The sequence below is a fragment of the Cetorhinus maximus genome, chromosome 30, assembly GCF_964194155.1.
Source record: "Cetorhinus maximus chromosome 30, sCetMax3.hap1.1, whole genome shotgun sequence".
In the NCBI taxonomy this organism is placed as follows: Eukaryota; Metazoa; Chordata; class Chondrichthyes; order Lamniformes; family Cetorhinidae; genus Cetorhinus; species Cetorhinus maximus.
In genome coordinates, this window is record NC_135908.1 from 6772284 (window position 1) to 6844372 (window position 72089).

The following is a 72089-nucleotide window of genomic DNA, read 5'->3' on the forward strand; positions in this document are numbered from 1 at the left end:
TTCCCCCGTGACAACCCCTGAAAAAGTGCAATTGGAACATTTGAACATCACTGGTAATTTTAGTTTCCTGCTTTCTTTTCAACTCCTTCAATCATGGAGATATTATTTGGATCTGTAGCAGCAGCACTCATGCACCCCACCAAATATGGAACTATTATTATAAGCAAAATTAGTGCAGACATCAATAAGAATCAAAGCTACTCAATAATGGTCTAGTTTGTGATATGATTTAATCAGTAACGTGTCACAGGAAGGTCAGATGTATCACGAGCTTGGATTAAAAGCTTCTGTTATGTAGAATAAGGAACGGGTGGCGGATGTATCATATAATGTTAACCACATTTATGGTTGGAAAGAAAGAATGAACTTGCGTTAAATTAGCATTTTCCATGACTTCAGGATGTCCCAAAGCACTGAAGTGCTTTTGAAGTGTTGCCATTGTAGGAGGTGTGGCAGCCAATTTGTGCACAAACAGCAATGTGAAAATGACCAAACTGCTTTTTAAGTGATATTGGTTGAGGGATAAATATTGGCCAGGAGCCTGGTGAGGACTCCTTTGCCCCTCTTTCAAGTGGTGCCATGGGATCTTTTACGTTACCTGACAGCAGACTTTGCCTCAGTTTATGTCTCGTCCGAAAGGCAGCACCTCTGAGAACTGGGGGGGTGGGGGAGGAGCTGAGCAGACTGGCCAAGAAACCCCTACACAACATTGGTGTCATCGCTAATGACACCATTTATTCTTGTGCTGTGCTAACATCAGAATGGAATTTTTTTTTTTCTCTCTAGAATAAAACCAAACCAAACCAAAGTGTTGGTTTGCGCTGGATATATTATAATGAGACAAAAACAAAAATAAAAATACCTGGAAAAACTCAGCAGGTCTGGCAGCATCTGCGGAGAGGAACACAGTTAACGTTTCGAGTCCTCATGACCCTTCAACAGAATAGGTAAAAATAGAAGAGAGGTGAAATATAAATTGGTTTAAGGGTGGTAGAGCTGGATAGAGGGTCAGTGATAGGTGGAGATAACCAAAAGACGTCACAGACAAAAGGACAAAGAGGTGTTGAAGGTGGTGATATTATCTAAAGGAATGTGCTAATTAAGGGTAGAAAGCAGGACGAGCAAGGTACAGATAGCCCTAGTGGGGTGGGGTGGGGGGGGAAGGGATCGAAATAGGCTAAAAGGTACGAGATAAAACAATGGATGGAAATACACTTAAAAATAATGAAAATGAGTAGGAAAAGAAAAATCTATATAAAATATTGGAAATAACAAAAAGGAGAGGGGAAATCGGAAAGGGGGTGGGGATGGAGGAGAGAGTTCATGATCTAAAATTGTTGAACTCAATATTCAGTCCGGAGGATCTGTACCTTGCTTGTCCTCTTGTCCTGCTTTCTACCCTTAATTAGCACATTCCTTTAGATAATATCACCACCTTCGACACCTCTTTGTCCTTTTGTCTGTGACATCTTTTGGTTATCTCCACCTATCACTGGCCCTCCATCTAGCTCTTGTCCCAACCCCCCCCCGCCCCCCAAACCAGCTTATATTTCACCCCTTTTCTATTTTTACTTAGTTCTGTTGAAGGGTCACGAGGACTCGAAACATTAACTGCGTTCCTCTCCACTGATGCTGCCAGACCTGCTGAGTTTTTCCAGGTATTTTTGTTTTTGTTTTGGATTTCCAGCATCCGCAGTTCTTTGCTTTTATCTCTATATTATAACGAGACTTTTGTTCCTGATGTTAAGGTTCATAGACTGCAGGCTGATAAGTGTGTGTGGAGGTAAGAAACCTAGCCCTGCTGTTGGTTGAGAGCTGGTGCAGACTGCTAAGAGTATTGGGGATGAAATACTCAGTTCATTATGGAGGCGATGGTTAATGTAAGGTTACGGAGTGGCTAAATTGGAGATGATAATTTAGGGTTGATGTACACGTTATAGCCACAGTTATTCTGTGGCTAGCAACTTTGTAGTTGTTTTCTGTATTCGTTTGTAAAAATGTTTTAATTTAGCAGTAAAAACCTTTTTCAAATCCTAGGATCCAGTTATTTTAATTTAAATTGTTGTATTACACGCTCATGTACTGCAAACATTAAAGATATTAAATCTTTTCAGCGATTCAGTCTCCACATATACCAGACTGAGGCAACGGACTTTTCCTTCCACTGTGAATCTATGGAACAATTCTAGTGGTGTTTCCACTGACCAAAAACTGCTCTGAATATCTAAATTGGCAACCTAACTCAACGGGGTGTTGGGATGACTGGTGTGGGATGTGGAAAGCTATCAACTGATGCAGTAAAAGGGTGCTCTTTGGGTAGCTTACAGCAAAAGGGGCTTCACTCCACATTTAACCATGACTAAGGGAGTGATTGGTGCCCTGAACTTCCACGAGGATTCTCCCAGAGTCCGTACATAACTTTGGTGAGAGATTGGGAGAACCCCAGGTCTATGTGCCAGAAATGGGAACTACTTCACTCCCGAGTCTCACCTTGATGACAGCAATGTTTAGTGTGGAACTAATGACCCATTAAAGTTCATTTGTAAGTGAAGAAATTTCCTCTAATCTATACCACTACTTCACAGAAAGATCACTGCTGAATATTATGCTATCAGTAGATTGGAAACTATCCATATAGAAAGCTACAATCAGCCATGGGCTACGTTTCAGTATAACATAGCGTAAAATGGAGACAATGGCTTCAAAATATTTCAAATCTTCATATGTAATTTAAAGGGTACCAGCTGTTCCCTGTACTGATGTGAAATTCTGTACAGATGTGAAATTCTGTACAATAGCAACACCACAGAATTTGTGTGATGTTACAATCTAGAGCTTGGAAAAGTTGTATCAACAACTCAAGGCTCAAAAGTAGGTTCGCTTGCACAAGGCAAATAGGTGAGAATTGCAGAGTGTTCGATGAGTCGAAAGAAACCCCATTACATAATCAGCTGTACAGTCCCAGACTTTTATGTCCCGGAACAGCTCCTGAGCTCATTACATGGACAAAAGAGCTGAACTCAGGAGGTGGGGGTGAGAGTGATTGCCCTTGACATCAAGGCCACATTTGACTGAGTGTGGCATCAAGGAACTCCAGAAAAATTGAAGTCAGTGGGAATCAGGGGGAAAATTCTCCTCTGGTTGGAGTCATACCTAGCACAAAGGAAGATGGTTGTGGTTGTTGGAAATCAATCATCTCAGTTCCAGAACATCACTGCAGGAGTTCCTAAGGGTAGTGTCCTCGGCCCAACCATCTTCAGCTGCTTCATCAATGACCTTCCTTCCATCATAAGGTCAGAAGTGGGGATGTTCGCTGATGATTGCACAATGTTCAGCACCATTCGTGACTCCTCAGATACTGAAGCAGTCCATGGCCATATGCAGCTAGACCTGGACAATATTCAGGCTTGGGCTGATAAGTGGCGAGGAACACTCATGCCACACAAGTGCCAGGCAATGACCATCTCCAACAAGGGAGAATCTAACCACTACCATTGAAATTCATTGGCATTACCATCACTAAATGCCCCAATATCAACATCCTGGGGGTTACCGTTGACCAGAAACTGAGCTGGATCAGCAATGTAAATACTGTGGCTACAAGAGCAGGTCAGAGGCTGGGAATTCTGTGGAGAGTAACCCACCTCCTGACTCCCCAAAGCCTGTCCACCATCTACATGGCACAAGTCAGAAGTGTAATGGAATACTCCCCTCTTGCCTGGATGAGTGCAGCTCCAACAACGCTCAAGAAGCTCGGCACCATCCAGGACAAAGCAGCCTGGAACATTGGTGCATCCACCACCTTCAACATCACTCCCTCCACCACTGATGCACAGTGGCGGCAATGCTTGCCATGTACAAGATGCACTGCAGCAACTCACCAAGACTCCTTCAACAGCACCTTCCAAACCCATGACCTCTACCACTTAGGAGAACAAAGGCAGGAGATGCATGGGGATACCATCATCTTCAAGTTCCCCTCCAAGTCACACACCATCCTGATTTAGAACTATATCGCTGTTCCTTCACTGTCGCTGGGTCAAAATCCTGGAACTCCCTTCCTAACCACACTATGGGTGTTCCTACACTACATGGACTGTAGTGGTTCAAGAAGGCAGCTCACCAGCACCTTCTCAAGGGCAATTAGGGATGGGCAATAAATGCTGACCTATTCCCATGAATGAATAAATAAAAAAATGTGTAAGCTACAATAAACAAACCCTAATCACATGTATTACGTTGTGGGCGAGAATTTTACGTTCAGCATTGCGGGTGCGCACCTGACACGCCCAAGCGTAATATGACCCGCGATTACGCCGGGTGTGTGTCGGAGTTGGTTGCGTGCCCGCCAATAACTGAAAGGCCTATTAAGGCCATTAACAAGGTAATTAACTTGAAATTTACGCTGCCCGTCCAACCTAATGGTTGGCGGGTGGGCGAAAAGACCTTTTACACTTTTTAGGAAACCTCATCCACGAGCGGGATGAAGTTTCCTAAAGCCATTACAAATTAAATGAAAACTTTATTTTCAAATTAAAAACGTGTCCCATCTCATTGTCACATGAGGGGACATGTTTTGTTAAATTTTTTATTGTATTAATTTTTTAAAAAGCGCTTCAATCTCCCTGAGGCAGCTCTGACCCTCAGGGAGATTGAAGGGCTCTTTCGTGTGCGTGCGTGAACTGCGCTCCCAGGCCCGGCTCTCCCTCCTCCCCCCTCCCTCGCCCGCACAGGCAGCGCTAAGCGCTGCTGCTCGCGACCTTAATTGGCCAGCCCGCGTGAAATTGCAGAGCAGAGCCGACCGTGGGCAGCGGCCGGCTTCCCGACCACCCCACCGCCCGCTCCCGCTGAGCCCACCCAACGAGGAAAAGGTCTGGCCGTGAAATTGCTTTTCATTTATAAGTGCACAGAAATTGCAAAAGAACAACTGCCCAAAAAAATGATCTAAATTGGAGAACTTATTCAAGAGAGTCGGCGGGGGGCACAGGTGAGTATGGTGGCCATTATCAAGAAGGTGCTAGGAAAACTGAAAGGTCTGAAGGTGGATAAATCACCTGGACCAGAAGGATTACACCCCAGAGTTCTGAAGGAGATAGCTGAAGAGATAGTGGAGGCGTTAGTGGTGATCTTTCAGGAATCACTGGAGTCAGGGAGGGTCCCAGAGGACTGGAAAATCGCTAATGTAACCCCCCTGTTTAAGAAGGGAGTGAGGCAAAAGACAGGAAATTACAGGCCGATTAGCCTGACCTCAGTCGTTGGTAAGATTTTAGAGTCCATTATTAAGGATGAGATTTCAGAATACTTGGAAGTGCATGGTAAAATAGGGCAAAGTCAGCATGGTTTCATCAAGGGGAGGTCATGCCTGACAAATCTGTTAGAATTCTTTGAGGAAGTAACGAGTAGGTTAGACAAAGGAGAGCCAATGGATGTTATCTACTTGGACTTCCAGAAGGCCTTTGACAAGGTGCCGCACAGGAGGCTGCTCAGTAAGATAAGAGCCCATGTTGTTAGAGGCAAGGTACTAGCATGGATAGAAGATTGGCTGTCTGGCAGGAGGCAAAGAGTGGGGATAAGGGGGTCCTTCTCAGGATGGCGGCCGGTGACTAGTGGAGTTCCGCAGGGGTCAGTTTTGGGACCACAACTTTTCACTTTATACATTAATGATCTATATGAAGGAACTGAGGGCAGCCTGGCTAAGTTTGCAGATGATACAAAGATAGGTGGAGGGACAGGTAGTATTGAGGAGGCGGGGAGGCTGCAGAAGGATTTGGACAGGTTAGGAGAATGGGCAAAGAAGTGGCAGATGGAATACAACGTGGGGAAGTGTGAGGTCATGCACTTTGGTAGGAAGAATAGAGGCATAGACTATTTTCTAAATGGGGAGAGAATTCAGAAATCTGGAGTGCAAAGGGACTTGGGAGTCCTAGTCCAGGATTCTCTTAAGGTTAACTTGCAGGTTGAGTCGGTAGTTAGGAAGGCAAATGCAATGTTGGCATTTATTTCGAGAGGACTAGAATATAAAAGCAGGGATGTGCTGCTGAGGCTTTATAAAGGCTCTGGTCAGACCACATTTAGAATATTGTGAGCAATTTTGGGCCCCGTATCTCAGGAAGGATGTGCTGGCCCTGGAGAGGGTCCAGAGGAGGTTCACGAGAATGATCCCAGGAATGAAAGGCTTAACATATGAGGAACGTTTGAGGACTCTGGGTCTATACTCGATGGAGTTTAGAAGGATGAGGGGGGATCTGATTGAAACTTACAGAATACTGAAAGGCCTGGATAGAGTGGACGTGGGGAAGATGTTTCCATTAGTAGGAGAGACTAGAACCCGAGGGCACAGCCTGAGAGTAAAGGGAAGACCTTTTAGAAGAGAGATGAGGAGAAACTTCTTTAGCCAGAGAGTGGTGAATCTATGGAATTCATTGCCACAGAAGGCTGTGGAGGCCAGGTCATTGAGTGTATTTAAGACCTAGATAGGTTCTTGATTGGTAAGGGGATCAAAGGTTACAGGGAGAAGGCGGGAGAACGGGGTTGAGAAACTTATCAGCCATGATTGAATGGCGGAGCAGACTCGATGGGCTGAATGGCCTAATTTCTGCTCCTATATCTTATGGTCTATTGGAGGATAATTGGAGCTCGATCTCGGGAGGGGGCAGGTGGGGGAATAGGATCAGGTGGCCGAATCCTCAGGGTGGCTGGGGGGTGGGGTGCGGGGGGGGGAAGATCACATGGGGGTAGTTGTTGAGAAATCAGAGGCAGAGAGGAGGTAAGAGGCCTTGTGGGGGGGGTGGGGGCAGGGGGAATTGGAGGCCTCGTAGGGAATACGCTGGGGTCAATTGGAAGAGTCATGTGCTGGGGACAGGGTGTGTCCGATCACATGGGTTTTACCCAGGCAAGCACACTGGACCCCCAACGGCTAAAGCGAGGAGGACTCACCTCCTAGATCCTGCAGTCCGCACCTAGGTTTAGCTGCCCAAGGCTCAAGAACCCGGTCGTCCATAGTTTAATTTCAAAGTTTGAATAATAATGAGGCTCGCAACCTTGTTATTAAATTTGAAGCACCCAAGCTGCCTTTGTGCAACAGATTGTTCACCCACACACACCTTGCTACCTCCGTAAAAGCGAGAAGCGGGGGGGTTGGGATTTGGGGGTTGGAGGCGGGTTTGGGTTGTGATTCGTGTTTTTAGCACTTTAACCTCTCCCCTCCACACGGCTCAAACTTGCTTGTTTTTTTGGGTTAAAATTCCCTCCGGTGTTTCAGTTTGTGGGGCAGAGGGAACTAGAAACCATGGGCAGGATTTCATGGCCCCACCACCCACCCACCAGTGTGTTATTGGTGGGGAGGGGGCACCTAAAATATGAGGGGTGGCTAACCTGCTGCTTCCCATGCATGCTCAACCTGTTCCCGAAATCAGATACCCGTCTGCCATTTAGAAAAATATAATTAATGCGTAATTGGCCTTGTTCACAAGCCAATTGGTCCGAATATGACGCTGCCTGCTCCCTGATGCAGGGCGGGAGTAGGAAGGCTGTTTTTTTTTAACCCAATTGGTTAAAAGGCATGAAGGAGGGATACATCCTTCAGGGATGCCCCGTGCACATTGGGGCAACCCCCCCCTCCGCCAAGATGTTATCCCACTTCCTTTGTCACTTCCCATCTGGTCACCAAAACCCATGCCCCCAACTCCCAACACCCTCCCTAAGCACCCCGATCTCTCCCCCTCCCAGAACCCAGGGCTGACCTCGCTCCGGAGGCCGTGCCCTCTTCTTCTTCCCGGGGCATACTTGCAGTCCCAGCAGCGCCCGCTTCTGAGTTCTGGTTGGCAATCAACCAATCTGATTGGCGGGCAAGCTCTCGTGGGTGGGATTTCCTCCCACTGAGAGGCAGAAGTCCCACCCTTCCCTCCTTAAGGCCACCCAGAGTGCATTATCATTGGGTGGGGGGGTGGGGGCAGCCTTCTTTAACCTTGTCGGTCAGTTCGGAACCAACATTTCTTCTGGGGGCGGCGAGCAGTATGTGCCCCTGTAAAATTCAGCCCAATCAATATAAGATAGTCACTTAGAAACCCAGCAGGGAATTCGGGAAAAAAAACCTCTTTACTCAAGACAGTGGTGAGAATGTGCAACTTGTTATTGCAGGGGATGGTTGAGGTGAATAGCATGGATGTATTTGAGGGAAAGCTGTTTAACCTCATGGGGGAGAAAGAATGAGGGTTTTGCCGATAGCGTTAAGTGAGTTAGATTGGGAGGAAGCTTGAATGGAGGATAAACATTGGCGTAGGTCAGTTGTCCTGTAAATTATACGTCCACAAGCTGCAAATTGCATAACTTCATTCACTAAATTGTGTACATTATTTGGCATCAGAGTTAAATGAGGAGTAGAAGTCTGTAGTAAAACTATCAGCAACCTGTGCAGAGTTAATGCTTATCAACATTGGCTTACATTTCGTCAACTCTCATTCATCATTAACAGTCTGCTACAGGCACATCTGGTCTTGTCTTCAATAGCCATTTGAATTCCAACATGGGACTTCCTGCACAAAACAAGCACATCTAACCACCGTGAAAGCTGGTTCATATTCCTTTTAACGTGAATTTTCAAGTTTTATTCTGAGCCCGTGTACATAAAAGATTTCAGTAAATGTAAAAAATGTGGTTGAAAGTAACATTATATTTTAGCACCATATCATGAAATGCTCCACAGGGGAGTTAGCAGAGAAAATTTGATACCGAGCCAACATAAGGAGATAATGGAACAGGTGACTTAACAGCTTGGTCAAAGAAGCAGGTTTTAGGGAGGGTCTTAAAAGGAGAGACAGGTAGAGAGGTGGAGAGGTTTAGGGGGGGGAAATTCCAGAGCTAAGGTCCTAGGCAGCTGAAAGCACAGCCACCTCTGGTCAAAGCAATGGCATTAAAGTTGTTTTGAAGGGAGGTAAGAGAGGGCCAGAGGGCTGAGCTCCATCCTAGCGTCCCAAGGTCACATTCTGTATACATCAGTCAATCATAGGTGTTTGCTTTAGTCCCTCCTGATATACTATGTTGCGGTATCACAGCACAAAATGCAGGTCTCTGTTTTAAATGATCTGTTCCGGTTCTCCCATCTGCTACAGCCACCTCGGGAGATCTGTTGAAAAATATGAACAACAAAATGTTTTAATGACGAGTTCACAGCATAAGCCAGAAGGCGGAGTCAAAATGTCGTTCTTCCCAGTCCATCTTTCACACTTCCCTGCAAGTGCTGAATGATGTTGAGGTCTGGTGTCCCAGGTGCAAGCAGTTCTCTTGAACCCCTCACAAGTGGCTACTGTCAAGTGGTGACTCTCATGACGGGGAGCTGAGAGGCTATTCTTCATCTGGGAGGCTGTGGGGGGGAGGGGTGGGTGGCATGGGCATCACAGTCTGTTCTGACATTCATGCACCCACACATTGAGCAGGAATAATTGAGAACGGGAACCCTGGCAGATTCCCTAGCCTACAATCTTAGAGCCCTGAGTATGCGCCTGAGCTAGGACCAGGCACCAAACCTGGTATCCGGGTGACTCAGTGTCATGTCAGGCAGTGCCTTTTTAATCAGCTGAGCCACTGTGACGGTCAGTAACATCTGCAATGTGCAACAGCTGGAGCCTGTCACATTTTCCTCCTGAACATCTGATGTTCACTGCAGAGTTTTGAACAATGGTAGGAGGCTTGGGAGTCCAGAAGCGGGGAAGGCGATTTCTGACAGGAAACAAACTTTTTCCAAGGTTACCAGCGAATAGCTCAGGAAACTTTACTCAGTTATGAATCTCCTGGAAACACTCTGATTGAGAACCGTCAAATAAGAACACCTGCTGCTGCTGCTTGTAGCTACTCCCACCAGGAGATCTACTGTCACGGTATGTCACACTCGTCTGTCTTGCGCCATCCTCACATGTCCACAGCAGCTCATCTGCAACCGCTCAGTGACATCTGCCAGCCTAGGTCGCACCCCTCTTTCTGCTGCCCTCCACTTTGCCCTCTAGGAGAGATCTCTGGAACTTTTCAGCTCTGATCAAATGGCCGAAATACTGACATTTTCTTTTCTGGATGTCACTTTTTAAGAGTTCTTTTTGCACTTGCAATTTCAAGCACCTCTTCTTCTTTGTCTTATGGTCTGTATGTAGAAGTCTTAATGTGCGCTGTAGCACCCACATTTCAAAGGCCTCTATTTTCTTCCACAGATCCTTACTTATTGTCCAGTGGCACGCCCAGCGGCACAGTCATGATGCTTTATGAGGCAACGTGGCCAGTCACCTGTGAAGAGTCTGGGACTTCATTCAGAATAAATCCCATAGTTAGTCGTCAAAGGTCATAAGAACACCAGAGGTCTGTAAAAATAGGAGCTTGGGCTAGCTCATATTACAATGATGAGGTTTGCAGGCAATCAATCAATTGAATGGGAAAGTTTATGGTAATATCAGAATTTACCCTGTGAGATCCACCCCGGGTCTGTGCTGAATCAAGGGAGGGGTCTCAGCCCAGCTAATAGAGGGAACCACAGTGATAGGCTCCCACGTCTCAGGGCTCAGGGACAGAGCAATCAGCCAGAGCTCTTGCGCCTGAGATGAGAGCACAAAAGAAAATCCAGGCTGACACTCCCATTGCAGCACTGAGAAAGTGCTGCAGTGTGGGAGGTGCCATCTTTCAGTTCCGATGTTAAACCAAGGCCCTGCCTGCTCTCTCAGGCCGAAACAAAAGATCCCATGGCACAGTTTGGGACATCTTGAGGTTGTGAAAGGCGCTGTACAAATTCAAAACTTTCTTTAAATATCCTGGAAAACTTTCCAAAGTACTTCACAACTAATTAACTACTTTTTATAAAAGTATTCATTATTGATGTATGGGAGAATGCAGCTGCCAATATGCACACTGCAAGGTCTCACAAACAGCACATGAGATAAAGCAATCAGTAAATCTGGTTTTGTTTCCTGTCATGTTGGTTGAGGGAGGAATGGTGTCCAGGACACTTGGGAGGGCTCTCTTGCTCTTCTTCAAATGGTGCCCTGGGACCTGTGTATCCAGCTGAATAGGAAGACGGCGCCTCAGTTTAAAAACAGCACATTGTGAGAGTATAGCACTGGGTTATGTGTTGAAGTCCTGGAGTGGGACTTGAGAGTGCGGGCAATGAACCAAGCTACAGCAGTCACCAATAATCTACAATTGACTGTTTTCCCGATTTTCTCCGGGGAAAAAATATCATAGTTTTTAACATGTTTTGCCCCCTCCAGTTTCCTGCACTTCTCCCATGAAGACACTGACTAATGTTGAGATGTGGGTTGCACAGGCACCTTGCTTCCCTCTGAGCATCTTGCTCAAAGTTGCGCCACAGCTTTTATCATCCCTAAACGTATACAGTTCCCCATGGGAGGCACTGGTTAGATCAGGAGCAGGAACTCTGGCTGATTCCTCTATTCCTGAGCCCAAAAACATCACAGCCTGCTATTACAATGCCCAATGTTTACCGAGCTGAGACCAGTTGATTCAGGACAGACCCAGGATGGGATTTGAAATAAAAACAGAAAGTGCCGGAAAAACTCATCAGGTCTGGCAGCGTCTGTGGAGAGAGAGATAGAGTTAACGTTTAGAGTCCATTTGACTCTTCTTCACAGGTGAAGAGGGGTAGAAATGTGATGGGTTTTATATTTTTGAAGGCAAGAGGTGGAGCGAAATAGGAGATCAGAGACAGGTGGGAGCTCAGGAGAGATTTGACAAAGATGTCACGAACACAAGACAAAGGGAGTGGTAATGATAGTTTTAAAGTCTAGACAGGTGTTAATAGTGGCATAAAGGTCAGTTAGCAGAATGTGTCAGCAGCAGAACAGGAGTCAGCACACACTGAAAGCAAAACATGAGAACGAGTTACAGACTGGCCTTCGTGGAAGGAGAGGATTGGAAAAAAAATCAAAATGGAAGACAGAGCTCATGGTCTGAAGCTGTTGAACTCAATGTTAAGTCCAGGAAACTGTAAAGTGCCTAATTGGAAGATGAGATGCTGTTCCTCCAGTTTGCACTGGACTTCACTGGAACATTGAAGCAGGCCAAGGACAGAAACATGAGCATGGGAGCAAGGTGGTGAACTGAAATGGCAACCCAGAAGGAAAAAACTGGGAAATAAGAATATTGGTCCAAACTGGTCTTGTATACCTTAAAGTGAAACGCCAGTAAAAATTGCGAACTAAGGCCTGGATTTTTCCTACGACGGGCGGGCTGGGCGGGAGCGAGCGCGGAGCCAATCGCTGCCCACAATCGGCTGCACGCCGCCATTTTACGCGGGCAGGCCAATTAAGGCCCGCCTAGCGTAATACGCGGCCGGTAGCGCTCAGCACTACCTGTGCAGGTGGAGGGCCAGTGCTCTTTCGCGCATGTGCACAGAACAGCGCAGCAATCTCCCTGAGGCGTGGCGCTGCCTCAGGGAGATTGAATTGATATGAAAATAATTAATGAATCGATTTAAAAATTTATTCAAACATGTCCCCTCAGGTGACTGTGTCACATGAGTTGGGACATGCTTGTAAAGGTGGGGACATTTATTTATTTGTTTTATTAAAGCTTCGGGAAACAGGAGGTTTCATGAAAAACGCAAAGGCTTTTCGCCTCCCGCCAACCTTAAGGTTGGACACACAGCGTTCTTAAGTACTTTAATTAATTTCTTAATGGCCTTAATAGGCCCTTAACATTTTGCGGGCAGGACGAAACATTGCGATGATGTCGGGACGCACGCCCGACGTCATCGCGCGTCATTTTACACACCGGCGTGTCGGGCCCTCCCCCTGGCACACCGACCGGAAGATTCTGCCCTAAGAGTACTGGTCCGAACTGTTTTTTTCCTTCTGGGAAGCTACAGGAAGGTCAGGGTCAGGCTTGCGGACGGAGGGAAGATGTTCCACAGAGCAGTCACCACCCAGGATGGGATCTTCCGTTCTCCAGGGTTCAGTTATGGACTAACACCCGCCAAACGATCAAAAAAAATCATTGAAATTACTATTTTAACCATTACTGGCCCTGTGGCGATGCAATAGTTAAAGAAGCAGTTCAGCAGTTCACTAGAAAGTTCCCAATAGCTTCAGCCAGCTCGGGTCATTGATCTGATGGTCACTGATGCGTCACTTACTTGGATAAGAGTTTGACTGTTTGCTGAGTGGCTCTTGTCTTTTTGTGCTGTGACCCATACAGAAAGGTCTGAATTTCCAGGCACTGCCAAACAGAGAGATTAAAGTATTTAATTAGAACTCTACATTCAGCAACTACCAGTCGGACTGGATCAGCACATTTACCACTTGCAACCCGATGGCAAAATGCAAATTTGAACAAAATTGGGTGCAGACCTTTTTGTTTTCCAGTTTTTTTTCCACATCTCCTGACTCCTGCTGGGGGCTGTTTCTAACAGCAGTGTCATTGATCTGCATCCCAAATAAACAGCTAAGTAACCCTCCATGGCCTCACATGCTCCCCATCTGTGCAACCTCCTCGAGTCTTGCAACCCTCAGAGATCTCTGCTCTCCTCGAATTCTGGCCTCTTGTGCATCCCAACTTCCTTTGATCCACAGAATTACCTGGAAAAACTCAGCAGGTCTGGCAGCATCGGCGGAGAAGAAAAGAGTTGACGTTTCGAGTCCTCATGACCCTTCAGCAGACCCTTCTCCGCTGAAGGGTCATGAGGACTCGAAACGTCAAACTCTTTTCTTCTCCGCCGATGCTGCCAGACCTGCTGAGTTTTTCCAGGTAATTCTGTTTTTATTTTGGATTTCCAGCATCCGCAGTAGTTTTTTGTTTTTATTCCTTTAATCCACCACTGGCGGCTGTTACTTCAGCTTCTTTGGCCTCAAGCTCTGGAATTACCTTGTTAAACCTTTTTTTGCCTTTTTTAAGAAGCTCCTTAAAACCTACCACTTTTTGACCAAGTCCATCCTAAATCCTCCCTTTGTGAGTAAGTTCAAAACTTGTATAATGCTCCTTTGAAGCACCTTGGGACCAAACTTGCATTGAAGATGGTACAGCGAAGGTTCACTAAATCGGTCCCTGGGATGAGGGGGTTGTCCTACAATGAGAGGCTGAGCAAATTGGGTCTATTTTCTCTGGAGTTTAGAAGAACGAGAGGCGATTTCATTGAAACCTACAAAATTCTGAAAGGGCTTAACCGGGTAGACACACAGATTGTTCCCGCTGGTCGGGGAATCTGAAACACGGGGGCACAGTCTCAGGATAAGGATCCAATGATTTAGGGCGAAGATGAGGGGAAATTGCTTCAAAGGGTTGTGAATGTTTGGAGTTCTCTACCCCGGAGGGATGCTCCATCACTGAATACATTTAACGCTGGGATAGACAGATTTTTGGTCTCTCAGGGAATCAAGGGACATGGCGAATGGGCAGGGAAGCGGAGTTGAAGCCCAAGATCGGCCACGATCGTATTGAATGGCTGAGCAGGCTCGATGGGTCATACGGTTGACTCCTACTTCTTGTGTTCTTGAAGCACTTTGGGATGTTTTGCCACTTTAAAGGCGCTATATAAATGCAAGTCATTGTTGTATCGATTCAGACAGTGAGGGTCAAAAGCATATTCAAGTATGGAGGATATCACAGCTGAGGCCAAATCTAACATCTACACGCGCACAGATTTTCCAGCGGGATTGCAATTAGGAACGGAAGCCCAGGGCCTCCTTCCTAGTCCAGGGAGGCCGAGGCCATTAGTAGTTTCAATTCTGCCCTAGCTGAGGTCTGCTAGCTCAGCACAGGTGGAGAGCTAAGTTAGCACTGCCTCTGAACTGATTTGGTGTGGTTGCAGTAAAACAGAGGGGCTCTGAATTCAACAAGATCTCCACAGTTGAACGTTGAACAGAGCTTTAGACGACTGGCTTACATAAATCGCATTTCTTGCTCTTATTTATTACCCCCAGCCCTGCATTTCCTGCCTTTTTCTTACCTCAAGAATCTTGTGTTAATGTAGCGCCTGGAAGGTAGTAAAACATCCCGAGGCTCATCTTAGGAATGTAATCAAATAGAAGTTGACATTGAAGCACATCAGGAGGTCGAGGACAGACAACCAAACCTTTGATCAAAGAAGTGGGTTTTAAGGGATGACTTAAACGCAGGTTAAAGGAGGTAGCGAGGCGGAAAAGTTTGGTGGGGTGGTGGAATTTCAGAGCTTGGGGTCCAGGCAATTGAAGACACGGCCGCTGATGGTGAAGCGATTAAAATCAACGATATGCAAGGGGCCAAAATTGGAGGAAGTGCAGAGGGTTGTAGGGCTAGAGGGAGTTACAGGAATAGGGTGGGGGGGGTGGCACTCAGCGATTTGAATACAGGAATTGGAAGTTTAAATTTAGGTCGTTCCTGAAGGTGTAGAATTGTGCAGGGTTTTGATTACTGAGGAACCAAGTTGACTGTTAGTAACTCACCCAAGTGGACAGTCTTCATAAGAGAGTCTGAACAGTGAGTTGTGACGTGCTGATTGACTGTGAGGGGAGCACAGCAGAACCTGATCCTACTCTTACTCAATGGTTAAGCCTGCACACTTTCCAGCAGTGGGGAGATGCGGTGTTTGGGGGTGGTGGTGGTCTATGCCCGAAAAAATACTGGTTAATTTTAACCTTTCCTACCTGCTCAGGCCAATGGTAGCAATATGAGTATGGCAGCTCTTGCATTTCCTGAACGTAGCACAGATTGGTACTTTCTGGTCCCTATCACTTGGTGTTTGAGTATTAACCCACTATATAATTTCTAATGCAAACCATTGGGTTGCTCCAATCAGTCACTGTCAACAGAAACCAATTTAGTGACTGATAACACAAAGATGTGCGCTGTACAGGTTGAAGCAAGAATGTAAATTAATCTCTGCATTTTACACAACTTCCTTACAATATTATTTATAACCCAGTGTTTTAGTTGATTCTGCCACAGTCTGGAATCTTACAAAATAAATGCCAACTTCATCGATCACTAGGACAAGGACAATGGTTTAAAATAGAAGAGATTGCTTTACCATCCACACATTTCCATCAACTTAAGCAGGCAGTCTGTTCACTCAATTTTTTTTCATCTTAAGGAAGGGTTAAATGGAAGTGAGAGCTTAAAATATGGGGTGGTGTAGTGGGTTAAATGCTGGTCGTTCACCGTGGGGACCCACATCCAGACTGATGGAGAACAGTCTCCGCTACCTGTGGCTCCCTTAGGATTTAATTTTAATTGCAAGGCAAAAACTCTTAACAAAGTACATGATTATTGGTTTATAAAGTGGTAGATTTGTGAAATTCTAGTTCCTTCATGTAAAGCATCAATATTGAGTAGTGTTCTTCAAAAATTCATCCATTATACTATCTGATTGCAATTAGGAAACTTGAGCACAAAATCCAGACTGACACTCACAATGCAGTACCGAGGGATTGCAGCACTGCTGGAGATGCTGTCTTTTGATAAGACATTAAACTGAGATCCTGTCTTACCTCTCAAATGTTTGCAAATGACACCATGTTCCTATTTTAAGAGCGGGGAGTTATTCTCAGTGTCCTGGTCAATATTTATCCCTTAACTAACATCACTGTAACAAATTATCTACCCACTATCACATTGCTGTTCTTGGGAGCTTATGTGTGAAACTGTCTGCTGCATTTCCTACATTAAGAGACTTACACTTCAAAAGTATTTCATTGGTTGTAAAGCACTTCAGGACACCTGAGGTCATGAAGGGTGCTATATAAATGCCAAATGGACCATTTTAGAAATACGGTATTATTACTCTGGAACACAATTGTGATGAAACATGGCATCTTTCATCTTTAGACCTTACTCAGGTTACTAAGAGGTAAATATTGCCCTGCTTGCAGCTGCTGTCTTGGTGAGTCACAGAATCTGAGATAGTTGAATAGCGCATCAAATGCCACAGTGTGTCTGCACCCAGCTCATCTTCCATGGTACATACTTAGCAACCAGGGAGTGGGCCTGCGATTTATTTCCTGACAGTTGTAGAATCCTCTACACAATACACACAGCATCAGCACAACAAGCAGCCTTTGCCACTTGTGAACCGATCACTATCGCAACATTTCTTCACCAAAGTATAGCAGAAACATGGGGCATGGATTTTTCAGATGGCAGGGTTTCCCACGTTAATTGGCTGGGGACAGGATGTCCGCCTCTCATTCGGGCGGAAGTCCCGCCTCAGAGAGCTGCTGGCCAATCTGATCCTAGCCGTGCTAACAGCAGCAGTGGCCAGGACTGGGACTACAAGCAGTCCCCAGGTTCCAAGTCCTGGAGTCCAGGATCAGGTAAGTCCGGAGGATCTCACAGCAGGGAGGGGAGGGGAAAGCCCGGGGTGGGGGGGGGGGGTCTAGATGGAGCCGCCAGAGGATTAGGGAACACCCAAGGGTGGCAGATCTTGGGGTGAGGGGGCTGCCCGATTAAGAAAGGGGGGTCATCGAGGGAGGTGCCTCCTCCTTCATGCCCAAGGCCTGAGCATGGTGACCTGCTGGGAATCCCCACCCTGCCCTCCTCTCACCAGCATCAAAATTGATGATGGGTGGGAAGCAGTCCTTGAGTGACCAATAATTGGCCTCAATTGGGGCAAGGGTAGACGGGATGTACTAGGCCTCGCCTGCCCCATGTAAAATTGCAGAGAAGTCAGGGGTGGGTGGGAGGGCGAAGGGAAAACCATCTGGGGAATTTTACTGCACCCCCCCCCACCAATCTGCAAAGCTGACAGTGGGGGATGGTAAAATGTTGTCCTTGCAATGAAAGCCACCTGTAAAAAGGTGATGTTATAGAAGATTAAAGAGATGAAGGACTGGGTTTGGCTATCAAAGCTCACATGGCTGAAAAGTCTGCTGTTTATGTGCAGGAATAATCACTTGTATGAGGTGCTGGCTGGTCATGACTGTGAAACTGCATCATAATGCATGTCAGGACAGATGGTGACAAAGGGAGAAACATGGGGAGAAACTACAACCCCACCCTACTCTAAAAAGCACTTTTACTTACTTACTATGGCTTCAGAAAGTCCCAAAGAGGTTTGCATCCAATGAGTGACCACAAACTTGACAAGTGATTAAGGCAGACTGAGAACAAAGGGAAGTTGAGCTTTCTTTCAGTGGCACAAACTCTTAAAAGAATTTAAGATGCAAGAATGAGGAAAGGACCATCTCTCTAATCAGAGCTCAAAGCAAAATATAGCTTCTATCCAATTACTTCTTTAACAATTACAGACATTTCTTGCTGGAAACTGACTTTGCAAATCTGTCTCTTAGTGATTTACAAACTGACCACTTGAGTAGGAAGATCACAGAAGGAAGAATATTGCATTTGTTTGATGTCTTATCCTCAGGATATCCCAAAGACATTGAAGGAATCACTTTATAAGTGTAATCACTGTTTTTGGGCAGGCATGCGCCTACACAAATTGCACACAGCAAAGGTTCCACAGGCAGCAACTGAGATGAATAACCACTTAATCTGAAGAAGGAATGTTAGACAGAGCACACACACACGTTCAGATCTAGGTAACGACATGGGACTTTTCACATCTTGGAACTGGCCTTAAGTCGAAAACTGAAGGCGATCATCTTCAATGATAAAACACTCCCTCAGTACTGGGAGCATCCACCTAAATTATGTGCTCTAGGCTCTAAAGCGGGATTTAAACCCATAAATGTCTGACTCAGAGGCGAGAGGGTTAGCCACGCTAATGCTATACGGGTAGGACCTCCTGCATTTTTGTCATGGGGGTGAGTCATGCAGATGCTTGAAAGACAAATGCCAGATTGTTGGGTATTCAGCATCATTTGCATCTATTTCAAACTTTCCCGTTAAAACGTGTTTTGTCTTTCCAGAGAAAGAGTGAATTACGGACACCTTATTACAAGCTTCTCTTTCAGTGAAGGAGCCAAAATGTGCATCATACTCAAGCTGACATGACAATAAACTAAACCTACCAATTGTGAAAGTACAAAGCCTCTTTGTGTGCAGAAATATCGAGTTAAATGTTGGGTAGCTCATAACAAACAAATAGTTATAATCAATTGTACAGGGACATTTATTGATTCTAATTTGTGTATTTATTGGTCAGATGCATTCACATGTGCTGGAAGTACAACAGAGCAAGATTAATTGGCACATTGGTTGTTTATTGACCTGTTATGAAGGCAATGTTCCAACTGGTTGGCTTGAATAATTAGAACTACTGTATGACCACAGGGAGCTGTATTTCAGCAGAGCCCACCACAAAATATATGAGCTGTCTCAGTCTCTCAGTCTTTATCTTCCGTTTAGGTTGAAATGCTGTTGGTTCTTTTTATTCCTTCCTGGGATGTGAGCGTTGGCGTCAAGTCCAGCATTTATTACCCATCCCTAATTGCCCCTGAGAAGCTGGTGGTGAACTGTCTTCTGGAACCGCTGCTGTCCATGTGGTGTGGGTATGACTACAGGGATTTTTTCTGTAGCAGATTGATATAACGCGAGGCTTGTTTTGCCATTTCAGAGGGCTGTTAAGAGTCAACCACATTGCTGTGGGACTGAAGTCAAATGTAGGCCAGACCAGGCATGGACGGCAAAATTTCCTCCCCTATAGGACATTAATGAACCACATGGGTTTTTTCCACCACAATCCAGTAGTTTCATGATCATTATTGAGACTAGCATTTTATTCCACATTTTATTAATTAATTGAATTTAAATTCACTCAGCTGCTGTGGTGGGATTTAAACTCCTGGGCTGGATTTTACAGGGCGCTGTGCTCCCTGCCCCCCTGACTAAAAAGTCAGTCAAGAGCCCGCCCACGAGAAAGCCGGCTGCCCTTGAGCCATTTTATGCTCGGCTGGGTGTTACTTGGCTCAGGGAGAGACTTCCGCCCTCATCTAGGAAGGAAGCACTGCCTTAGAGAGCCGCCGGCTAATTCGATTGTCCGGCAGCTCTGTAGTCCTGGCAGCCAGGTTCCAGCGGTGGCTGCAGCTGGGACTACAGCCAGTCCCTAAAGAAGAGGAGGATAAGGAGGCCGGACTGAAGACAGGTCTGGGGTAGCGGCAGGACCTGGCCGACAGGCCTCAGCAAGAGGGGTGGGGGCTGGATTTGAGAGGCCAGGAGTGAAGGTTAAAGCAGGGCATGACCTAGGGGGAGGGGAATGCTGTTGGTACAATAATGGCAGGGTTGGGATGCAGCCATCAGTTGGTCACTCAAGGACCTTAATAGGCTCCATACCTCCACCACACCCGGGTAAAATGGGAGACAGCTCGGGGCAGGCAGGAAGGCAACAGGCAGGCCATGTGCTGCATTTTATGTGCCCCCTCGCCTTCAAACCTGCCGGTGGGTGGGGGCTGTGAAATCAAGCCCCACATCTCTGGAGCATTAGTTCAACCTCTGGATTATTAGTCCAGTAACATTACCGCTATGCTACCATCCCCTCGAATGGCTTTGATCATTAAGATTTAGGCCCAGGTTTTAGTCCCCCGGGTCGGGTTTTCTAAGTCGGGTGATTTCCCGGCCTGGCTGACCCAGCCTCTATAAACATCCACCCACAGGTCGGATCTTTGGTCGCGGGGTGGGAAGCAGGCTGAAACAGGAGGCAGGGCAGGTGACCCCGGAACGAATGTGCAGGCGGCTGGATGTGGAGGCGGGCTAGCCGCAAGGGCCTGCCTCCGTGCCCCGGCACTCTGTTTAAATAAATAAAATAAAAAAACAAAAATCATCCCTCCAGCCCTTACCCCCAACATCCTCTGTTCTCCACACACTCTTTACGGCCTATCCACACCAACCTACATTCTCCCCATCTACCATGAATGGCTCCTCACACCCTTATGCCAACTTAGTGTCCCTCTCCCCACACCCGCCATGATCCCCATTCCCTCTATGTCAACTTGGCACCATCTCCTGCAACCCATGCCACCCTTTTCCTTTACCCTATCCATGCCAACTTACCTAGTATCCTTGGACATTTCCTGAACAGCTTTGACAGCTGGGCCATTCCTTGACAGCTGGACAGCTGGTTGGCACTTGCTCAACAGTTGGACAGTTCCTTGACAGCCAACTATCCAAACACATCTACCAGGTTCAGACCTCCTCTTACCTGGACTATTCTGCACACTCCAGATTTCACACTCCCGCTCTTCCAAAATCCCACTTCAGTGGGAGCAGCTGGTGACTTAAATGGCCAGCTGCCTCTGTGAATCACGCACGCATGAACCCCGTCCCGACTGCAGTCCCATCTCCGTGAAGATGGGAAATGCCGGGTTCGGGGTTGGAACTTAGAATTTTCGGTCGTTTCTGGGATCTTCGCAATGATGGAGAGCCTCTCTATTATAGCGAAAATCCAGGCCTTAGGTTGTAAAGTCGGCTCGCCGCAGTCAGTGCAGGTGCATTGACAGTGTTGGCCTTAAGCTGTGATCTTCTCCAGCTCTACTTGAACATCACGATTACATCACTATCTAAGGCTGACACATTGAGACTGGCCAATAGGGTGATGCATCCATGCAGCCCAACAAAAGCATGAGTCTAAAAACAAAAAGCTAAAAGCTACTACGGATGCTGGAAATCCAAAACCAAAACAGAATTACCTGGAAAAACTCAGCAGGTCTGGCAGCATCGGCATGAGTCATTGTCTTCAGGGCAGAAGGGAACACTGAAGAGGGGAGGGAGGAAAAGTCTACAAGGTAAGTTCTGGCAATCACCCATTGAATCAAAAAAATACCGGTATTCCATTACCCGCACTTCAATTATTGGTATCAGTTTAAAAACAGCCTGCATTTATATAGCACCTTACACACCCTCAGCATATCCCAAAGCATTTCACAGCCAACAAATTATTGCTTTTTAGAAGTGTGGTCACTGGTTTATTGTAGGAAACGTGAGAGCCAAATTGTGTTCAGCACGATCCCACACTTACCAACTGGTTAATCCATTCTTAAGTGTCAGTTGAGAGATTATTCTGGTCTAATCCGCGATTTTCCACCACACACCCAGCACTCACCTTTTTGAACATTTTGTAGGCTGCTTTCTGGTGTCCCTGTGCTAATTCGATTCCTCCGAACAGGTGATATGTCTTTTCCACCTCTGTGCTGAAATCTCCAAAGGTAGAAAGCTTGGCTGGCAAGGATTCTTGAAGTACTTTCGAAGCAGCCTGTAGTAGTAAAGATGCAATGATCAATGTTAGCTGGAGTTTACACAAAAATACCCCAGCCCCACCTCCATTATAAGCTTCTCATGTTGGTTTTCAAGTCCCTCCACGGTCTCGCCCTCACTATCCGTGTAACCTCCTCCAGCCCCACAATCCTCTGAGATCTCTGCACTCCTCCAATTCTGGCTTCTTATGCACGCCCAATTTTCTTTGACCTGCCATTGGTGGCCTTGCCTTCAGCTGCCTGGGCCCTAAGCTCTGCAATTCCCTCCCTGAACCTCTCCACCTCTCTCTCTCTCCTCCTTTCAGATGCTCCTTAAAACCTGTCTCTGTCACCAAGTTGGTCACCTGTCCTAATTTTGTTTGACAACCCACCTATGAAGCACCTTGGCGCGTTTTGGAAAGCTAAAGGAACTGTATAAACGCAAGCTGTTGTTGTTCTGGGGAGCACTGGAACACATGGCAATGGGAAAGGCCACGTAGTTGCCTATTGTGTCAGCCCAGCTCGGGCTTGATTGTGCAACCTGTACAGCAGAGCTTTTGTCAGAGATGTCATGCCTCATTAAGCCAAACTCCTACCCACCACTCCATTGACTAAAGAACACAGGAGCATAAGAAATAGGAGCAGGAATGGGACACTCGGCCCCTCGAGCTGCTGCACCATTCAATAAGATCACGGCTGATTCTTTGACCTCATTCCGCTTTCCTGCCCTATCCCCATATTCCCTGGTTCCCTTAGCATACAAAAATCTATTGACCTCTGCCTCGAACACACTCACACACTCAACAGCTGAGCACCCACAGCTCTCTGGGATGGGGATTCCAGAGATTCACCACCCTCTCTGAAGAAATTTGACATCTCAGTCCTAAATGGCTGACTCCTTATCCTGAGACTCTGACCCCGAGTTCTAGCCTCTTCAGTCTACGGGAAACAGCCTCTCAGCATCTGTCCTGTCAAGCCCTCTCAGGTGGACAGTACACATTTCACTCAGTTATTCGAAGAGCCTTGGAAAGGAGTTACAGGAACAGTGTGAGCTGAAGTGCACGTACACAAATCTGTGACGGTTGCAGGACAAGCCAATAAGGTTGTTAAAAAAAGCATCTGGGATCCCGGGCCTTACAAATAGAGACATGGGACTGGATTTAATGTTCCCGACAAAGGTCCCGCCCACTGGTCGATAAACTGGTGGAAAAACCCCCGTCGCTTCCGTGGGTGTAGGCCCGATCGATCTAAGTGCCTGTCAGGCACTTCACTGGCCAGCGGAGGGTCTTCCCCTGGACCTAGGATCCTGAGGGTGGAAATCCCACCACCCCTACCAGCTGCCGGCCAATCAGAGGCCAGCACATCTCCATTGCCAGCAGCGGGAATGCGCTGCCCGAAACATGTTGGAAGCAGATTCAGTAGTAACTTGCAAGATGAAGTTGGACTGAGATGACAAATTTCTTCACTGAAAGGGTGGTGAATCTTTGGAATTCTCCACCCCAGAGAGCTGTGAATGGTCAGTCGTTGGGTATTTTCAAGGCCAAGGTCAACAGATTTTCAGGGGCCTAAAAAGAAAAAAAAGTGTGTAGGGCTGTGGTGAAAGAGCAGGAAGAGAGGGACTACTGGATTGCTCTTTCAAAGTGCCAGCAGAGGCATAATGGGCCGAATGGCCTCTTTCTGTGCTCTACGATGCTATGAAGAGCACCCAGCCATCGTATTGAGACGTTCAGGCCTGTGCATCAAGAACTTGCAAACCTCATGTTTGACATCAATAGGACATGGATGGGGTTACTATGCTACATGAAAATATAACAATGCCCTTACTCTTACTGGCTTGCTTTGTTCATGTTTAGAGAGAACAGTCTCTGTCTGCTGCCTTTCTTTTAACTTTGGAAGCCAGTCTGTATAGGCTTTCTCAGCTCCATTGTCTAAAACAGAGGCCCAGCTCTTTTGTAAAAAACCAAAACTGAAATGGCACAAAGACCACAATTTGGACATCAGTTCCCCAAATGCTGGCGTTGTATACGGTACCACATGCAGCTGATAGAAGGGACAGTGTGGCTCAGAAAAGTTATGTCTTTGTGGCATGGAAGTGCCTCAAACATCCTTGTCGAGTGATTATGCAGAAGAAATAGATGGATCAATCCCAGAGAGTTAATGGTCATTGCTGAAAGAAGAGACATGTCGAAGCTTTTAGTCCTGCACTCATCAGGACACTCACAAGAATACCAATATAAGGGGAAAACAACAATTTATACTGTATGTGAAGAGAGTGCTGATTGGTTGACAAGTGGCATTGCCATGGAGAATGCACCACTGACAATGGCACTGCTTTCTTACAGTCAAGAAAGTCAAATATAATTTAACAGTTTAAATTTTAAAGCAGTTCCAACAAAGATCTGAATATTTAGCCTTACTGGATAATTTCTGGTCATAATTAGGAATCGACAGTAATCATCCAGGACCGAGAGAGATGAAGCGTGTTCTCTTCCCAATGCTGCCTCGTAACATTGCAGACTCCGTTTGTAGTATTTCTCTGCCATCTCTAAAGAAAGATGTGGAGAACTTTTACAATTAGAGATACCAAAGCTAATTAATAAGTGTTAAAATATTGTCAAACATAAAGGCTCTAAAAATATTATTTTACTGTTGCGAACACTATGCACTCAAGTAAAAAGTCAGAAATATACAGAAACTTTAACAGGATCATAGGTGCAGGAATAGGCCATTCAGCCTTTTAAGTCTGCCCCACTATTCAAACAGATCTTGGCTGATCATCTACCTCTATGCCATTTTTCCCCACTATTCCCATATCCCTTGATGTTATTAGTATCTATAAACCTATCGATTTTTGTCTTGAACATGTTCAGTGGTTGAGTTTCCACAGCCCTCTGGGGTAGGGAATTCAAACAATGGCACCCAACGTGGAGCATCTGTATAATATAGTGACGTGTCACAGAAGGGGAAATGAGGGGGGGATGGGAGATAACACCAAGGACAAGTTGGGAGAACAGTTTGGGAAGGTAATTGAACGTGGATGCAGAGGCACGTTTTAAAAAGAGTTTTGAATGTGACAGGGAGGGTGGGAGCAAAGTAGATAGGGAACGGGATGGAAACTCTGAGATGAAGGACTGTGACAGCAAAGGTTCTAGCACCAAGTGAGCAGTGGAAGGGGTGGTGCATTGAAGATCTGAACCCCAAGACTGGATTTCCTGCAGCAACTCTTTTAAATTTCCCCTTCACTACTCAAGAGAAACTACAGTGAATGGTATTTATTGTATTGTAAACCAATGCACGTTACTCTGAAGAGAAACGCAGAAGAGTCCTCCCAGAAGCAGCCGGGCACTGCCAGACAGTTCACAGGATAGGGCGAACACCGTGTCTGTCGGGGCTTGGGACCCAAGGGTAAAGATTGGACACATCAACTTACATTTATATAGCACCTTTAAATAGCAATAGTGTCCCAAAGAACTTCACAGGGGTGTAATAAGGCACATAAAGAAAACTGACACCAAGCCAAGGGCCATTAGAACAAGTGATTAAAGCTTGGACAATGAGGTAGGTTTTAAAGAGTGTCTTAAAGGATGAAAGGTAAAGAAGTAGAAAGGTTTAGGGAGGGAATTCCAGAACTTACTGCCCAGGCAGCTAAAGAACACAGGCACCAATAGCGGGGTGAAGGGATTGGGGGATTCATAAGAGGCCAGAATTGTAGGAATGTTCTAAGCAGGGAAGTGGCTGTACACACATTGGTGATTAGTAAGTAAAGTGTGGTGCATTGTGCTACTCCCCTCCCTCGCCACCCCAGCCAAATGTCTCTGCCACCTGCTTGCTAAGGATTGACTTCATGGGTACAGCAAGCTCTGCAGCTTCTTCATCCAGTGAGAGTCACTATATACCGATATGCAGCAGGAAGTGTAGTGCAGTGTTTGAGGTCGGCAATCTCTGCAGGTCTGGTGTAAAAGTGCTTTTAAAAGACTTACGGTAATGCTCAGCTCTGCCAGTGGAAGTGTGGGCCTCTGCTAGAGCGAGAGTTATTTGCCCCTCCTCCTCTCTGGAGGCAGTGTTAGTCAGCACTATGGAATGAGCCTGTAAATCACCAAGAGGTCCAGGTTTATATCACAAAGCTGGAGCTGGCAGTTTCTAAATGCAGCACCGCAGAGCGGGAAATCAAAACTGATCTCATTAGAATATGGGAAAAACCCTTCACCATATGTTCACACAACCTCCTAAAAATTACATGCAGTAACAGCAGTGATACTCTGGATAGCACTGAGTGTGTTTTGTAAATGAAAGTAAATGGTACTAAATCTCAAAATATTAAATACCATCACCGAGAATGTTAGCCTTTTTTCTTACAATAGAAAGGGAAGACGACTGTGCAATAAACTAAGCTGGGTTGCCCAGGTAAATCCATTGGTTTGTTTCCACAAGAGTTTTGAACAGGTGAGCAGATTCAGCATTAAGATATAGTATTCCTGCTCCGCTGACCCAATTTTCAACCCTCTCTCCCTCTCGCAAAGGTGCTAACTCACGCAGGAGCACAGGTTTGCTGCAAGTACTGGCTGTCCGTGCTCTGGAACCCTGTCATTGTGTGAGTCCGGAATGAGTTTCAGCAGGCTATTGCACCACATGGGCCATCACAGCCATGTCCAATCTAGCCCTCGCACCTCCCAACAAGTGATAAAAGCAAAATACTGCGGATGCTGGAAATCGGAAACAAAAACAAAAATTGCTGGAAAAACTCAGCAGGTCTGACAGCATCTGTGGAGAGGAAGACAGAGTTAACGTTTCGAGTCCGTACGACTCTTCATCAGGACTAAAGAGAAATAGAAATGTGGTGAAATGTAAGCTGTTTAAAGGGGGTGTGGGGGGGGGGGGGGGTGTGTGTGTGTGTGTGTGTGTGTGGGACAGGTGGAGCTGGATAGGGGGCCGGTGATAGGTGGAGGCAAAGGAGAGATTGCCAAAGATGTCATAGACAAGAGGTGTTGACAGTGGTGATATTAGCTAAAGGATATGCTAATGGTGACATTAAGGGTAGAAAGCAGGACGAGCAAGGTACAGATAGCCCTAGTGGGGGTGGGGTGGGGGGGAAGGGATCGAAATAGGCTAAAAGGTGGAGATAAAACAATGGATGGAAATAAATTTTAAAAATAATAATAGAAATAGGTGGGAAAAGAAAATATATATATTAAAAAATATATAATTATTGGAAAAAAGGGGATCAAAAAGGGGGCGAGGATGGAGGAGAGAGTTCATGATCCGAAGTTGTTGAACTCAATATTCAGTCCGGAAGGCTGTGAAGTGCCTAGTCGGAAGATGAGGTGCTGTTCCTCCAGTTTGCGTTGAGCAAGTATAAAAGTGAATTTTGCTCTGTATGATGTGGATATGCCTATGGGGATAGACAACTGAAACTTCATCTAGTGGTAGAAGTATGCAGCTGCTGAAGGCTTCATAATAAATCCTAAGGGATGTCACTTGGAAACATGAAAGAATGCTGATACCCAAATAAGGAAGTCACAACCTACATTGCACATTTATTGTACTACTGATGCAACATCTGGATGTTTGATGCAATTTTCCTTTCCCCTCTCTTTTCTGAAGGCACTGTGCCTTGCTGGGTACAATTTCATGGATCCTCTAAAAGGCTTTTCTTCCCTTGTGAGGGCATCACAGCCAAGTCAACGTGCACACATTCCAACTGCGTGCCAATGGATATTGACTGGGATAAGGAACCCTGACTTACTTTTCTCTCCTAGTCCGCAGGCAACAAGCCTTCCTGCTGCCCCTCTAGATCAACTGACTCTGCACAGGCCAACGAGTGAGTCCGAGACTTTCATAGCTCCAATGGTTCAATTCCATTTAGCTGAGTCATCAGCAGATGTAGATAATTAATTGCCACCCCACCCAAACTCTGAACTAGTGACATTTTGAAACCGATAATGATTGATTAATGACTGAAAATGATAGGCTTTGCTATGGAGGCGGGAGAAAATATATCCTACTCTTAACGCTGGTAAACGAAATTACTTGGGGCATCAAAAATTCTAATCTAGTTTTAGTGTAGAACTCCATATAATTATATTCAAACAGCTCTGGGAACGCTTTCAGACAAATGGAGTTCCAAATATTCAGCTTTCAAATGAAAGTGGGTGGGTGGGGTTAATTGAATAGATGAATAGAATGGAAATATTTATTGTAATCGACTGTAAACCGAGCATTCAGAAACAAAATGGAAATAGGTGACCAGTCAAGGTGTGTGGGCAGAACTCTCTTCATCAGTTTGCAAGGCAGATGGAAAATTAACGGTTCTAACACATTCGCTTGGTCAATTTGCTAATTCTACAGAGGATGTGCCAAATGTTAATTTCCTTGAGTTGATTTTTATTCTGACCATATAAATCCAATTCTAAGAGCCTGCAGTGATTTGTGAGAGTTTATTAAAGTGGGTGGCCAGTGTTTTAGTCTTGTCCATTTAAGGAAGAATACTGGGAATTCGTGGCGATAATGCTTATAAGATAAAAATCAGAAACTGCAAGCAACTCTTTTTTTCACAAAAATCAGAACGATCACAAATACCTTTGGGTCTCCCGAAGCATTGATCGTGGAAAGTCAACACAAAGTGATGCTGTGGTATAGACTTACAGCTCAGAAGGTTGTGGGTTCAAGTCCCACTCCAGGGACACAAGCACAAAAATCCAGGCTGACACTTCAGTGCAGTGCTGCAGTGTCAGAGGTGCCATCATTCGGGTGAGTCATTAAACTGAGGCTCTAGCTGCCCTCTCAGGTGGATGTTAAAGATCCCATTGCATTATTCTGAAGAAGAGCAGGGGAGTTATCCTTTGTGTCCTGACCAATATTTACCCCCATACTCTACATCACCAAAACAGATTAGCTAGTTATAATTACATTGCTGTTTGTGGGAGCTTGCTGTGTGTAAATTGGCTGTCGTGCTTGCTACATTGCAATAGTGACCACGTTTCAAAAAGTACTTGTTGGCTGCAAATACCACCCCCCACCGAGTCTTGCACTGGAGATTTTTGCATTCATGTCTGTGGAGTGGGACTTGAATCCATAAGTTTCTGACTGAGAGGCGAGAGTACCATCCTACCCACTGAGCCACATCTCATCTCACTGCATCTAAACTTGATCGATTTTCACCCATAGGCTCCATGTGCAGAGAGAAGCTAGTAGGAGCCAAAGGAAAGCAATGATCTGTGGGGATTTTCATTGATCTTTTTTCCCGCTCTTGCCCAGGGATGCTGAGTCCAATTTTCTTTTTTTTTATAAAATTCATTCATGGGATGTAGGTGTCACTGGCTAGGCCAGCATTTATTGCCCATCCCTAATTGTCCTTGAGAGGGTGGTGGTGAGCTGCCATCTTAAACCGCTGCAGTCCATGTGGTGTAGGTACACCCACAGTGCTGTTAGGGAGGAAGTGCCAAGATTTTGACCCATGTCGTCATCTCAACTCTTACCTGCATTAGGTGCTGTATGCTCATGTCATGGGCACCTCTGGCATGCTCTGCTGCTGCCAAGTCCCGGTAAATAGCGACACACTCCATACTGTTTTCACCCTTATCGAGCTTGACCATATGGAGCACTTTTTCATAACATGCCACAGCCTTTTCTGATCTGTTCTCCTTCATGTGCAACCTGGAGAATTACAGTAAAATCCATTGAGTTGCAATATCATTTCAGACCAGTTCCAACTTGGTGTGATTTTGAGTAATTTTGACTGTACGATGGAAATACAAACCGGGACAGATGGCTGCCAATTCGCCATTATCCATCATGCACTGTTGCACAAAATTATCCTGAGTGACCTTTTGTTTTAAATTTAAGCCTGATGACCCTCTCCAATGATTTCACAGGAGATTGATCGGGTACAGGGGACATTAGTTCATCAGTCACATCGTAAAATGCACAGCGAGTGTCCAAATATATTGAAGTCAACTTAGAGTGAAAGACATTCTGGCTAAGTATGTACAATCTTACATTATACAACCTCACCCTTCCCAATTTTTGTAACTTCCTCCAGACCCAAAGCCCTCTGAGATCTCTGTAACATAAATAAAATATACCAAATTCAATTTAACCAAGCACACTAATCTCAACCAGAGAGACGATAGAGTTATTAAAATTGCCACGCTTTCCTGGGCAATGGAGGCAATGGAGTATTCCAGTTCCTGATTGCAGCTCAGGCACAGAAAGTGCAGGTGTGTCAACATCTGACATGGACCAGCTTGGGGTAGAGTAGTACTTGATGCCCTCCACATTTGAATTGCTTGGTTAGGCTCACGTGTGAAGAATGCCCACTTGGAAGGGCTGGCAACACCTATGGAACGAGAAACTTGGCAAGAATCAGGGCCTTCACATAGACAAGGGGTGAAAAGGGAGGAGGTACATTGTACAAACAATGTTCATTGTCCGTCTGCCTGTGTCCACCCCAAACACTTGTGCTACTCATGCAAATAACCAAACTAAGCAACTGGGGGATGGCGAAACTCAACACTGACTTTATCAATCAACTGCTCTTACACACCATATTTCTTTCTGCTGGCACTGCTGCTTTTAACATCCCCCCACCACCCCCCGCCCTATCCTGTGGACAATCCAACAGTAATCACCACCTGGTTTAACTCTTGCTCTGGGCATGGAAAAGTTCAACTGTTTGAACTTAGGATGGAAATGGAAAAGATTGAGAAATAATGATCAGTTATACCTAGGGCAGAGGGCTCGACCTTGGGTTGGCAATGGTTTGAATGCTGCATTAGCACTAGGGGATAGATGATCCCCATCCACAGTCTAAGGAATAGAGTATTAACAACAGGGTGAATGTCTGTTATAATTTTTACCTGTGCAGCTCTAATCCTGTGAGAATAGGAGGACAAAAGAGTCTTGGCTTGACTTGCTAACAATAATTATCTCCCTTAAATCAAAAGCATTTGGCTAGATGCTTTCCCATTCAATGGGAATTTTTATTCACTGACCATTTCTGCCTTTGCGGTACTCATAAGGATTAAAATGAAGCAGGGCTCATCCCATCAAAACGTGGTTAACTGCGTCTCAGACTCCTGCAATTATATTGCAGCAGCAAGGTAGTGATCCAATTCCAACAGCTGCGATTGTTTAATCCGATTGATGGAGAATATTTGTACTATTCTAGAATAAAGTCTCCAGTAAAGTATTGCTTTGGACTTCTCTTCCCTACATTTACAGGTGACTATATATAAAAATTGCTGGGGAGAAATTGTATACAAAATTATGATTTACTCATTATTGATCTCTGTGGTGTTGCACATTGCGGGAGTGGGGGGATAGAGTTAAGATTATGAGTAGTCTCCAGGTGAAGGGTGTGCAGCTTGATAATCATCGGTGTTGACCAGCTGGGCTGAATGGTCTGTTTCTGTGCTGTAAATTCGATGTAAAGCAGGATTAGAAGATGAGGGGATATGAAATCAGGACATGCAGGAACAAACCATGTTGTGATGGAATTAAGGGGAGAAGACACCATACCACAAAGAAGATACAGGACAAACAGACTACGAAACATCCCAATCCCCTCCGTTGTAAAACTCATAAATAGTATGCAAATGATTGAGAATTTAATGAATTCAACCTGACAACATATAATCTAAGGACTTTAATACAAAATGAAGTAAACCTTTCATTTCTATTCTATATTGTATATTGTATATATTGTGTATATTGAAATGTTCATAATTGTGAATCCTTTTATATTTTATAATTTGTTTTTATTTTAAAGATTGTCTATAACTATTTAATTGTCATCACAATTTGGTACATGCTACCATAATTATTTTTCAATAAACCAATTATCTATCTGTCTCTCTCTCTCCATCTCACCATCTATCCCTCTATCTCTATCAAAAGCATTTGGTTAGATGCCTCCCCATTCAGTTGGAATTTTTATTCACTGACCATTTCTGCTATTGTGGTACCCATAAGGGTTAAAATGAAGCAGGGCTCATCACCATCTCTCCCTCTATCCATCTCTCCCTCTATCTCTGTGTCTCTCTATCTATCTGTTCTTCATTTTAAATCATACATGTCGTCTTTATTTTTATATTTGCATGTTAAATTCCTCTACCTTCCTGTCAAACATTTTCTATTGTGAAGCAGACAAAGGAATGTATGTTTCCCCTGCACTATCATCTTCCCTTGGTCCTGTTCCTTTATAAATGCCAATGTAATTTTTCTTTCAGTCTCGTGTGAACCGCACTGCTAGCTCCACAAATGCTGACCAAAGGGCTGAACATTTTCTGGCCCGTTTGGTTTCAGATTTCCAACACCTGCACCTTGCAATTACAAATATAGCACTATTAAAATACACAGAAAACATATTGCAGGCAGTGCAAGGAGGAAACAGGAAGAGGAAAACCAAGCTGCTTATCCTGTTAAGGTAGCAAGGTCATGTTAGAAATAGAAATTGTTGTTTCTATTTGAAATAGAAATAGGAAGGGTATTAAGTCTTAACTTGCATTTCCCTTGTACAAATATATTAAAATGGGATCTGGGATCAAATGCAGCCCAGACTATTGTGATGAAAGTCTTATCTGTCAGCTGACAATACAAGAGTCCAGTGCAAAATGAATTCAAGTCTGCCTCAAACCCAGGTCCAACATACGTCGTTTGAGTCTGTCTGTCCCTAATTTGGTATTAAATTGGTGACCCCACTCAGAGAGGCTGTATATTGCTTGATGTGCATAGTGGGAAAATATTGCACAGTGAGTACACTTCACAAGTACTTCACTGATTGTAAAATGCTCTGGCATATCCAGAGGTTGTGACAGATGCCATATTAACGGAAGCTCGTTCTTTCCTTTTCTCCTCTATGTTCTGCCCCTTGGCAGCTCATCCGAAAACATGTCAGTTTCCACACATCTGCTAAAGACACCCAGCTCTAACTCTCGACCCTTCCACTGTCTTGAACGTGTCAGACTGCTTATCCAACATCCAATGCTCCAATTTTCTCCAATTAAATCTGGGGAAGCCTGAATCCTGTCGCAAACTCCACTGCCTCACCTCTGAATCCATCCCTCTCTCTGGCAACTGTCTGAGGCTGAACCAGGCTGTTCGTAACCTTGGTGTCATATTTGACCCCGAGATGAGCTTCCAACATCAGTGCCATCACTGAAACCTCACATTTCCACCTCTGTAACATTGCCTGAGCTCATCTGCGACTGAAACCCTCACTCACGCCTTTTTTACCTCTAGACTTGACTATTCCAACACAATCCTGTCAGGCCCCCACATTCTGCCTTCTGTGACCCTGATGTCACCCAAAATTCTGCTGCCCAGGTCTTAATTCGTGCCATGTCCTGTTCACCCATCACCCCTGCGCTCACTGACATGCACTGACTCCCAGTTAAGCAACACCTCGATTTTAAAATTCTTATTGTTGTGTACAAATCCCTCCATGGCCTCGCCCTCCCTTGGCTCTGTAATTTGCCCTACAACCCTCTGGGATCTTCTCTCGCATCTAATCAGGTGAAACCTGACCCCAGCCGACTTCCAGATGAACAGGGGTGGGTGGAGGGTCAGGCGAGTAACCCACTCTCAAGAGGTGGTTTGGTAATTTTAGTATTTCAGTCAGATGGCACGCCTCGGATTTTAGCAGCCATTTGGATTTAATGGCGCTGGGCTGGGTTTCCAACACCTCAGGAAATCAGCAGGAACCAGTAAGGTAAAAGCAAAACACTGCGGATGCTGGAAATCTGAAACAAAAACAAAAATTGCTGGAAAAACTCAGCAGGTCTGACAGCCTCTTTGGAGAGGAAGACAGAGTTAACGTTTCGAGCCCATATGACTCTTCATCAGAACTAAAGAGAAAAAGAATGTAGTGAAATATAAGCTGTTTTAGGGGGGCGGGGGTGGGACAGGTGGAGCTGGATAGGGGGCCAGTGATAGGTGGAGGCAAAGGAGAGATTGCCAATGATGTCATAGACAAAAGGACAAAGGGGCGTTAACAGTGGTGATATTAACTAAAGGATGTGCTAATGGGGTCATTAAGGGTAGAAAGCAGGATGAGCAAGTGACAGATGGCCCTAGTGGGGGTGGGGTGGGGGGAAGGGATCGAAATAGGCTAAAAGGTGGAGATAAAACAGTGGAATGAAATAAATTTTTTAAATAATAATAGAAATAGGTGGGAAAAGAAAAATATACATCTAAAAAATATATATAATTATTGGAAAAAAGGGGATCAAAAAGGGGGTGAGGATGGAGGAGAGAGTTCATGATCTGAAATTGTTGAACTCAGTATTAAGTCCGGAAGGCTGTAAAGTGCCTAGTCGGAAGATGAGGTGCTGTTCCTCCAGTTTGCATTGAGCTTCACTGGAACATTGCAGCAGGCCAAGGACAGCCATGTGGGCATGAGAGCAGGGTGGAGTGCTGAAACGGCAAGCGACTGGGAGGTCTGGGTAATGCTTACGGACAGACCAAAGGTGTTCCGCAAAGCGGTCACCCAGTCTGCGTTTGGTCTCTCCAATGTAGAGGAGACCGCATTGGGAGCAGCGAATGCAGTAGACTAAATTGAGGGAAGTGCAAGTGAAATGCTGCTTCACTTGAAAGGAGTGTTTGAGCCCTTGGACGGTGAGGGGGGTGGGGGGAAGTAAAGGGGCAGGTGTTGCACCTTCTGCGGTTGCATGGGAAGGTGCCGTGGGAGGGGGTTGAGGTGTAGGGGGTGATGGAGGAATGGACCAGGGTGTCCCGGAGGGAACAGTCCCTACGGAATGCCAACAGGGGTGGGGGGTGAAGGGAAGATGTGTTTGGTGGTGGCATCATGCTGGAGTTGGCGGAAATGGCAGAGGATGATCCTTTGAATGTGGAGGCTGGTAGGGTGATAAGTGAGGACAAGGGGGACCCTATCATGGTTCTGAGAGGGAGAGGAAAGTGTGAGGGAGGATGCGCGGGAGATGGGCCGGACACGGTTGAGGGCCCTGTAAACCACCGTGGGTAGAAAACCTCGGCTAAGGAAGAAGGAAGACATGTCAGAAGATAAAAGCAAAGAACTGCGGATGCTGGAATTCCAAAACAAAAACAAAAATACCTGGAAAAACTCAGCAGGTCTGGCAGCATTGGTGGATAGGAGCACAGTTGACGTTTCGAGTCCTCATGACTCTTCAACAGAACTAATTAAAAATAGAGAAGGGGTGAAATATAAGTTGGTTTGGTGGGGGGGGGGGGCTTGGGGGAGAACTGTTTTGGAAAGTGGCATCATCGGAACAGATGCGACGGAGGCGAAGGAACTGAGAGAATGGGATGGAGTCCTTACAGGAAGCGGGGTGAGGAGCTGTAGTCGAGGTAGCTGTGGGAGTCGGTAGGCTTGTAGTGAATATTGGTGGACAGTCTATCACCAGAAATTGCGACTGAGAGGTCAAGGAAGGGAAGGGAAGTGTCAGTGATGGACCATGTGAAAATGATATAGGGGTGGAAATTGGAAGCAAAATTAATAAAATTTTTCCAGGTCCAGACGAGAGCATGAAGCGGCACCGAAGTAATCATCGATGTACCGGAGAAAGAGTTGTGGAAGGGGGCCTGAGTAGGACTGGAAGAAGGAATGTTCCACATACCCCATAAAGAGACAGGCATAACTGGGGCCCATGCGGGTACCACTGTCAACACCCCTTTGACCTTTTGTTTGTGACATCTTTGGCAATCTCTCCTTTGCCTCCACCTATCACTGGCCCTCTATCCAGCTCCACCTGTCTCACCCACCTTGAACAGCTTATATTTCACTACATTCTATTTCTCTTTAATTCTGATGAAGAGTCATACGGACTCGAGACGTTAACTGTCTTCCTCTCCACAGATGCTGTCAGACCTGCTGAGTTTTTCCAGCAATTTTTATTTTTCCAGGTCTGCTTGCGGCTAAGGAGTCGTTCCACCACGGCCCCCCTGCCACCCCCAGCAGCCCCTGAACAAACCTGCTGTGACCTCCAGAAGCCTCGCCCCCCTCCGTCATGTAATGCTAACAAACGCTGCTTCATAATGCAACGGCAACCCTCCCCCACCACCTCTCCCCCCCACCCCACCACTAACCTCCCACACACCATGATCTCTCTCCCTCTCTCCCTCCTCTCCAGTCCCCAGCTGTGGACCTCTGCCACTGACCTTCCTGCCCAGCAGCCGGCCAGCCTCTTAGTCAGGCTGGGTAAGGCAGGTTTCCTTCCCTAAAAAGGGCATTAAACGAGCCAGTTGGGTTTTTCCCAACAATCTGACAGTTCCGCGCTCATTCCGAGGATGCAATAAAAAGATTAAGCCACAGTACTGGGAACATAAGAAACCACTTGTTTAGCGAGAGAGATAGTTACACTTTCTTTCCCTCCTCCACTCCTTGCCAACTTTCCTTTTCACAAAACAATTCATCCTCTGCAAGTAGAACTGGCGAAACAAAATGCGGGTTCAGGAATGGCAGTTTTCTCCTGTGGGAAATGCAATGAATTCAGTGGAAAAATGCAGTGAATAAATCTTCTGTTTTTTTACCCTCAGTAAAAGTTACAGGTTAATAAGCAGTTTGACACTGAATGACCTCATCCTTTCCTGGAATGTGAAACTTGGAAATATAAATTTCTAATTTACAATCCACTTTGAGAGTGCACTACAAATCTGTTAGTGCAGGGCCAAGTCAAATTAACCCTCTGGAGACCAGGTGGCTTGACATCACATTATTTATTAAATTTACACACAAGACTTCAGTCAGGGCAATAGTTGGGGCGACATGGTTTGTACTCAGTGCCCCTGAGACCGGTGGTGGGGGTACAGAAATAAATTTTCCTGTTATCCTATTCCCAACCCCACATTGCTGTTCGCAGGAGCTGACTGTGTGCAAATTGGCTGCCACATTACAACAGTGACTACCCCAAAAGGGTTTAACTGGCTCTGATGAGCTGTAGGATGTCCTAAGGTCACGAGTGACATTATACAATGACGTTATATTTTCTAATTAAAGTGCAGAAAGTGGTATAAAGAAGTTTATGGTCAATTTCCAAGCTGTACCAGAAACATAGCAGGGCTTTTCCTGCAGATGATTGATTCAAGTGGCTTTCTTTTCACTAACCTGGGGAGCCATGTTTTACTTTAAGTGTTTATACTGTAATTGACAACATGTGGTGTGCAATGAAAGATCCATGCATTTTAAATAACTAGACAGGCTTCCTAACTCATGTAAGATTTCCATGGGGTTGGGGGATGTAAAGGGAATTTTTGAAGGCTGAGTGTTCATTCCACTTTAGCCCCCACATTATCACCAAGGCCCCTTCCCTCCACCACCAACATTATCACATCTTAGGCACTTCTTGCCCCTATCCTCCCAAAGCCCAATAACACTCTCCTCAATCATCCTGTGAATTCTTACTACTGCTGCACTACATGACCAACCCTGCTCTCCCTCACCAAAGATCTCATACCTCAGCACCCCCTCCGAGTAGACCTGAATCCACGTATCGCTTTCCTCAGGACTCCCCATGTTCATACAATCCTTTTCTCATTGCTCCTACACCTCTGCTCTCCCCCACAGTACTCCCATTCCCTAATTTTCACACATCCAACCACTGCCACCCCAGTGTTCTTGGACCTCGATATTACCCTCCCATCATATCCCAGAATTTCTCTTCCATCATTTCCATACTCCCAATACACTACTCCCAGAGTTTGCAACTCCCTCCTCTTGCCCGATCCAAGAAGCCCCTCAGCAATACCCCAAGATCTCTCCACTCCTCTCCTACACTGCCGCTCTCTCCCATTGGCTCTCCCTCCAACCACAATGCTTCTACCCTCCCCTGTAGGTCCATTTTGGTGAGGAGAGAAGGGCAAAGACATTGGCTTCTGTCACCCTAATGTTTTAACTGGAGGGGAGCAGGGTTCCACCCGAGAAAACATGGGCAATAGCAGAGGAGAGCAGCTAAAACATCCTAGCTGCACAGCGTCACTAATGCGAACTCTCCTTCAAAAAGTCATGCAGCTTGGAATAGGTTAAGAAAAAAAGAATTCAGCTGTCACAGCGTGAGAATCTTATTAAACAGACCACCAAACAATTTCACTATCACTTACTTTCCACTTTATCTACTTTTCCCCATTTCTTTGGCAGACTCCATTTCCACTAACACATTATAAAGGAATTTGCCATATGCCAGTTCTTCAAAAAGAGGGCGGAACTTGCTGAACAAATGCTAACATTCTCACATCACTGCGCACAACTTGTGCTTGACCTAAGAAACAGCAGGCAAACTTCTTAAAGATAAACAGCTGCAGAATTTTTGGGGGGAAAAAATGGAACGCACCAGTTTTTGCTGGCCCATTAGACTGGATTAATGCAATCTCTGCTCTGTGGTGAACTGGCAGACCTTACGAGAGAAGCTGTAGAGTGGGCAGTCAGAGTAGGACGAAAAACGTTTGTCAGTCAGTGGAAATGTGAAGAAGTGGACGTTAGACAAACTGTCGATTCTCTAGCGCCCAAAGTTAAAGGGCTCCCCAATGTAAAAGAAAGACTTGCATTTATATAGCACCTTCCACGGCCTCAGAACATCCCAAAACGTTTTACAGCCCAGCTGAAGTACTTTTGAAGTGTGGTCACTGTTGTAATTTACGAAACAATTTGTGAAGGACATTGAGATGGTTCAATGAAGAGGAATTAAACAAATGGCAATATTCATTATGTGAGCATTCTCACTGGTACTGTATTTGTTCAGAACTGGTTCAACTAACTCGAGAAACTCCTCATTCATTAACTTCTGAACAGAAACACTATACAGTGACATTACATCTCTGGGTATAAATATCTACTTAAGTTATGTGACACTATATGTATTCCAAAATAAAGTCAATTAACGCACAGAATATGTGTCACTCGATCCCATACAGCAATTAGTTCCTGAGCTCTCTCTCTGCCTCACACTCAGTGTACGGGGTTGGAGCATAAGGGAAACTTCAGCCGCCATTTGAGATCGGAAGCATTAGAGCTATTGTTGGTGAAACCTTGGAGGCAAATACTCACTGCTACCACCAGTATTCTAACATTACACTTTATAGTAAATGTAATTTCCACATGTGTAAATGTTTGCAGCCCTGGTTGCTAGGAAACCAAACATGACATTCATTTATTTGTCTTACAGGGATAGATGGCCAGTAAGCAGGAGTTAGACACAGCTCCCTCTGGCTGTTTGCTAAGAGAAAATAAACTTTTTTTGCATCGTTTGAAATCTGTAAATGAGTAATTATGGTTTAAACAATATAAAAAACTGGAGCACTATTTCAAGGCAAACCTCGAGAGTAGGACAAAGGGGTACAGATACATTCAAACTGACAAACGCCACGTTTACTGATGTCAGGACAATTTTCTTCGCATAAAGAATGGTCAACAATTGAAATGACTTCTGATGGATCAGTGAAGAGTTTGAGTCAGGGGATATGCTGTTTTATGAGAATAGGAATGCTATGGCATTTAATGGACAATGCACTATTATCAAGCCTACTCCATTGCAATGATTGAATGAGGGAACGAGATTTTTATTGTGGCTTTCTGGAATTTTGACAGCATTTTTGAGGTTAAGTTCCACTATTTTTCTATGAGAGCTATAAATCAATGGATTTGAATATGTTACTCATCTTTTTACCTCCCTATGCATGCCTATTGCAGGAAAGATAGACCAGGCTGGAGATGGGTACCTCCTGCTTCAGTCAGGGGGACAGAACTTCAGGGGGTCTGGCAGCAAGTTTGGAGAAGAGCTCCAAACTGGGATGGGAAGAACAGAATGGGCTAAGGAGCAATGGGATTCTCAAACTAGACCCACTGCGTGGAAATATTGAGGTGTTGCAGCATAGGGTGGTCTTAGAGGCCTCCAAAACTAAAAGGGCTGGTCCTCAAACCTGGCTGCAGTTCAATAGAGATCCTGCAGTTCAGGAGGCATAGCATTTACAACACAGAGTCAGCCCAGCTGGTCCACGCCTCTGTTTGTGCACACAACCCTCCTCCAACTTCTCTCCATCTCACCCCGTCAACGTGACCTTCTAATTCTTTCTCCCTCATGTGCTTATCTAACTCCCCTCTTAAAGTCCAGTTTGTTGCCACCCATGCTATTCACCTTGAATTCTATATTGGAATTGCTAGAGTTAATAGGTTCCAAACCAGTTGGTGAAGTCACAACTAGACACAGGGCTTTTCTTTATTGAGAGAGTTTATTGGCTTTGTTCAGTTTCACAGCTCTTCTCTCACCCCCAGTGTCCTGACTGTCCCTTATTTAGATGTGCTCAAAGTACTTAATTAAACAATGCCCATCACCTGCATATCCTAGCAATATAATTAACAAGCCATCAACAACTAGTACTGTAGCAAGGGAGGTGGGCTGTAAGCAGAAGGCAGGGGGGTGGTGAGAGGGAGGGTGATCTTAGGGCTTGGTAAAAATGGAACTCCTAAGGAAGGAGTCCTTGGGATAGAACTGGAGGCTGCAATGTGATGTTCATTGCATTGGGGGGGGGGGGGAGGTGGTGCACCTAGAAGTACTGGGGTATTATTTGGGAGTGTGATAGCACAGGGTGGCAACAAACTGGACAGAAGTTTTGGAGAAAAACAGATGAAGGCACATCTGGGTTGCGGGATAGTTTTTTTTTCGTTTATAGGATGTAGGTGTTGCTGGCAAGGCCAGCATTTGTTGCCCATCTCCAATTCCCTTGAGAGCAATTGAGAGTCAACCACGTTGCTGTTAGTCTGGAGTCCTGTGTAGGCCAGATCAGGTAAGGATGGCAGATTTCCTCCCCGAAAGGACATTAGTGAACCAAGTTCACTAGTTTAGTTGACAATAGGTGTTGGCTTTGATAGAGCAGGAACTCCCAGCTCATACAGCCAAAGCTGAGTGTCCCAGGCAATCAATCAAGTGTAATTAGTAAATCAGCGCACAGGGTCAGCTAACTTTGAGACCCAGGCAGAAGGACTCAATCACAGCTCAGCATAACAAGGAGGAAAATTCAAGCGCAACAGAAACAGAAGAAAATAAGTGACGGAGAAAGTGTTACAGAAGCAAGTGTGACACTAAGGAAGTCTATTAACTCCAAAATGTTATAAAGTATGAAGTGTTGATACTTTCACCTCATGTCCTGACAAGTTAATTCATGACTAAGCGGTTAGCTGGCACCCTCTGGACCACGCCTAAATGGCCAATCTTCCTGGGCTGACAGAGACAGTGAGTTTTGGCGGAGGCATTCAACTACAGGAGGCATCAGGGTGCACTGAATCCTGTACCAGCCGTGCACTCTCCAACAATCGAATAATTGCTTGGAGTGGGAAGCCTAGTGGAGAGGTTCTTTCCTTCACTCTGAGTTCATATTGTAGCACCCACTACTTCCAGCTCCCCGCTCATGTGTGATCAGGTAACCCAGCATAGATCAGGAATCTTCTGAATTCCTTGGCTCAATTACACACTGAGTTTGCTGACAGTGACCGAGGCAGCAGTTGTAAGAAGCTTGCATGCTGAACTTAATTTCCTGTATTGGCACCAGAAGGGGAAACTTCATGGTATACAATCATCATACAGCACAGAAGGAGGCTATTCAGCCCATCCTGCCTGTGCTGGCTCTTTGAAAAAGCAGTCCAATGAACCCCGCTCCCCTCACTCAATCTCCATTGCTCTGAAAACGTTTCCTTTTCAAGCATATATTCAATTCTCTTTTGAAAGTTACCACTGGATCTGCTTCTACCGCTTCGTCAAGCAACACGTTACAGATCACAGCAGCTCACAGTGTAAAAACAATTCAACTCGTCTGCCCTCTGGTTCTTTAACCAGTTATTCCCCTGGTTACTGATCCTCCAGGCAGTGGAAACAGTATTTCCTTACCAACTCCGTCTAAACCCTTCATAATTTTGAACATTTTTATTAAACTCCCTTTAATCTTCTCCTGAAAACACTTTAAAATGAAGTTATATCATCAAAATATATAACTTGAATCACTTTAGCATTTAACCGCAACCCTTCTCCCCCCTCCTTTGGCTGCTTTAAAAATAACTTTTATTTTCGTAACATTTACTGAGAGTATCCCATGTGCAGAAGGCAGGGCTAAAATTAAAGCAAAGTTGTTGTCATGAAGATCACCCTTAAGAGTAACCAGCGGGCCTGGGTATCTACCAATCTATCACTACATCTTATGTTTATGGTGATATCTGTTACTATATCTAATATCCTAACACCTACTCTGAAGGTCACTTACTGTTTGGTTGTTCTTGAATCCAACAAAACAAAGTTGTTGGATCAGGAACTATAGTTTGTTAAGTTTGTAGAGGCTACAGGGCAAGTTTTTTTTTTAAAAACAATACAGTATTCAAAAATATATATTTTTTTAAAACTCCTCTCCTGAAGGGGCTGACTTTAGTTGGTTCACTGTCCTAAGGGTGGCAAGAGCCCAAACACCTGTGCGGGAACAATGGCCAGCAACAGGCTATTTGACTTCAGAGGGAATCACAGCCAAGACTTGGTTCACACATAATCAGACAATCTCGGCTGGGCTGCAGCTGAGAGTCTCTAACGTTAACCCTAATACGCACAGACTTGAGGTTCCTACTCCAATCTACACAGCAGTACACTTTTCATTAGGTTTGGTAGTGGTTATATTACTCGACTGGTAATCCAGGAGTTCACAAGTTCAAAGCCCACCATAGGCATGTTTGAGAATTTGAATTCAATTTAAAGAATACAAAAATCTAGAAATTAAAAAGCTGTCGGACTGTCGTAGAAAACCCAACTAGTTCACCAATACCCTTCAGGGAAGGAAACCTGCCATCTTTATTTGGTCCAGTCTCCACGCGACTTCAGTCCAGCAGCCACGTTACATATTAACCAAGGAAGTCACGCAGTTGTATTAGTAATGTCCACATCCTGACAATGTTTTTCATTCTTTCGTGGAATGTGGGTGTCACCGGCAAGGACAGTATTTGCTGCTCATCCCTAATTGCCCTTGAACTGAGGGGCTTGTGAGGCCATTTCAAAGTCAACCACATTGCTGTGGGGCTGGAGTCACATGTAGGCCAGACCAGGTAAGGACAGCAGATTTCCTTCCCTGAAGGGCATTAGTGAGCCAGATGGGTGTTTACAACAATCAATGATAGTTGTCATGGTCACCATTACCGAGATTAGCTTTCAATTCCAGATTTATTTTTCTCGGAATCACAGAACTGTTATGGCACAGGGGGTAGCTATTCAGCCCATTGTAGCAGCACCGGCTCTTCGGATAAGCAGTTCAACTAGTGTCATTCTCCTGCCTTCTCCCCATTCAAGAAGATTGGTAGGGATAAACCAGGGAACTATAGGCCAATGAGTCTAACATCAGTGGTAGGGAAACTTTTGGAAAAAATTCTGAGGGACAGAATTAATCTCCACTTGGAGATGCAAGGATTAATCAGGGATAGTCAGCATGGCTTTGTCAGGGGGAGATCATGTCTAACAAATTTCATTGAATTTTTCAAGGAGGTGACTAGATGTGTAGATGAGGGGAGTGCAATTGATGTAGTCTACATGGACTTCAGTAAGACTTTTGACAAGGTCTCACATGGGAGACTGGTCAAGAAGGTAAGAGCCTATGGGATCCAGGGCAATTTGGCAAATTGGATCCAAAATTGGCTTAGTGGCAGGAGGCAGAGGTTGTCTTTGTGACTGGAAGCCTGTGTCCACTGGCATACCGCAGGGTTCACTGCCAGGTCCCTTGCTGTTTGCAGCGTACATTAATGATCGAGACATGAATATAGGAGGTGTGATCAGTAAGTTAGTAGATGACACGAACATTCGTGGTGTGGTAAATACCGAGAAGGAAAGCCTTAGACTACAGGACGATATAGATGGGCTGGGCAGAATAGTGGCAAATGGAATTTAATCCTGAAAAGTGTGAGGTGATGCATTTTGGAGGGACTAACAAAGCAAGGGAGTACACGATGAATGGTAGGACCCTAGGAAGTACAGAGGATCAATGGGACCTTGGTGTGCATGTCCATAGATCCTTGAAGGCAGCAGGACAGGTAGATAAGGTGGTTAAGAAGGCATATGAGATACTTGCCTTTATTTGTCGAGGCATTGAATACAAAAGCAGGGAGGTTATGATGGAGCTGCATAAAACATTAGTTAGGCCACATCTGGAGTACTGTGTGCAGTTCTGGTCGCCACACTATAGGAAGGATGTGATTGCACTAGAGAGGGTGCAGAGGAGATTCACCAGGATGTTGCCTGGGCTCTGCTCTCTTCAGCTATGAAGAGAGACTAGGTAGGCTGAAGTTGTTTTTCTTAGAGCAGAGAAGACTGAGGGGGGACCTGGTAGAGGCATACAAAATTATGAGGGGCATAGTGGAACCCCTTAGTGGAGGGATCAATAACCAGGGGGCATAGGTTTAAGGTAAGGGGCAGGAGGTTTAGAGGGGATTTGAGGAAAAATGTTTTCACCCAGAGGGTGGGGGGTATCTGGAATGCACTGCCTGAAAGGGTGGTAGAGGCGGGAACCCTCACAACATTTAAGAAGTATGCTTTATTAACTGTGCTCTCAACATGTCCTGCTACCTTCAATGACCCAAGCCCCACTGCAGCTGCACCCACTTCAGTGTTGTACCCTTTATATTGTCTCTCCATGTTCCTCCTACCAAAATGAATCACTTCACATCTCTCCCCATTGAACTTCATCTGCCAACTGTCCACCCATTCCACCAATTTGTCCATGTCCTTTTGAAGATTTACATTATCCTCCTCACAGTTCACAATGCTTGCGAGTTTTGTATCATTCGCAAATTTTGAAATTGAGTGCTGTACACCTACTCTAGGTCATTTATATATGTATCATGAAAAGCAAGGGTCCCAAAACTGACCCCTGGGGAACTCCACTACAAAACTTCCTCCAGCCTAAAAAAAAGTCCATTAACCACCAATTCACTGTCACTCTGCCAATTTGGTATCCATGTTGCTGCTTTCCCTTTTATTTCATTAGCTATAACTTTACTCACAAGTGTGTTGTGCGGCACTGTATCAATTGTCTTTTGGAAGGCTATGTACACCACATCAACAGCATTGCCCTCATCAACCCTCTGTGTTACTTCTTCAAAAAACTCCAGCAAGTTAGTTCAGCATGATTTTCCCTTAGGAAATTCATGATGGCTTTCATTAATTAATCCGCATCTGTCCATGTGACTATTAATTTTGTCCCAAATTATTATTTCTAAAAGCTTCCCCACCACTGAAGTTAAACTGACTGGCCTGTAGTTGCTAGGCTCATCTTTACAGCCTTTTTTGAACAAGGGTGTGACGTTTGCACATTCTTCCTCTTCGATTAACAGCCTGATTCCCTTTTGAATGCTTTGATTGAATCTGCCTCCACCACACTCTCCAGACCTTAACCACTCGCTGTGTGAAAAAGTTTTTAAAGTATTTTTTTAAAAATTCCACCAGCTGCCAAGGTGGGATCTGAACCCAAGACCGCAGAGCATTAGTCTAGATTACTAGTCCAGTGACATTACTACTATGTCACCATCTCCTCCCTAAATGAATAAATAAAAATAAAGGTGCAGCAACGCTGCACTCTCATTGCTATCCCAACTGATTCAGCTCACTCAGCATTGAGTGGTGAGCACTCTTGAAAGCTTATGATCTGTACGCTTTAGTACTACACTTGAATATTATCTTTACTAAACTTCAAATTCACTTTAAAAAAAAATCAGATGATCTGGTCATAATCTCATTATTGCTGGTGGGAGCTTGCTGCGCGCAAATTGGCTGTTGCGTCCCCTACATTACAACAGTGACTACACTTCGGTAATACTTCGTTGGCTGTTGAGTGCTTTGGGACGTCCTGTGGTCACAAAATGCCCCGTGTAAATTCAAGCCTTTCTTTTATATCCTAAAACGTAGTGGCAGAGCTCCTTAGCGCTCACATATGTCTTTACTGCGACTCGTGCATGACAATTCTTTTGGAATGTGGCGCGCTTACGAGATGGATATTTGAATGCATTTGATTTCACAAAAATACCTACACCGAGGCACATTAGAAAAGGAGTTTCCAAATCTCGACATTTACCTTCCCAAGGACAAAGTAATTTCAGTGTCTACTCGTCTAATATCTTCCTGTGGCACTCCATCGGCCTGTCGAAGCTCATTTGCAACCTTCTCCGCCTTGAGCAAATTCTGCCCTGCCTCCTTCAGAGTGAGCAAAGTTAAGGGAAAGCAGTCTGTGTGTAGAGGCACATCTTTGTTTAAGAACATAAGAAATCGGAGCAGGAACCTGCACTGCCACTGAGTAAGACCATGGCTGGTCATCTAAATCAACACCATTTTCCTGCCCTATCCCTCAAGAACCTAAGTGTCCAAAACGTTAGACAAGTCCATACCTCCACAATAATAGTCCAAAAGTGGTTGGCTCGAGCCTCACACCAGGGCTTGATAAGTGCTTTGGGATGTCCTGCGGTCACAAAACGCCCTGTATAAATTCAAGCCTTTCTTCTATATCCTAAAACACAGTCAATAGCATTGCCGGGAGTGAGGTAACTAGGATGAGGCTTTGAAGGCTGTGTTCCCATCTGCCACCGGTTAACGTTACTGTTGTGACAGGGGTTAGGATTTGAAGATGGACCCCTTCAGTTGAGAGTCTAAGCATCTGGCTGAAGAAGGGCTCGCCATTACTTAAAGGGGCAATTTGTCTTTTAACAAAAAAAAATTAAGAGAACGTCCAATTTCCTCTGCAGTAAACAATCGGCTAACAAAATTGCAGGCGTGTGCGTGATTCTTGGGGATTCGATATCATTAGGGGACTAAATAAAGAGAAAGTTGGGTATTCAGTGCTTTTCACAAGGGCTTTGCCGGTTTAAATTCATTATAGTGTCTGCTGCGGTTCAGTTACCAGAACACTGGCTTCTCAGAAGGTTTTGGGTTCGTGTCCCACTACAGAGACTTGAGCACAAAATCTGGACTCATATCACTGGTGCAGCACTGAGGGAGTGCTGCACTGTCAGAGCAGCCATCTTTCGTATGAGATCTTAAACTGAGGCTCCATCTGCTCCCCCCTCACGTAGGTGTAAAAGATCCCATGGGCCTCCTTGGCCAAATCATTGAAATGGATAATCTTTTACCTCATTGCTGTTTGTGGGAGCTTGCTGTGTGCATTTCCCTGCAACAATGACTACACTTTAAAAGTACTCAATTAGCTGTAAAGTGCTGTGGGATGCCGGGAAGTTGTGAAAGGCAATATAAAAATGTAAGTTTATATGCTCTCTTTTTGCCCACTGAAGGGCAATTGAGAAAAGAGGTATAGGAGCAGAGGCAACATCTGTCTTTGTTTTAAGTTTACAAAATTATGAGGGGTATAGACAAAATAAATGCGAGTAGGCTCTTTCCACTTTGATTAGGAGAGATAAACACGAGAGGACATGGCTTTAGGGTGAAAGGGGAAAGGTTTAGGGGGAACATTAGGGGGAACTTCTTCACTCAGAGAGTGGTGAGAGTGTGGAACGAGCTGCCATCTGACGTGGTAAATGCGGGCTCACTCTTAAGCTTTAAGAATAAATTGGATAGATACATGGATGGGAGAGGTCTGGAGGGTTATGGACTGGGTGCAGGTCAATGGGATTAGCGGAATATTTCGGCACAGACTAGAAGGGCCGAATGGCCTATTTTCTGTGCTGTAGTGTTCTATGGTTCTAATGGAACTGTCTAACAGTCAACACTGGGCAAAACGCAAGGCACCAGTTTCAAATGTAGACCCCCTCAGGCCATAACGTAGCATCGGCTAAGTTTTCGCAGGCCAAAGCTTCTTTCTCTCAAACGCTAGTCGTGTATCCCTGTAAAGCACAATCGACACTGAGAAAGGATATTTCTGAAGTCCCATCAGCGCTTTGCCCAGTATGAGGAACATGGTAATCAAACATCCAAGGATACCTTCCCTCTCCTCCTCGGAAACTGGATGCTGAGTATTGGCGTACATGATCTCTTTGGCCTTCTCACAGTGTTGCTTCGCTTGCAGGGCCTGTCCTGTGGGAGCAGTATTACATGTGAGAGAATGATTGCTCACTGCTGCAGTTTATCACCGGGGCACGTTACTTTTACTGCTTTCTGAGTTGATCCATAACAATTAAAAATAGTTAACACTCACTATTTTCCATTCCCCCCCCACCCCTCCCAATTGTCTCCCTTCATCTTCTCTTGCTGGGAGATGTCAGCAGCCACCCAGTGGTTTTCCCACATTTTCATTCTTCCTGCATGTATGTGTTTTTTTTATTCATGGGATGTGGGCGTCGCTGGCTAGGCCAGTATTTATTGCCCATCCCTAATTTCCCTTGTTCAGCAGGTATTCAAGAGTCAACCCCATTGCTGTGGGTCTGGAGTCACAGGTAAGAACAGCAGATTTTCTTCCCTAAAGGACATTAATGAACCAGGTGGGTTTTTCCCCAACAATCGGTCTCATGGTCATCATCAGACTTTCAATTCCAGATTTTTATTGAATTCAAATTTCACCATCTGCTGTGATTCGAACCTGGGTCTCTGGAACACTAGTCAGTGACAATACCACTATGCCACCGCCTCCCCCAGTGGGTGCCTAGCAGGCTATTCAACTGTTCTGAGCATTGCAACAGACTGCACGCACATTTTTCGGGAAAGATGTGAGGTCACCATGTAAACAGGAAACTTTAGTTGATTTCTTCTGCTGACTTATCCCAAGCCAATACTTGTCACCCTGCTGAGATCAGCTAATTCAGCACAGGCCTGGAACTGAACTGGGGACCTTGTGCACTGTTCAGATACACGCTCAGTTTACAAACCAAGCTAAAATTTATTCTTTAAAATTACCAGTGTGATTGACATAGATGGCTTATAGGAGAATGAGCAACGAACAGCGTTGACCTGTGCACACAGAAGGGCTGAAATACCCCAGCAAGCATTTGTTTCTCAATCCTACATAAAGGCTTGTGTGGGTAAAGCGGGTTAATCCTTCGCAACCACTATTTCCCCCAAGGACTGTTCTCCATACAGCAAGCTCCCAACGTGGAATGCTGCAATAGATAACAGCTGCTGGTTTGGACTGGATAAAGTTGAGTGAGATGCCAGCAGCAGTTCGGCTTGCTATGCCTCTCCCACTGCTGTCTGGCAGAAAACTAGCAAGGGTCCGCATCAGACTTCTCCGAAATATTATCACCATCACATTTTATAATTAGACAATGGATTGCGCGTCGTCAGGACGAGGAGGCAATGATTTACTTCAGGCAAGTAATGAAGTGATGAGGGAAGATAAGGAAACATCATGTTTATTAAAAGTGGTTTAATTTTCCACACAGAACTTTGGGCATTGAGTCATGTTGGGGTTATCATTACACAGGTGCTCACCCACATCTGTTATTCCTATGTTAGCTTTGAAAGTCTTAGTGGACTATTCAACCTTGGGAGAGTAACGCTACTCAGCCTTCTCTTGCTGTCATAGACAGATGGAGAGAGAGAGAGAGAGAGAGAGACACACACACACACACACACACACACACACACACACACATACACACACACACAGGGGAATGAGCTGGTAGGGCGCAGTCACTGCTGTACTCTCTTAAGTTTTGTCTGTGCACACAGGTGGTAAATTGTCAATGAATACTAACATGGCTTTCACATAGGAAGAACTGAAGGGTGCTTTACAGGCTTGGGGACACTGAAAGAAAGGTTTGCATTTATACAGTGCCCTTCATGACCCTTCCAAAGTACTACTTTTGGGCGTGCTGGGACTGTGAGAGTACAATATAATACAAGATCTTCCTTTGTTTTTAGGCATACAGCTATGGAGTCAGAGGATGGTAGTTTTCTAGTCCCTAGTCCTTCGCCTACCTTTGATTTCCAGATAACCTTCTGCTAGGTTGACGTGTGCCTGTGCCATCTTCCAGTGCAGGTCCCCAAAACTGATCCTTGCCAGTGCCACACAGCGCATCAGTTCCTGCATTGCAGGAGCGCCCTACAGCAAAAGAAGTACCGCAAACTCAAGGTAAGAACAAATGGAAAATGCTAAAAGTACACAGAGTTGGAGAGTTTCCTGGTCAGCCATACTGCAGACTTTACTGAGCCGTCTTCTTCCTTCAGGCTGCTGATCACAGAGCGCTCTCTGTGTACCTTTTGGAAGAAGAAACGTGAGCACGTCTCATCCTGCTCCACGGAGCGGACTCTGGAACGGAAGATGATCTTGGAGGCCTCCGAGGCAAAGTGCGAGGCTTGCTGGCCCTTCACCTCTTGGAGCTCCTACACTAGATACTACACTTGATCTTAGCCAAAAGGCCGAGAAGCGATCTGCAGCCATACTGCAGAAGGCAATGGCAAACCACTGCAGTGCTTTGCCAAGCGTAATCATAGACCAATCCAATGGAAGTCCATGGTTGCCAACACCCTCTTAGGGCATGGTACCTGGAGGAGGAGTCACTGTTGCAATGTAGGAAATGTGGCGAATAATTTGCATTCAGTAACCTCTCACAGTGATGATTACCAGGTTATCTGTTTTCTTAAGTGAGGTTTGAAGGATAAATATTGGCCAGGACACCGGGGGAGAACACCCCACTGCTCTTCTTTAGAACAGTGCAATCTGCATCAGAGAGCAGACGAGGCCTCAGTTTAACAACTCATCAGAAAGAGAGCACTGCCGACAATGCAGCACTAAGAGTGTAGTGTCAGCCTGGATTTTGTGCTCAAGTGTCTGGAATGGGGACTTGAACCCACAACCTTCTGACTCACAAGTGAGAGAGCTACCCATTGAGTACACAGCTGACACCCATGATCGTAATAATAATCTTCCAATGTTTGTTTGTTTTTTATTTACACACACTTTTTACACTTTGGGGAATAGTGGGAAAGTGTTCGAAAGATTAGCCAACTGAATGTCAACCTGTTGAACTGTGTCATAAATACTCCTTCCGTGGCCAACAAGTCCTGGTGTGGGTCTTGAACCCAGAGCTTCTGGCATCTTCATAGGTGTACACTACATTTACCCAAAGCCCTTGCCTCCGAAAGGCTAGCATAGATTAATCACAGTTGTTACAGCACAGAAGGAGGCCATTCGGTCCATCGTGTCTGCACCATCTCTTCGAATGAGCAACTCACCTCATGCCATTCCTCTGCCATCTCCCTGTAGCACTGCACATTCTTGCTCTTCAGATAACAATCTAATGCCCTTCTGAATGCCTCAATTGACCCTGCCTGCACCACACCATCAGGCAAAGCATTCCAGGTCCCAACCACTCACTGTGTGAAAAAGTTTTTCCTCATGTCTCCATTGCTTAATAATTATCATAAGTCTGTGTCCTTTCATTCACAATCCTTTCACGAGTGGGAACATTTTTTCCCTATCTACTCTGTCCAGATCCCTCCTGATTTTGAATACCTAAATTTAAGTTCAGGTGCGCAAAAGCTCTGAAGATTTCCACAGATTTTGGGGGAAGTTCTCTAAGGATTTTGACTCAAATTTTCATGCTTCTTGGAGGCCACTGTTAATATCAAGGAGCCTGATACACAGTGGCTTTATGATCCAAGGTTCTTCTCTTAGGAAATGGGACTGTTCCACCTCAACACAACATTGTCCAGGACAGAACTGACAAGTGAAGTTATTTGCATGGTGAATATTTACCTCCCATCATTGAGTGAGAAGGCAGTAGGTTCAAGACTTGCTGCAATACTTTCCCACCAGTACAACAGTCCACCCACAGTCACTGTTGGACCTCACACTAAAAGAAAGGCAACTTGACTGAGTTATTGGAAACCATGAGACCATTACTCAACAATTGCCCAGAAGCAAAGTGGAGAAAACTGGAAAGGATAAAAGCTAAAGCATTACATAGTATTTACAGCATTCACCCCAACAAACCACCTCCCAACCATCATTTCACTCACTCAACATATCCTTCAATTCCTTTCTCCCTCCTGTGTTTATCCAGTTTCCCCTTATATGCATCTACAATACTTGCCTCAACTACACCTTGTGATAGTGAGTTCCACATTCTCACCACTCTCTGGGTAAGAAAGCTTCCCCTGAATTCTTTATTCAATTTATTAGCGTAACTTATATTTATGGACTCTAGTTTTGACCTCCATGCTCCCCGCCACCCCCCCCAACAAACAAGTGGGAATATCTTCTCTATGGCTATCCTATCAAGCATCTTCATAATTTGAACAACCTCTATTAGGTTGGCCCTCAACCTTCTATTTTCCAGAGAAAAGGGCCCCAGCTTTTCCTGACAGTTTTAAGATCTCAGTTTGGGCATCAGCTGTGTCAATCCTTTTTTTGCACCTTCTCCAGTGCCTTTTTGTAACATGGGGGTGGCATTCAGTGGTATTTCAATCCATTTTAATTCTACCTCTTGACTGGCAGCGTACATCCTTGCTCTCTGCTCCGCTTGGGCTAGCTTCTCCTCTGGCAGAGTCATAATCGCTGCTTCCTTCATGTCATTTCTGTGTTTCCGCCTGGATCGTGCACTTCTGTTCGGGGTGCTGGGTATCCCAGCTCCTCCTGAGCTGCTGCCAGTGTCACAAAATCTGGACGAGAGAATTGAAAATGAGAATTACAGTGCTGCAAATTTACCCTTCAAGGTACTGAAGGTCGTGTAAAATCTCGGCTTAAGCTCTATACTCAATTCATGCTCGTGTCATCATTGGTTTTACTCTCTCAGAGGAGGAAAAAGGCTGGCATTTATATATGGTGCCTTTCACATCCTCAGGGGCACCCCACAGCTGAGGAGGTACTCTGAAGTGGAATCGCTGCTGGAACATGGGAAACACAGATATCAGCTGGCACACAGCGAGGTTCCACAGCAGTGTGACAAATGTTTAACAGGACACCGGGAAGAACTCTCCTGCTCTTCTTCAAATAACATCACAGGATCTTTTTCATCCACCTAAGAGGGCTGGCGGGAGGCCTCAATTTAACATCTCGGCCGCAAGACAGCACCTCCGACAGTGCAGCACTCCCTCAGTACTGCACTGGAGTGTCAGTCTAGAGTATGGAAGATCAAATAAACATTGACAAGATGAAACAAAAACAAAAAATGCTGGAAAAGCTCAGCAGGTCTGTCAGCATTTGTGGAGAGAAAGACAGAGTTAACGTTTTGAGTCCGTATGACTCTTCTTCAGAGCCTTCAACAAGATGAAAGCTGAATTAAGCTGCTTATTTTTTGAGGAAACTGGGAGAACTCCCTGCTCATTATACCGTGCCATGGGATCTTGAACACTGGCATAAAACTGCAGTTTAAATACTGCAATGCAGTTTTCCCTCAGCACTGCACCGAAACTTTAATCTGGATTATGCACTGATGACCCATTGTGGAACCTGGTCACACAACCTTCCGCCTCAGGAGTGATAGTACTAACAATTGAGTCTACTTGGCCTCCATTAATTTATTAAACTATCACCAGCTCACTAAGACATGGCATTTATAAATTATTTTAAAAATATCACTCATGGATTATATGTAATCAAAAGTGTCATTGACCGATCACTGTTGGGGTGACAGTGGCTTGGTGGTAGCAAACTTGTTTCTGAGTCCAATGGTTGCAACCATTTGAGTGGGGTAGGATCCAGATCCAGGTCCAGGTCCAGGTCCGGATCCTACCCCACTCCAGTGATTTGAATGCAAAATCTAGGCTGACATTTGCAGTGTGGTACTGAGGCAGTGCTGCACTGTCTGAGGTGCCATTTTACTAATGTGGCATTAAACCACGGCTCTGTCTGCCCTCTCAAACAGAAGTAAAGTATCCCATGCCACTACTTCAATTCAAGCAAGGGAATTGCCCTGGCCAATATTTATCACTCCATCAATATCACTAAAACAGGTTATCTGGTCATTGCCACGTTATAAAGTTTGATAAAACAGCACAAATGCAAAGCACCGATATTTAATATGAACAGATGCAAAGTGTTAAAATGGGAATACTGACAACAAACAGTCTGGAGGGAAAAGCTCAGCATCTGAACTAAAGCCATTTTGGTGAACAAGTATTATGCAAGTTATGCAAGAAAAATCAAATAAAATTGTCAAGAAGGAAATGAACTTTGGCTTTAAATAGGCAAGCAGCCAATTTTAAAGACAAGATTTAAAAAAAAACAAATTTTGGGACTAACTCACTGTGTCTCCTCTCCTGCTGCAAATATTCTCGAAGATGCTTCACTGTCTAAATCCTCCTCCAGGGCCCGGTTCAACACTGCCCTGTTCATCATTTCAAGAGAAAGTACGAATCACTCAAGTCCCACCTTAAATTATTTAAAAGTGCTGTTCATAAATAATGCACGTTATTGGCTTCGGGTTAAATGTTAGGCTGAGCTGAGGACAAATAATATTTGCAGGAAAGAACATTAGCGTCACAGCAACAAGAACCGCCCCCCTCCACCTCAACCTCAACCTCCACCTTCCTGGAGCAGGCTCCACTTGTACCTAACAACGCGCTAGGCCCTGATCGCCTGGCAACGGGCCGGCCGCTGTCAATCACGTCAAGCGTCCGACCAATCACAGCGCAGGGAGGGCGGGGAAACCCCACAGGACGAGCCAATCGCTGCAGGGGGAGGGAGAGGGCGGGCGAGGTGAACACCCGCCCCCTCTGTTAACGACCATTTGCTCAGGTATAAAAACAAAAAAAGCTACTGTGGATGCTGGAAATCCAAAACAAAAACAGAATTACCTGGAAAAACTCAGCAGGTCTGGCAGCATCGGCGGGGAAGAAAAGAGCCGACGTTTCGAGTCCAACATGACCCTTCAACAGAACTGAGTGAAGTTAGGAGAGGGGTGAAATATAACCCGGTTTAAGGGGGGTGCGATTGTGGGGATAAGCAAGCAGTGATAGGAGCAGATAATCAAAAGATGTCACAGACAAAGGAACAAAGAGGTGTTAAAGGTGGTGATATTATCTAAGAGAATGTGCTAATTAAGAATGGATGGCAGGACACTCAAGGTACAGCTCTAGTGGGGGTGGGGTGGAAAGACTGACAGGGCATTACAGGTATAGATTTAAAAATAATGGAAATAGGTGGGAAAAGAAAAATCTATATAAATTATTGGAAAAAACAAAAGGGAGGGGGAAGAAACGGAAAGGGGGTGGGGATGGGGGAAGGAGTTCAAGATCTAAAGTTGTTGAACTCAATATTCATGTCGCTTGCCATTTTAACACTCCACCCTGCCTCTCTTGCCCACATGTCTGTCCTTGGCTTGCTGCATTGTTCCAGTGATGCCCAACGCAAACTGGAGGAACAGCACCTCATCTTCCGACTAGGCACTTTACAGCCTTCCGGGCTGAATATTGAATTCAACAACTTTAGATCTTAAACTCCCTCCCCCCATCCCCACCCCCTTTCCGTTTCTTCCCCCTCCCTTTTTTTTTCAATAATTTATATAGATTCTTCTTTACCCACCTATTTCCATTATTTTTAAATCTACAACTAATACCTTGTCAGTCTTTCCACCCCACCCCCACTAGAGCTGTACCTTGAGTATCCTGCCATCCATTCTTAATTAGCACTTTTCTTAGATAATATCACCACCTTCAACACCTCTTTGATCCTTTTGTCTGTGACATCTTTTGATTATCTGCTTCTATCACTGCTTGCTTGTCCCCATAACCACCCCACCCTCAACTTCTCTCCCCCCACCCCCCCACCTTAAACCAGCTTATATTTCACCCCTCTCCTAACTACACTCAGTTCTGTTGAAGGGTCATTGGACTCGAAACGTCAACTTTTTTCTTCTCCACCGATGCTGCCAGACCTGCTGAGTTTTTCCAGGTAATTCTGTTTTTGTTTTGGATTTCCAGCATCTGCAGTAGTTTTTTGTTTTTATCAACTTTCATAGTCTTGTTAAGTACCACAGTTTTGTTAAAAGTTTCCCTTTTCTTCTGAAGGCTTTGAGTTTTCTAAATTAGTTATTCCATCAGATGTGGGCCATTTGTTGCCCGTCCCCTAATTGCCCTTGAACTGAGGGGCTTGTTAGAGGCCATTTCAGAGTCAACCACATTGCTGTGGGTCTGGAGTCACATGTAGGCCAGACCGGGTAAGGAGGGCAGATTTCCTTCCCATTAGTGAACCAGATGGGCTTTTACAACAGTCGATGGTAGTTTCATGGCTGCCCATTACTGAGACTGGCTTTCAATTCCAGATTTCATTATCTGAATTTAAATTCTGCCAGCTGCTGTGGTGGGATTTGAACCCATGTCCCCAGAGCATTAGTCCGGGCCTACTGGATTACTAGCCTAGTGACATTACCTCTACACTCCCATCTCCATCAGGGAATTTTGTTAAGGTGTCTCTATCACTAACCAATTAATTGCCGGTTCTTCATGTTAGTCTTGACAGTGAGCATTGGCAGGCTGTTCAACTGTGGAAGCCATCACATCATATTCTGTCCTCACTTAGACTATGAGACAGCCCAATGTCCTACGTTATAAAACTCATAAATAGTATGTAAATAATTGAGAATTTAACAAACTAAACCAGATAATACATAATCTGTGGACTTTCTTACAAAATGCAGAATGCAGTAGACCTTTCATTTCTGTTCTGCATTTTTCAATGTTTTATAATTATTTGTTTACTGAAATGATCACAGCCTGTTTATTATTTTATACTTTATTTTAATGATTGTCTATAACTGTGTTACAAATTATGATTACTCGATTCATTTGTATTGTCATCACAAATCGGCACCTGCTGCCTTGGCAGTTTTTCAAGAAACCAATTTTAAAACAAAAGGAGAGAGAACCCGTCCTGATTTTCTATAACCCGGAGAAATTTCAACACCCGCTGGTCTGCCTCAGACTAGATAACTGAGCACAGGATCAGGGATCAAACTCCTATTCTTTAATCCAGTGCTTCAATATTGGGCAGCTCACTAACCAACAGAGTCTTCGAGGGAGCTCTCTCATTAAAGTTTAAAAAGCCAACTGTTAATTAGAATTTCAGGGTTTCGCTGACCCTCAGGGCCCACATGCACTTTGTTCTCAGGGTTATGATAACAGCAGCTTGGCAGCGCTCTCACAACCGAGTCAGAATGTTGTGAGTTTAAGTCCCGCTCCAGAGAATTGAGCACATAATTGAGGCTGAGATTCCAGTACTATCACCGAGGAGTGCTGTACTGTTGGAGGTGCTGACTTTCAGATGAGATGTTAAAATGAGGCCCCATCAGCTCTCAGAGGAGGATATACAAGATCCATATGGCACTACTGAAAGAAAAATTCTTCCCAGCATCCTGGCCAATATTTATCCTGTAGCCAACATTACCGAAGAACACACTTAAAAAGTAATTAGTTGGTTGTAAAGTGCTTCAGGAAGTCTTGAAGTCATGTACGGTGCTGTATAGTGTAAATCTTTCAGCAAAGCCTTTCAGTCGAATTACACTTTACCGAGCTATTGCTAAGTATCTGAATGATGGATAGCCAGCTTATTAAAAATTAAACATTTGGGGTTCTTCAACTGAGGAATCAAGCCAGGGAGTTAGGGGAGGACTTTAGTGAGAGAGACAATATCTAATGGAGGGGAAAATGACATTTTTTTTAATACTCAAGTTGCAAAGCACTGAAACAAATACAGAAAATGCTGGAAACTCCACAGGCCTGGAAGGACCTGTGGAGAGAGGCCAGACCTTCTGAGCACTTCCAGCATTTTCTGTTTTTAGTTTAGATTTCCAGCAGCCGCAGTAATTTACTTTTGTTGCAAAGTGTTGATTTGGCTAAGTCACCATGGAAACACAAGTTAATTATCTTTGTTTGTATGAAAGGCAGTTGGAGGTAAAAGGGATTTGGAAGCCTTAATAGAAGATTGTTTTACAAGCTGTACCATCCAGAAATGGTGTGACACACTTTGTGTTCAGAATTTGCAGCCTTTTGATTTTATTTTTCGTTCTGGTGGATAGGAAGATTGGCTAATGAGAGGGGCCTTGAACCAGAGTGAGGGAGGAAAGAAGTGGATGAGGTGGATTATAGGAAAGAAAGAACTTGCATTTACATGGAGCCTTTCATGCCCTTGGGACACCACAAAATGCTTTTCAGCTCATTAAAAACTTTTAAAGTGTAGCCCCTGTTGTAATGTAGCCAATTTGTACAGAGCAAGATTCCACAAACAGCAATGTGATAATGACCAGATCTTGTTATTTTTGTGTGGGGGGTAACTATTGGCTGGGTCAAAGGGAGAATTTGTTGCCCATCCCTAATTGCCCTTGAACTGAGTGGCTTGCTGGGCCATTTCAGAGTCAACAGAGGGCAGTTAAGAGTCAATCAGATTGTTGTGGGTCTTAGAGTGGTTTTTTTTGGAAAAATATATGTTATTCATAAAATATCTGAAAGAACGTCACAAAACATTTCAAAATGGCCATCACAAAAAGCATATTGAAGTTTTCCACATAGATCATGTCGCACCCTGAGGTGCTTCAATACAATCAAGGAACATTACAAAGAGTCTTAGGGTCACATGAATAGCAGACCAGGTAAGAGCAGCTGATTTCCTTCCCTTAGGGACATTAGTGAACCAGATGGGTTTGTACAACAATCATTTCATAATCACCACTTTAACTGCAGTAAAGTTTTTAATTCTGGGTTTATTAATTGAATTTAAATTTCACCAGCTGCCGTGGTGGGATTTGAACCCCTATCTTTAGGGCATTAGCCTTGGTCTCTGGATTGCTAGTCCGGTGACATTACCACTACAATACCGCCTCCTTTCTTTGAAATGGTGCTGTGGAGGGGACAAATTGAGCCTCAGGGTAATGTCTCATCTGAAAGCATGGCATTATTTTTCCCCTACAGGCATGTTTTAAAGTCCGATACTTGGGCAGATTTCTAATATATTAGTTAAGAGTTACAAAAAAGAAATGGTAAGTACAGTGTGGCGCGGGAGGAATGGGTCATTTGAATTGGTTGTTTCCAAATCTCCCCACCACTGGGGGTTTCCCTCACCTCATAATCTGGGTCTGTTGTGGATTTAATTGATGGAGATTGATCACTGTGGATTAATCGAGAACTCCATTATCATTGTATCATGCGACTAACAGGAAGCAAGGAGGTGTACCAGCTGGACCCTGGCCTTTGGTTGTCCGGCAATTGTCACATTCTGATGAAAAACTGGTGACTGGCAGTAATAGTGCATTGTGCTGTAATTTATATGCAGTGTCCTGCTCTGACCACTTGGGGGTAGTGTTGTCACACAAATGAGAGAGTAAGTGAGAGGCACTGCCTCTGAGACAGTTTTTTAAATACTGCGGATAGGAAATAAACTTTATTAGAAGATTAATCTCCACACGAACGTTAATGTTGCAAGTGCTGCAATGATTGAGTGCATGCTGCAGTTGTGATTAAGAGTAACTGATACAATTGGGTGAGCTTAGGGAGGGAGGCTGTGTGGAAGGCATTTGTCTGCATTCCTGTCACACGGGATGTTTGGTAAATAAACCTGTGTTGAAGACAGACTGACGCCAGCTTCATCCTTTGCCAAACAGCACGTGCACTTTCCAGCAGGGCCCACCGGATATTCTGGCTGGGTCTCGTCTCCCTCAACCAAGGGGGTACTGAGGCCAATTGTAGCAAACTGGCAGAAGCACCACTGCCTCTAGTCTCACTGCCACTTGGCCTGTTGTTGGCATCCTTCCATTGACAAGAGACGATGGTCACACAGCAAACAATCCATTTAGGTGCTGGGGTGGGTGGTGGGGTGGTGGAGGGGTGCGGGGGGGGGTGCGGTGGGAGGGGAGCTTTATTTTGTTTACCTCTGCTGACGGCTCTGAAGACCGGTCTTTGCCAGGCTGACTCTTGCCACAGGCATCGCTGTGAACACCACAGTGCATTTCTTTTCCAGTCACCAAACCTCACGCGCTGAAAGGAATCCAGAGCTGGGAGGATGTGAGCTATAAATACTAAAATGGTGAACTTGAATGCCCGAGAGGTTCAGGTACAAATTAAAGAAAGACTTGCATTGATATAGCGCCATTCACAAGCACCAAATGCCCCAAAGCGCTTTGCAGCCAGTGAGGTACTTTGTTGAAGTGTCTGTCGCTGGAGGAAAAGCAGCAGCCAATTTACGCACAGCAAGATCCCACAAACGGCAATGTGATAATGACCCAGAGATTCCGTCTCTTCGGGATTAAAAAAAATATATTCGTCCGTGTGATGTGGGCATCGCTGGCTGGGCCGGCATTTATTGCCCATCCCTAATTGCCCTTGAGAAGGTGGTGGTGAGCTGCCTTCTTGAACCGCTGCAGTCCGTGTGGTGTAGGTACATCCACAGCGCTGTTAGGATTATGATTGAGGGATAAACATTTGGCCGGGACACAGGGGAGAGAACTCGCCTGCTCTTCTTCACAATAGTGACACGGGATCTTTTACATAGACCTGAGCAGGCAGAAGGGGCCTCAGTTTAACGTCTCTGTTCTGTTGAAGGGTCATGAGGACTCGAAACGTCAACTCTTTTCTTCTCTGCCGATGTTGCCAGACCTGCTGAGTTTTTCCAGCTAATTCTGTTTTTGTTCTGTAAATCTGGATGGTATTTCTGCTGTGTAAATATCCTTTTCAAATGTGCTGATCATCGCATAGAAATACCAAGTAGGGGAAGTTCTTGAGCGCTTTTAATATGTTGCTACAATGCAGCCATGGCAACCGTTTCAACACTGGGTTTATACTCTGAGTAACCCTGACGGTGAAAAAGTAATTTCTGCTCCATAAATTCCGCTACCTCCAACAATATTTTAGTTTTTATTTTATGTGCTCACTAATGTGGGGGATTGAGATGTTGGAGACGTCATCATTTTCCTTTTCAGGCGATTGAAGCAATCCCAGATCAGGCATAGCACAGGCAGATGTAGGGAAAAGCTCCCTCTGCACTGCCCAACAACGTGTTTAAGAGCCCAACCACAACAGAGTACCCACTACTGTAACATAAAGCCATAAAACCCATGCTGCACAGAAGGGGGCCATTTGGTCCATTGAGTCTGTGTCAGCTCTTGGTTAGTCCTACTTATAGAGCAGAACAAAACCATTATAGAATGGTTACAGCACAGAAGGAAGCCATTCAGCCCATCATGATTGTACCAGCTCTCTGCAAGAGCAACTCAGCCATTCTCCCCGCCTTTTCCCCTTAGCCCCAAAAAACCTTTCCTCTTCAGATAATGATCCAATTCTCTTGTATCTAACTAATTAAGTTCTACTCTCTATTCATATTCCTGCAATCTTTTTTCTCCCTTAAGTATTTACCCAATTCCTGTTTGTAAGCTATTTTTCAATCTGTTTCCACCATGTTATCAGGCACTGCACTCCAGATCCTAACCACTCTTTTTGCTGATATCTTAAATCTCAGCCCTCTGGTTATCAGCCTATGGGAACAGTTTCTCTTTATTTACTCCATCGAGACCCATCATGATTTGAAACAGCTCTATTAAATCTCCTCTTAGTCTTTTCTGATATAATGGAGAGCAGCCCCCGCTTCTTCAGTTTATCCGCGAGACTGTAATCCCTTATCCCTGGAGCCATTTTAGCATATCTGTTCTGCATCCTCTCCAAAGCCTTCATGTCCTTCCTAAAGTGCGGTGCGCATAATTGGCGTACAATGGGCTGGATTTTCGCACAGACAAGGAGACTCTATGGACCTTTAAAAACCGCAGCCAGGACTTGAGCCCGGGGATTTCCAGACCTATTCCTTGACACCATCAGTTTTCACCAGCGTGCCTGGTGCAGGTCCCGAGCCCGCACCCTGCACTCCCGACCTGGCCGCCTCCATTGTGGGGGATAGGCATCTCCTAGTCCCCCGCAATATTCGCGGAGTCAGGTCAGCTTTCCAAGGAATCATGGTTCATGGCCCCGCAGAGGTGTTGTGGACCACAGTCTGCATGAGGGAATCTTATGACAGCATCCTGTTAGTGTAGAACGCCACTCATTTTGCTACTGCATAGTAGTAGCGTGAAACTAGTGGCTAGTTTCAACTACTTCTCAAAAGTTTTTGAGACACCTTACCCTTGCAGGGTAATCTGAGGTAGAGTGGGCACTTTTGAGGACCGAAAGTGGTGGTGTTAGGCCTGTTCATGAGTTTGGGTGATATACAGTGAGCAATGATCTGATCAGGGTAGTTCTTTTCCCACAGGATGGCTTTGATGTGCCCTATCTCAGCATCAAGGTTGGACAGTGAGCAAATGTCTCGGGTCCTATTTACGAGTTTGCCGATAAGGCCAATCTTATGGCATGTAGAGCTGTGGGAATCCCAATGCGTATATTGACCAGTGAAGGTTGGCTTGCAGCAGACAGTAATAGAGAACCTCCCTGGCAGATTTCTCAACCAGCATGTTGAATTTGAGCGCAGGCTGGAGCCCATTAAGATGTGTATGGAAGACCTTGCATGCACCTGCTTTTGAGCAGGGCTGTGTGGCCATGCTTAGCGGCGGGTCCAATGGATATGAATTTGGACCTGTCACTAAGAACGGCATGCATTCTGTCAATATAGCTACGATTGTTAAGGATGACTATTCCAGTCCCTTTGCTGGGCTTACACATATGTATGTCTAGGTTGGTGTGGTATTCTCCACTAACGGGATGCTGCCGTCAAGCCAAAAATATGTTCTTCCTACCACATAAATGAGTAATGTAGTAACTCAATTTCAGTGCCAGTGTGATGCCACTTATGTAGGCCATACATCCGAATGATTGGTGGACCGTATCAAACGGCACACCCCTTTGGCTGTTCACAATGGGCAAAGTACTGACTGCACTCAACCAGCCCATGCTAGCAAAACTCAGAACCTAGTGACCAATATTATACATGATTCTGTGATTGGACAGCACTTACTAAACAATCCCAAGTGTGCTAAGAATTACACTAACAACCAGTTAGAGAGTTCTCCTATGATTCCTGGCCAATATTTATCCCTCAACCAGGGATATTGTCACATTGCTGGATGTGGGAGTTGGCTGCGAGCAAATTGGCTGCCGCATTTCCTATATTTTGGCGGTGACTATGCATCAAAAGTGTTTCATTGGCTCTAACGTGCTTTGGGAGGTCATGACAGGTCCTATATGAATGCAACCTCTCTTTCTTCTTTCTCCAGAGAATTTTTGTTTTACTCGTATGGCTAGGGAAGCAGTTAGAATTTGTTGCCGAGGTTAACAATCGATTCAAACAATCGATTCACGCCTCAGTGTGAATGGTTGCGATGCCGCCAGGAATGGATCTCTCAGGGCAGGAGTTCAGTATACGAACGTTGGTCAGACTTGGATGACCACGGTCACAATTTGAGCCATTCCTCATGTTCCACTTGTGGAGAGAGTGGCCGCATCTTCCCTGGCCCGTCCTCAAGTGGTGGAGGGTTTTCCAGATTTTCTGTGGAAGGTTGAAACCTGGGACGTTACCACTTGGGTCAGTTACCAGGTTGCAGTTTGCAGTCAACCAGGAGGTGGGCTATCGATAGATGGAGTGTGTTCCAGTAGGCACAATGGGATTTCAGACGAGTGCGTGAGTTTTTTTGAGGTCCTGTGTCAGTGGGGGCGCTTTGTTGCTGTCAGCCGATGGAATTCTCCGAGGAGGATGTTATCCCTGCGGATGTTAGAAGGTTCAATATGAGCTAGCACAGGAAGCCACTCGAGCTGTGTTGGTTTCAATATCCCAGAAATAATCCTCCTGGCTTCCTGGGGTTGGGTATCCGTTAAGTTTGTGCAGCAGCTGCTGAGCTGGGTTGAGCAGCGGTATTCTGTTCCAGAGAATAAAAACACTATTTGTTGTTGTAGAGGCCTAAACTTATCTTCAGCAGTGGTGGACAGTGGGCAATGGTGCATCAGTGGGGCGTTTTACACTCTGCCCGTCTTTTCACTGCAGTCTTCGCGCTATTACACAAGACAAATTTACACCCCATCGTGTCCCTGGTACCCTGTCTATAAGATGGGATGCTCCGTAACTTAAGGTATAGAGGGTATTTACAAGGATGTTGCCGAGGCTGGAGGATTTTTGTTATGAGGAAGGATTGGATAGCCTGGGGTTGTTCTCTTTGAAACAGAGGGGAGACCTAATTGAAGTGAATAAAATTCTGAAGGGTCTAGATGCAGTGGATAGGAAGGTCCTATTCTCCTTGGCTGAAGGGTTCATAACCAAGGAGCACAGATTTAGGGTAAAAGGTAAGAGGCTTAGAGGGGATTAAGGGGAAATTTTCACTCAGAGGGTGGGAGGGCTTCACCTGTTTAGTGTGTGGGAAAGGATTCACATCAGTCATCCCAACTCATTGAACATCAACTTGTTCACGGTGATCAGAGACCCTTTCAATGTTCTAACTATGAGAAGAGCTTTAAAAGCAAAAAGGATCTGTTGAAACACCAATGCACTCACAATGGGGGGAGCCATTCACCTGCGTCCTGTGTGGAAAAGGATTCACTCAGTCATCCCACCTGCTGAGGGACAAGCGAGCTCACATCAATAATAATACACGAGATAAAACTGGAAACTTTAATCACATGTTGGCTCACTTCGGTCTCAGGTGATGTGATTCACTGACTGCCTGAAAGGACAGAAACCCTCACTCTGTTTAAAAAGTGCTTGGATATGTGATTGGTGCCTGCAAAGCGACAGACCAAGAGCTGGAAAATGGGGTTAGGCTGGCTGGCCACTTGTTGGATGGTGCGAACACGATGGACTGAATGGCCTCTTTCTGTGCTGTAAATGTCTATGATTCTATAGAGCTTACCTGTCCTATGGCAAATGTTGCATTTTGCCACACAGACAACTTCCATCACACTTTAAAAAAACTATATAAAAAAGAAGTGGCCAGTCGCTTCCTGTTGACCTCTTCCGACATTGGGGATTTATAATCTGCTGCCAAGATACAGAGAAACATCCCAGAAAAAGGTCTCGATGAACTATGAACATGCGATCAAGGAGCAGGAGTAGGCCGTTTGAGTCCTCGAGCCTGCTTCGCCATTCAGTAAGATCATGGCTGATCTGATAGTCACCTCAAATCTGCATCCTGCCTGATAACCTATCGCCCCCTTGCTTATCAAGAACCTATCTAGCTTTGTCTTAAAAATATTCAAAGACTCTTGGCAGAATTTCGCCTGCCTGCTGGCATCGGGTGCGGTCAGTGGCGTGAACAGACAACATGGCGAGAAGGCCAAAAATCGGCTCCACGATGTGGTGAAGCCAGTTTGTGATTGTCAGCTCAGCCTGTCGATGGCGGGCAGCGTTTCCCACCACCGGACATTGAGAACCTCATTGTAGCACATCTGCATATCATTATAAGGTTAGCCCGCCGGACTCATCCCACCCCCATGCTGGATCGTCCGCCCACCTCGGTGTGCTGTTTCACAACAGTACATAAGCGACCTGCACCTGGCGAGCTGCACTTCGCTCGAGACTTCGAGGCTTGTTTGCCCACCTTGCTTCGGGCAGCACTCGCGGTCATCAGCGCCAGGCTTCACAGGCAGCACCACAGCACTTTTAGGGGGGCTCACGGGCAGGTCTCTACCTACCAGACCAGCCATAAGGCTTTGTACAGCTGCAGGGCTAAGGCTTGCTTGGGGAATGGGAGAAGTGGCCTCAGGCAAGGGAAGAGGCTGCAGGGCGAGGGCTGTACTGGGGAAGGAGGGTATCCCAGTGTTTGTGTGGGGGGGCACAAGCTGATCTGTGCAAGTGGCCTCAAGATGGTGAGGGCTGAGGAGGCAGTCTCCAGAGGAGGTGAGGCCGGATGGAGATGTGAGGGTTTGTGTGTGAGAATGGGTGGTGATGTCCTGTGAGCTAGCAGTGAATGTGTGATGGGCTTGTGTATGTGAGTTTAGAGCGATGAGATGGTTGCCTTACCTTAGCTGCACGGACGAGATAATTCATCCTCTATCTGCACTAGATGGCCAACCTCCTCTGTGCCACATTGGCACTGATCACCATTGTCACCGACTCCCAAGCCCCTCCTGCGGCCAGAGCAGGATAGGGGACTTCACAACGGGCCTCCACGGCGTCCAAAAGGCACTCGAGGGACGCGTCACTAAACCTGGGGGCTGCAGTCTTCCTGCCTTTTGAAGCCATGTCTTTGTTGCAGCAGCCCTGGGCTGGAAGCGCTGAGAGGTGTGCGCGCGGCTGCACTTTAACTGTGGCGCCCGGCATGATGAAGCGGTGAGGTGACGGTGTGGCGGGCGAATCATGTTCTGCCCACCATCAAAACGGCGTGTTTCCCGGGAATGCGTATTTAATGCGGCGGGTTTTGGGGCGATACTGTGTGGGAAGCCCCCATTGTGGCCAGTGGGTAAAACGTTTTTCCCACCCGCTACTGCGCTTAATGCAAACCCGAGACGACTCTGCCCACTGCTTCCATCGCCTTTTCAGGAAGAAAGTTTGAAAGACTCTCTACCCTCTGAGGGAAAAGAATTTGCCTCATCTTTGCTTTAAATGGGTGACCCCTTATTTATTATCCCTCTCAGTATAAGCCCGAGAGGAATCAGCCACGAACTGATCTCAGGATGTGCCTATTTAGATCAGTTAAATTAAATAACCTTAAATGGACAAATCGGACTACACACAGCTCTACAATGCATTGTCCATAATATCCCCTATAATTATATAATAGCCAGCTTCAAATGGTGTGGGGTCTTGTGGCACAGTTGGGTAGCGTCACTATCTCTGAGCCAGAAGCTCTGGGTTCAAGTGCACCTCAGGGCTTGATGGCCACAGGTGTGTTCACAACACAGCCAAGCAGGTTGATTATTGACTTGTAAATCCTTCTGACAAGCCTATGGCAAGCGGTAAGAATGGGAGATTCTCCTGGTCAGCCATGCCTGATTTGGAGTGATGCCTCTCAACGTACAGGCTAAAAAAAACTAGCTATGGATACAAAAGCACATGGTTTGCCCGCCTCCTGTGTCCCTCGACAAGGGAGAGAAAAGGAAGTGGCAGCTCCAATTTACTATTAATTAGGAAGGCCAACACATGTCCTGGAATGATTTCTAGAAAGAAGGTGTTTCAATAAACACTTCAGTTGTCAAATGGTTAACAACAAACCCACTGAACAGTCTTTGGGCTGGGTGGCACAGAACATGAAGGTTTTTAATGAGGAAGCAATGATACTTGTTCCATCGTGGATTTGAGGAACTAATTGAACTTTGCGATGATGGCAATAACACTTTTGGTAGTTAATTGGCTCGAATGTAGTATTTTGTTGATGTTCTATTACCACACTCTTGAGTTGTCCAGAAATGATAACCTTTAATAATGTTAATGGAGGCATATGGTGCATTAATAAAGTCTGGGCTTAAAATGTCCTCTGTTTCTCTACCTTTCCCGCAGGTGCTTCCAATGCCAATTAATTGATCTACGGAGGGCTGAATCGATGCCCTTTGTGGTTTCTTGAATATCACAGTTAGTGAAATATCCCACGATATTTTCTTCACCCTCTTTTACTTTTCTTCAGCTTTACAGTCGAGCTTGTTAATGTCGTGAGACCGGTGACTCCTTTATAACGGTTGAATAAATCAAATTCAATTTTTATTGCCTGGGGTTCTGTTGTTTTTTTTAAAATCACATCCGTCATTTTACAAGGGGGAGCCAGGAATTTCAGGGGGTTAATGGGTATATTGTAGAATGGTTATAGCACAGAAGGAGGCCATTCAGCCTGCCTTGTCCATGCCGGCTCTCTGCGGGAGGAATTCAGCTAGTCCCACCCTCCCGCCCTTTTCCTTGTAGCCCTTGTGAATATTTCCCATTCCATTGTTTATCTAATTACCTTTTGAGAGCCTTGATTGAATCTGTCTCCACCACACTCTCAGACTGTCCATTCCAGATACTAAATATTCTCTACATAGGAAAAAGTTTTTCCTCATTTCACCATTGGCTCTATTCCCATTCACCCTAAATCTACGTTCCCCCCAGTTCTTGGCCATTCCACCAATGGGAACGGTTTCTCTCTATCTACTCTGTCCAGACCCCTCATGATTTCGAGCACCTCCATCAAATCTCCTCTCAACCTTCTCTTCCTGAAGGAAAACAGCCCCACCTTCTCCATCTGTCCACATAACTGAAGTTCCTCACACCTGGGACCGTTAAATCTCCTGTGCTGGTTATGAGACGTGCAAAGCAGAAAAGACTGAAGCCTGACTGCCAACCTGAGCTGAATTAGCGGAGTTCAGCTGGCGAATAAACGCAGACAAGGTTCGCAGTCCTGATCACTGTGGCAATAAGTGGGAATCTGGACCAGAGGTGAATCACAGAATCACAGAGTGCAGAAGAGGCCCTTCCGGCCCATCGAGTCTGCACCGACACGTGAGAAACACCTGACCTACCTACCTAACCCCATTTACCAGCTCTTGGCCCGTAGCCTTGAATGTCGTGACGTGCCAAGTGCTCATCCAGGTACTTTTTAAAGGATGTGAGGCAACCCGCCTCCACCACCCTCCCAGGCAGCGCATTCCAGACCGTCACCACCCTCTGGGTAAAAAAGTTTTTCCTCACATCCCCCCCTAAACCTCCTGCCCCTCACCTTGAACTTATGTCCCCTTGTGACTGACCCTGAAACTAACGCAGTTTCCCAGGACTCACATGGGAAGGACATGAGCATGGGAACCAGGGTCTCTGAATGAAAGTGGAGGAAGGAAAAAGACAAAGTGAAAACTCAACTCCAGACTAAGATGAGATTTGAATGGCTTCCTGCATCTGTATCATTTTATATAGAATGCAGAGTTTGAACGGCTTTGAGGAACACAATGCAAAACTTTCTTCAGGAAGCTGTGAAAATTGCCAGGCAAAATATCTTCTTTAATTAAATCTGTGAAGGATAAATATGTCTCAGTTGAGAAAGTCAGTAAACAGCTTTTATTGACTGTGTTCACGCATCAGACTTGGTTGATTGATCCTGGCAAAGTGTCACAAATACAGACCCGTTGGAATTTGTCAGAATTAGCTTCAGGTCTGAAATACTGAAGATGTAAACTGATAAACTCTAAACAGAGAAATATGAGCTTAGTGACAAACCCTGAACATTTTTTGATGAGCCCTCTCCACTGCTTTTCTGTAAGGTATAAGTGGTTGGATTTTGTTACAGATCAGAGAGGGATTCATTTAAACAGCCCAGATTTCTCCTCTCACTACCGTCTGTAAACAGAAAAGGTGTTTGTGATTTCTGATTTTCCCCCCTTTATAAGCGTGTTTTCCCCAACCCTTCAGTTTGGAGTGATCCAACCCTCTACTAATAACCCCGCAGCAAATGTGAGATAAGGTAAAATAAGAGGGTTGGTTTATTTTGTACACACACAAAACGCGGGAAAGGGGTTTTGCAATGTCCACCCCTTTTTGCACTCATACAATAAAAGAGGGATAAGAGAAAGAAAGGGGTACAGGGCAAGACCACGATAAAAATAAGAGTTATGGTTTCACGTGAGTCCAGATTCCAGGATCGAAAGTCCAGTAGCGTATTCCTTCAGAGGTTAGCAGGCTGAAACTGTTGCAGCATGATCCTGTTTTCCAGAATCAAGGACTTCCAAGAATGGGAGAAGGCACATAGAGATGAGTTAGTCTTGAAGGCACAGATACAGGAGTTCCAATGTTCCAATAGTTCACAGTGTAGATGAGGCGCTGGAAATTTACCTGGACAGAGCTCTTCCTGCTGCTACCTATTAGATGATAAAATGGTAGACCGCCTGGATTCAGTTCCGCACAGCAATATTACAGGTTCGAGCAGCTTGGGGGAGGTCATGTGATATACCTCCCACTTCTTCTTCTGTGTCTTGATCAAAGGATGTATTTTGCCAGGTCTGAAAGCTTGAGGTGTTTAATAGAGGAGCCAGGGCCCCTTTTGTCCTTTGCAGACCTACCACCTCTGTTGGCCACAGCTCTGCCTTAGAAATGCAAAGGGGATTGGTGCATTTCTTTGGAGTTTGATTGTCAGCAGTCACAGAGGACAGCACCTCTTTAAAGATAACAAGCTCCCTGCTGGTTTCTGAAGGTTAGAAATTCCTCTGGTATGAGTCATGTCTAGTCAAGGTAAAGCCTTATCCATTTTTAAAATAAAAATAATAATTTTATAAAGTAGCCAGGTTGACGTAGATACATATATATATATTTCCTTCCTGTCTTCTGGCCAGGACAGAAGGATTTACACAATTGAGTATTGCTGAACTGAGTTGTTTGACATTGAGCTTTATTGACAAGGGCCTTAGTTAATGTTACTATCAAGGCAGATTTAGCACTCGAGTATGGAGCCTGCAGCCCTGGCGTGTGTTGAAGGTCCATCTGTGTTGGGCTAGCTGAAGGTTCTTTGGATTAAGCCTCCCAGGTGTCCTTGCCTCCTTGGAGTATGCCCAGGTTAGCGTCTAACCCCTCAGCGTTCTCCTGTGCTCACCCTCGGACTCACTGCTGGACTCATCTTGTGCATCCAGAGCAACTGCGTCTACATCTTCCTCGTCCACTGCATCGCCCCTTTCCAGCACCAGATTGTGGAGAGCGCAGCATGCAACCACTATCAGCGACACACGATCCGATACTGGAGTGCGCCCCCCGAGCAGTCCTGGCAACGGAAGTGCATCTTGAGAAGACTGATGGTTCTCTCCCACCACAGCCCTTGTGGAGACGTGGCTCCTATTGTACCGCTGCTCAGCTTCTGCTCTTGGATGGCGGAGAGGAGTCATAAGCCTCCTTCTGAGGGGATAGCCCTTGTCACCCAGCAGCCATCCATCCAGCCGGGCTGGAGCACTGAACAGCCTCGGCATCTGGGAGTGTCTGAGTATGTAAGCGTCATGGGAGCTGCCTGGGTACCTTGCACAGCCTTGTAGAATTTGCATCCTGTGATCACACACTATCTGCACGTTCATGGAGTGGAAGCCCTTCCTGTTGACGAAGGCACTGGGCTCACCTGCTGGTACCTTGATGGCCACATGTGTACAGTCGATTGTACTCTGGATGCAGGGGAAGCCACCAATCACTGCAAAGCTTCTGGCTCACTGTGTCTGACAGGCCTCATCCCAGCGGTAGTGGATGAAAGTCAATGCACAACTGAATAGAGCGTCTGTCACCAGCTTGACACAAGCGTGCTGACTGGGAGACTCCGCAGAGATCACCCACCGACCCCTGGAAAGAGCCGGAGGCATAGCAGTTGAGGGCAGCTGTGACCTTTAGAGCCCCTGGCATGGGGTGCCCACCCACACAGTTTGCGGAGATCTCAGGGCCTATCATCTGACAAATAGAAGTGACTGTCTCCCTTGAGAGACGGAGCCTCCTTCGGCACCGCACCTCAAACATATTGAGGTAGCTGCTTTGCCGCCTGTATACCCTGGCAGCAGGATAGTGGCATCTTCTGCGGCCCCTTCCACCTTGGACTACCTCTTGGCCCTGCGCCCCTTGTGCCTGTGCCTCTCCTCCCAAAGGTGGTGCTTCAGGAGGTTGAATGTGGACTCATGGCCTCCTCCCCCTCTGGCCCTCCCTTCGTCCTCAGAGGAGGTGCCTCCAGTGGAGAGCACAACTCCCATTCCCAGGCTAAGGGAAGGCTTCCTGAAAGCTGCAGGCCCCAAAAATGATCTTTACTGTAGAGTCCTGACCTGAAGGCTGTTACTCCTGTCCAAGCAGCTGGTATGAGTTTTGAAGTATTCCTGCTCACACAGGCAAGTATAAGTAACTTTCACACTTAAATACCTGAAAGATCACGTTCGCAACTCCACTCACCCCTCTTATCCCGTCCGTGGATGAGGTGTATACAAATGCTTCCTACCCGCCTGCCCGTTGCGCCCGTGCGATGTCCTGAAGATTGCACGGGCGCCGAAAAATTGCAGCCAGTTGCTGCCTCGAGGACCTTAACTAGGTGATTAATTAATGGCGGGCGCTCATCCGAGAACATTGCGCACCTGCCTACCTAAATATCGCGAGGGTGCGCGGTGACGTTGGGATGCTTACCTGCACGCCAATGGGAAAATTCTGGCCACCAGCGTGGACCTGTTGGATTGAATGGCCTGTTTCTGTACTGCCTTCCTGTGCCTGCCCACTTTGTTTTGCTTCATGCTAGTGCAGCCAATTTAATTTTAATGGGTCTGTTTTCCTGTTCCTGGTGTT

General features: G+C 45.5%; 2 protein-coding genes and 1 pseudogene across 2 annotated transcripts in view; 1 reads left to right on the forward strand and 2 right to left on the reverse strand.

The window, feature by feature from the left end:
- Nucleotides 1-661, forward strand: part of synm (synemin, intermediate filament protein) — a 17776-nt gene extending 17115 nt beyond the window's left edge. Inside the window, exon 4 of the mRNA XM_078532366.1 lies at nt 1-661. This exon is cut by the window's left edge and continues 4029 nt beyond it. The gene's annotated coding sequence lies outside the window, so the exon portion shown is untranslated.
- A 7918-nt stretch (nt 662-8579) lies between these two features.
- Nucleotides 8580-54535, reverse strand: ttc23 (tetratricopeptide repeat domain 23). The gene is made up of 11 exons (XM_078532368.1): nt 54202-54535; nt 52438-52615; nt 49931-50054; nt 47935-48091; nt 46146-46271; nt 29570-29747; nt 26075-26180; nt 24512-24639; nt 21965-22114; nt 13130-13212; nt 8580-9124 (listed from the first exon to the last, which is right to left on the reverse strand). The coding sequence occupies exons 1-11, from the start codon at nt 54291-54293 to the stop codon at nt 8998-9000; spliced, it is 1449 nt and encodes a 482-aa protein (XP_078388494.1). The 5' UTR covers nt 54294-54535; the 3' UTR covers nt 8580-8997.
- On the reverse strand, nt 50304-50383 carry LOC144670156 (U2 spliceosomal RNA; annotated as a pseudogene).
- Nucleotides 54536-72089: the final 17554 nt, after the last annotated feature.

What these genes read in the sequence shown, in the direction of transcription:
- ttc23 (XM_078532368.1), bottom strand. Translation starts at nt 54,293, where the DNA reads ATGATGAACAGGGCAGTGTTGAACCGGGCCCTGGAGGAGGATTTAGAC. An exon ending in ATTACTTTGTCCTTGGGAAG is followed by an intron (nt 29,748 to 46,145) that starts GTAAATGTCGAG and finishes GTAATTCTCCAG; the next exon opens with GTTGCACATGAAGGAGAACA. An exon ending in ACAGTCAAACTCTTATCCAA is followed by an intron (nt 9,125 to 13,129) that starts GTAAGTGACGCA and finishes ATTTTTCAACAG; the next exon opens with ATCTCCCGAGGTGGCTGTAG.